This window comes from Capricornis sumatraensis, chromosome 7, assembly GCF_032405125.1.
Source record: "Capricornis sumatraensis isolate serow.1 chromosome 7, serow.2, whole genome shotgun sequence".
Classification (NCBI taxonomy): domain Eukaryota; kingdom Metazoa; phylum Chordata; class Mammalia; order Artiodactyla; family Bovidae; genus Capricornis; species Capricornis sumatraensis.
In genome coordinates, this window is record NC_091075.1 from 28,347,487 (window position 1) to 28,419,575 (window position 72,089).

The window sequence follows — 72,089 nt, forward strand, 5'->3', positions numbered from 1 at the left end:
TATCCTTTGAATATTACACATTTCCCATTACTAACATAGTACTTCTTGAATTGTCAAGTTTTGTAATTGAACTTAGTATTAAAAGTTCTTCAAAGAGACCTAGGCATTTTGGAAGACCCTGTTGGAGGAAAGCAGCTCTGGTATGGAGGAAAGAATATCTTAGAGTCGAGAGAACTGGGTTTGGATTCCGGCTCACCATTGCCTGGGTGGACTTGCCTGTGTCCCCTAACTTTACTGAGTCTGTCTGTCTATAAGATGGAGGTGATAATGTTTAATTATGCTTAAAGACAGTGAGTGGAGGTTGGTTCTCTGCATAAAAGAATTTTTAAGCATATTATACTATACAAAAAGTAGAAATAAGAAATTTATATTCATGTGATATTTTATCATGGTAATTATAGTTAACATAGAGTGCTTACTATGTTCTAAGAACTATTCTAAGCATGTTAATGGGTTAATTTATTTCTTACACTGACCATGCAAGGTAAGTACTATTATTGCCCCATCTAACTCATGACAAAAAATGAGGCAGAAATAGACAGATATCTCCATATGGTCACACAGTAAATGGTAGAATGAGGATTATGAACCAAGAAAATTTGACATTGGAGCTCATGCTCACAAATACTAAACTGATTGTAATTTAAAAGATTATTCATCATGTTAGAAGCCATCATTTTAGGTCCTTCCTAAAGTAATATCATTGTAGAAAGTGACAATAGCAATTTAAAAAATAGACTGTCGAGTATAACCAAGTTTGAGAGTGAAAAAAGTGAAAAAAAAAGTGAAATGGTTTTTTAAAAAGCGTTAACTAGAGGTTGATTTAGATTATCTCTAAAATTAATACCCAACATTAAAATATTAAGAATCATTTACTTTATTATGGAATTTCATATCTTCAGTCTCAAAACCTACTCATTTTAAGACAAATGATTGCTTTGTACTAGTCAGAGTCTAAGAAAGGGATCTAATTTAAATAGACTGTCTAAAATTCCAAGGCCTATTTAAAACAATTTCTAGACCGTGTTGCAGTAATATTTTTGAGGGATTGATCATGGCAGATGTGATTAGTTTGAACCAGAGTTAAACAGTGCCCAGTAAAACAATGACTTTGGTTATCTAGAAAATCTAAATAAAATTTGAATGACAAAATACATGATAAAAATGATGTGGTTTTTATTATGTATTTTATTAAATTATTTAAAGTCTTTTTACCAAGAGTTAAATCTATAAAGACTAGTAATGTATCAGCTTCAGGAATATACTATGCAAAGAAAAGATCATGACTAATTACAGATGTTAAATGATAACCAAATTATTCCAGGCTTTTAAAACAATAGTTTCACTTCACTTCACCATGATACTGTGCTGGGTCATTAATTATGTATTAATTATATAACCCCAATAAGTATAAAAGTATTTTGATACCATATCCCATAATAAATATCCTGTTATTATGCTTTAAGTACAAGCACAAAAATGTACTTTTTCTGTGGATTAAAAGATAAAGTATAAAATTTCTGCTCTGTGTATTTCAGGTTGCTAAAACAAAACAACCATATAGATACATAGATTAAAAACCTAATCACCAAGTCTTTGACATGGCAGAATCTGATGGTAATATTAGGCAAAGACATATGAATGTGCCATAAAACACATGCAACAAAGCTCATACAAAATAGAAATTAGCTGCAAAGAATAGGAGTATATACACATATATTGTAGAAGCACTAAGATGATTGATAAAAGTGAGGTGTGTTTTATCAAGAGCAAAGCTAATAAAATGGAAGCTATCATTAAACACAAGTTTTAAAAATATCACTGGTTTTCAATCCCACATGGGGACTAAAATCTCTTTAAATTTTAAATCTCTTTTGTTCTGTTATCTTGTAGCACTGGGAAAATAATACATCTACACTATATAGTCAGAGCGGGTAACAGGATACTAATTTTAAACAACAGAAAGTAAGACTGAGATCGACTGTAATTACTTTGCATAAGCTAAAAGTAGAGATAGTCTCTGTAAATAGAAATCCATATTATCCATTTATTTTTTCAGAATTCTACTTTAAACCTACTAAAGCTAAACTGACTGGTCAGAAGCTTTCATTAATTGTCTCTGACATCCAGGTAAACCAAAGCATATGAACAGGCCATGGTTTTTGAGTTCTTATTACAGCCTCAATTATGTGTTAGTCAACTCAAGCAACCATTATGTACTCAATAATAGGTATGACACAGTTAAGAACATCAGCAACACTATAAGCAGGCAGGCACAGGCAACCTGCTTATACTTATTTTTCTGGTGTGAACATTCTTAAAAAGCATGGAAAGTATCATTAAACCTTAGAGTAGCACTCTACTAGATATCTTTACCTCTATTCATAACCGTGCAGAGTAACACTGTCTTGAGAAATGACAGCACAGTATCCTACATGGAAAGGAAATGTAGGATGCCATAGTGGGGATGAATTTCTAATTGCCAGTGATTATTGTGAATATAACAATGTTTTCCTGAACATTAAAGTCTCTGTGGAGGGTAGCTACAGTTAAAAAGTGGGGGGGGGGGGGGGGCGGTGCTTGTCTTGAAACTTTAAAATTGCTTTGGTGTATATGATAATGAAACAAAATACACAAAAGAAAAAAATTTTAATTGTTTTAAAAAAAAAACATTAAGGGAAGCCGCTGATCCTTAGGAAGACACGAGGTTGCTTATAGTTAAGCATTTATAGAGTCCGATGCATCTTCAAAACTGGTTACAATCACTAGCACAGCAAACCCTTGTGAGGTAAGTGTATTATTATCCATGGTTCATAAATGAAAAAGCTGAGGCACTGACTAAGTCGCTTGCCTAACGAGAATGAGTCAACGTCAAGAGTCATAGTTGATCTAGCCTAACGACTCCTGACGGTCAGTCCAGGGCTTAGTCAGCGGGAGCCGGAGTGGCTTCCCTGGCTGGCACCTGGACTTGGGCTGTTTCCGTTCACGTTAAAGCAGAACAGTGGAAGCGAGAGGACACAACTTGCAAATCATTTTTACTTCCACTCAAGATTTAACCCTGAAGTCTTAATTTCAGGAGTTGAAACAGGAAAAGCTGTCGGGTGCATTCCCCCTCCCCCAACCTGTGGCAAGTGGGTACTGTGGGCGGTTCCGCCACCCCCTTTTCGCAGTGATGGCAATGAGTGACCACCAGTGTTAGCGGAGCCAAGGGACCGGGGAGGGTTGAATAATAGTTGCTCAAACAACTATTCTCCATCACCAACTCTTTTTAAAACTAAGAGAAAATGGTGAGAAGTCAAAAGAAAATTAAATAAACACACAGGGAACTCGTCCTAGGACCTCAACTAAGCAAATGAAGCCTTATTGAGCGTGCTGAGCCTTCGGTTCTCAACCTTCCGGGGAAGATGGGAGGACAGGGCGACAAAGGGCACAGTAGGCATGCCTGGCAGTAAGTGCGACAGCGTCTATCCAGGCGGAAGACCAGAGGACTGAAAACCACCCTGCAGAACGCAAGTGTCCGCCGCTCCGAGAACCGCAAACCGTACCCATCGACCACGTGAACAGTTCTTTTTTTTTTTTTTAACTTCTTTGCCTAAAAGAAAAAAAAAGGAGGGAGCGTGAGAGACTTCACTTCCCAGAAGCCTCTCGTTAAACACGCAGCCGCAGTCTTGCGCAGGCGCCGCCAGGGCCAAACGGATACGTCCGTCACGTGAACAGTAGCCGGCCAATCCGGTTTGAATCTCCTTTTTTTCCTCTCACCCCCCTCCCCCTTCAGGAGCGGTTGTGCGATCAGATCGATCTAAGATGGCGACTGTGGAACCGGTGAGTATTGCCTTTGGCCCCCACCCCCACCGATCCCCGCGCTCGGTCTCCCTTCGGACTGGGGGACCCCGCGGGACGGCGTTCCCGGCGCGCATGCTACCCCTTGCCGCCCCCTCCCCCTCTTCTTGGGCCTGACCTCCCCGCGGACAACTGGGGGCGCCCCGGAGGTTGGCCGCTACGGCGTGTGGAGCACACGTTCTGGTGGGGGCCCGAGAGCTCGGGGAGAGGAGTGGGGGAGGGGCGGCGCGGCGCAGCCGGCGGAGCCTTGAGGGGGCCACGAGGATGGAGGGTGTTCGGGGCCCTGGGCTAGGGTTGTGGGAATTGTGTTTTCGGGATAGGAGGGCGCGGGGCCGGCTCCGAGCAGGCGTCGGGATCCGCAGGGAGGGTGGGCGGCGAGCCGGCCTGGAATGAGATGGAGGAGGGCGCCCCGGGGCAGCCTTTCCCTCTCTCCCTCCCGAGCCTCTCTCTAGCCCAGGGACTCGGGTGCGGCGCGCGTGCCGGGGTTCATTAGACCGGTGGGCCGGGAGGCCGGTGGGCTCGCGTTGCCAGAGGGTGGGTTGGGCGGGAGTGGTGCCGCGGCACGCGCGGAGAAGCTTCGACCTCGCCGAGGGGAGCCGAGAGGGGCGAGCGCATGTTACTCCAGCGCGTCGGAGAGTTGCCGGGGTTGGCGGCAGGGGAGGCGAGAAAGGTTTGGAGTGGGGAGGCGAACCCCGTGCTGCGCGGTAAACCTCTGAGAGGAGGATGAAAGTTGGGGGGTGGTTAGAAGGGGGACCACATTGTCCTCGCCCCTCGGTGCTCGAGACCGGGCTGTCATGGAGGAGGGAAGGGGGAGGAGCGAGGCCTACGGAGAGCTGCTGCCGGTGTGGTTGCCGGCCGGACCGGCTGCATTTCACACGCGCCTGTCTTCCATTCATTCATCCTTCCGCGCTGTGCGCACGCCTCAGAGAATGTGGCTGGGTCTAGATCCGTCTGTTCTTCCGAGTCTTTATCGTCTGGAAGATATCACAGAGCAGTTTATTGGAAATAGAAACTTAACTTTTCGAGTTAATTTTCCATTTGATTTTCTCTTTATCCGTTCTACTGGTTTCCCTCCCAATTTAGGTACCATCTTAAACTTCTCTGAAGCAAGTTGATCCCAGAGCACAAAGTTACCGCTCAAAGGAGAGAGTATCTTTGTCATAGTTTGGTTTTGCCTGCACTGGCTCACTAAAACTTTCAGGCTTATGCTGCCGTTTTAGGAATGTCGCCATCTAAGTGATAATTTAGAGGCGTAATACATTCACCAGAAAACCTTTGATATCTGGAACTAATTCCAGACCTTCGTTGCCAGATGTTTTCGTATATCTTTAATGATAGTTTGTGATTTTGATAATGGCTTCCCAATTTGCTTTGACTCTTTAAAGACTTCTATAACTACTTTGAAAACGAGGTATAGAAAGGTCTGTAGAATACAAAAATGCTTATTTTTCATTACATTGATGTGAACTATCCTTAGCTTCCTGCCAGAGTTCAAGGCAGAAAGCTTGATTATTTCTTCTTTTATTGGTACCAGTATGCGTTTATTTTCCTGGAAATTAGATTGACTACAAAACTCTAAGTTGCTGATACAATTAACTGATTTTTAGCACATTGATGTTAAATAGCTAAACGATAAATATGTAAAACCTTAAACTTAAAACCTTTTAATGGCTTATGGTATTACTTACAACTCTTTTGCCCTCTGTACTAGCATCAGTTAAAAGCTTACAGCTGGTAATAAGGGCAAGGCTAAACCCTCTAAACAAAACAATAATGTATTCTCTGAAGTTTCAGTAATATTTATTTAGATCCTTTGGGTTTTGCAAATCTATGCTATTTTGTTTCAACAGCAGGGAGCAAAACTACAAAGTGTTGAAGGAGTGTTTTGAGTCAGTAAATATTTATAGCCCCTGATATGTTTAGGAGTTTGTACCAGGTGCTCTTGAAGATACAAATTATACAAAATGGGATTCTATACCTTGTTCAGTGTAAACTTTTAGAAACTTAATTTCTAATGATCCTGGTCAGTGATACAGTATAGTATTCCTTCTAGTTGCTGACCCTTGGGAGATTTGAACACTGCATTTAAATTTGGGGAGTAGGGAACATAAAAATCTGGTTTGTGAAAGTCGAGAGCCAGATTGAAACTATAGCAGTTTGCGGATGCTTGTAAAATACTTTAAAGGGTTCATTTTTAGTGTAAAAAATGCGTTGTGGTTTTGGTTTTTGGGTTTTTTTTTAGTATTTTTAATGTACCCTTGTCCCCAGATTAGTCGTTTAGAATTCTTTTTGGCAATTTTAAATAGTGGGATTTTTTTTTTTTAAGCAACTGAATAGTATTTGTTGCAATTGAAGTATCCCTGTAAAAGCCTACAAAAAAGTGTGTTTATTCATTGCTATTTCAGTTAGCTTGTGAGTTTCCTTATTCCTTTTTTGCTGGGCATAATCATAAGCACCTAAAGACTCATAGGTTTATCAAGTGTGTGTATGTGAGATCAGTTAAATTAAGATGTGTCTTAATGAATCTAAAAAACATGATAAAAATGAACTTACTTTCAAAACAGGAATGGACTCGCAGACATAGAAAACAAATTTATGGTTACCAAAGGGGAAAGGGAGGAGGATGGGATAAATTTGGGATTAACAGAAACACACCATGATATATAAACTAGAGCACAGGGACCTGCTTTATAACGCAGGGAACTATATTCGGTGCCTTGTAATAACTATAACGAGAAAGAAGGTAAATGTATAAATGTGTGTGTGTGTATAGATTTAAAACTTTGCCAGTATACCTCAAATTAGCACAACTTTGTAAATCAACTATACTTAAAAAAAAAAAAAACACACCCACGACAGAACACAGTTCACTTCAGTTGCTCAGTCGTTTTGGACTCTTTGCCAGCCCATGAATCGCAGCACCTCAGACCTCCCTGTCCATCACCAACTCCCGGAGTTCACTCAGACTCCCATCCATGGAGTCAGTGATGCCATCCAGCTATGTCATCCTCGGTCGTCCCCTTCTCCTGCCCCCAATCCCTCCCAGCATCAGAGACTTTTCCAATGAGTCAACTCTGCATGAGGTGGCCAAAGTACTGGAGTTTCAGCTTTAGCATCATTCCTTCCATGAAATCCCAGGGCTGATCTCCTTCAGAAAGGACTGGTTAGATCTCCTTGCAGTCCAAGGGACTCTCAAGAGTCTTCTCCAACACCACAGTTCAAAAGCACGACAGAACACAGGGACACACAAAAGGATACTGAATGATAATAAATTTGTTAAGAAGGTTGATAGGCAAATTAAAGGAACCATTTATCTTAACAGGTACTGTGGGAAAACTTTGAACAATACTCTCCTGTTACTCTGTTGGCATTTGAATTGTGGCCAGGTCAGAATTAGAGCTTGTGAGTAGATCAAAGTTAGATTTAATATCAGTTGATAAAAATGGCAGGCCATCTTGCCTCCAGTGGGACATTGTTTTGGTAGCTTTTATCTTCATTCTGTTTTCTTCATTATTGGGTTGTTTTTTGACTTGTAATTCTTTTAAAGATAAGCTATTTTTATTTCTTTAGTTAAACTGAAGGTATATAATTTTACTTGCTTTTACATTGTAAAAGCAATTTTACAATTTTTTGTAAAAAAAACAACTTTTCAATTTTTTTAAACTATACCTTAGTTTCATAGATGGAATCCACTTGGACAGTCAGCTAATCTAATGTTTCCTTTTTATCCCTTAGAAACATGTTTTGCAGAGAGTTTATAAAAAGTAAATCTTAAATTCATGTGGCAAATATGTTATATAAGGTGATGTTTTTTGCTAAACAAAGACTATTGACAAGCAGATCTTGCATATTAATATGGGTGTTTTTGTTTTAAGAAAGCATAGTGTTATCAGAGTTCATTCATCAGTCAAAGAAACTTGGTTCTAGTGTTTATATTTTACATTTTACTTTGTTTTTTACTCTGAATTAATATTATGCCTAATTATTTGACTTAGAGAAGTCCAGCTTAGAAACAGACATAGTTTGCACTCCAAAGTTGCAGAGAATAAGATGTTTAATGAATTATGTAATCATAATCCAGTTTGGATAGAAAACTCTACACACAAAAAAAATGTTTGTTAAGTATTCTATTTAATTTATATGAGACTAAGAATATAGAAGTACCTGCAGTCCTGGATGTAACAAGGAACCTGTGAAGTAGTAGTTATAGCAATGGTAATTTCTTCCTCTCCTTCTCTGCTTCTATTGGAAATTTTCTTGCTGTTTTGGAGTTGCTCCATCTTTGTCATAGAGAATTTTTTGAGAAGTGGAAATGAGCCTGAATTTACAGTCTAATTTTAATATCTATGTGACCTTGAAATTTCTAAGGCTAGCTGAAAAATGGGAATAAGATAGTGATTTTGATTTTCAAATACAGTACTCAGAGATGACAATTTGTCAGTTACGAAGAACTAGATAAAGTTAATATTCCATCGATGTGCTGCATGCAGGTGTATTCATGCGTGGGTATGCTTACCTTTTCATCTGCTACGAGATTCACGTAGCTGACTTTATTTTTCTTTTCTTTGCCATTATTCAGAAATACAAAACTTATTACCCATTCAGTATCTTCTCTTTACAGTAAAAATCAGTGTTCTCTTTAAAAGTTCCTATATGTGTCTAGAGAAAAAAGATGACTTTTGTCTCTTAAGTACTATGTAGTCATTTCTAGTCTCTTACTTCTAGAACCTGAGAATGTGATCAGAAAAATAAGATTTTTTTTTCCCCCAGTTGGAGCTTTTGATACATCTTTCATAGAAACAGTGGGAAGCTGTAGTTTTTGCTCACTGTGTTCACTAAGAGTCTGTGGAATTATAACAGATCTAACCAGCTTTGCATTTCCAGGGCTACAGATTTAAAGTTCTAAGCAACTGACTTAATAGAAATGTTCTTTTAAATAATAGTCTGTAATAGTGAACTTTAACTTAAGCAATCTTTATAGCTTAATAGTTAACACAGCACTTACTGTATGTCAGGCATCTTACTAAGTGCTTTACATATATTCATTTAATTTTTTAGCAGCCTTATGAGGTAGGTATTATTCTTATTTCACAGATAAGGAAACCAAGGCACGGAGAGATGAAGTAACTTTGTGTGACTAACTTCCCCAAGATCGCACAGCTAAATAAGTGGTGGGGTGGAGTTCAAACTAAAGCAGCCAAGTTCCAGAGTGTGTTAAACGTGACACTGTCTTTCCAACAGGCATATAATGCGTGTTCCTTGTGTGGCTTGGAATGATTAATTTGATAAACTTAATAGATATTTGCTACAGCTCTAAAAGAAAATATGTGGACGTTTGTTTTTAGTTTCTGTTGTACCACAGTGTTTGCTGATATCCAAAGTATAGAATCTTAAGGAAATAGCAACGTGTCCAAAGTCTGAGGACTAAACAAGTTAGTTATACTGTTCATTCTTCAGTAAATGGTCTAGGACTTTGTGGGTTGATTTCTAAAGAAAGGGAATGATCTCTTCCCTTCTCCCCCTTCTGATTTGATTTCTGAACCTTGTCAATTCAAATGATTTGATAGGTGAAATATTTTGCTAGTTGAAACAGTATAGTAAAATTTTTTTTTAATTTGCAAATGTGAAATCTGTTCTCCGCTACCTTTGTACTTTTAGTAATTTTGGTGAAAGGTCTGGCAAAGAGTTAAGCAGTTGTTTTGAAAAAGGTTCAGTTATAATATGTTACTCATCTTAAAAGTTGAATTATTTGGGGGAGGTGGTAGTAATATGGCTAAGATTTCTGAGTAATCTTTGCAGCAGATTCTTTGCAGTAATCTGTAAAGCTAAAATTTCTTTAGTTATGTATTTTAAACTTGTTACTGTAAAATGCTGTGCTTATTACAGTCAAGAATATTTATGTGAACTAAAAAATTGTTATAAAAAATTCTTATGGGGTTTTCCATAGGTCATCTTAGGATAACAGTTTATGTAACCACAAAGTCTGATAACTTAAAGTATTAACTAAGGCAAGAAATACTTCAGTAGAGAGAAAATATACATCTTTTTCTTGTAGTTTTTTAAAAATTTTAATATGTGAATAAATACTTTTTATTGGTGAGATATTCACATTTCAAGTAACTAAAAAAAAAAATTTCTGCCAGGGTCACATAGTTCCTAAGTGAGAGTGCTGGAACTCAAACCCAGGTTCTGTCTACAAGCTTTATTACTGCACTTAGAAAAAACAAACTAAAATTCAACCAACACTCAGAAGTCCAACTCTTTACCTTCAGGAAAAACTCCTACCTTAATGATAGAATTGATTCATAGGTCGCACACAAATAAACAAAATCAAATCTGAGAGGATGTATGGGTGGTAGCATGATGGGATTATGAGTGATACAATTTATTTTTTTGTTTTGAACTTGTACAACTTGTATTCTCAAACAGTATTAGTAAAATCACCCTTGGATCTTGATTTATAGTTAATGTTATTTTAGCTTTTTTAATTACTTTTTCCTTAAAGGTGATGTATCCTTTTAGCAGTCTGCTGGAGCCTGTGACCTCATTATCAGAATATTGTTTTTAAATGCATTAAATAAAATATTAATACTTAGGATTACAAAGGAAAATAATTGAAGTACAGTAAGGATTAAAAGCGTTAACATGAAACATTAAGGATGTGCCTGGCACAGGCCAAGTCCTGTCTTACTGGTGTGGAATACCTGTCTCCTATTCTTTCCAACCACCTAGTTCTCTCCAAAGCATTCAGATGTTAACTGGCTTTTTTGAAGATTCTTCTGAAAAAATGCTGTCCAGGAGAATTTTCTGTGATGATCAAAGATTCTATATTTGTGCTTCCAATACAGTAGCCACTAGCTGCACTATTCAGCCCTTGAAATAAAACTAATCCAACAAAGAAATGATTTTTAAACTTTAAATGTAATTTTTAAATTTTTAAATGTAATTTTTAAATTAAATGTAATTTAATTCCATATGTAGTAAATGGATACTGAATTGGACAGTGGCTCTGGAATCTAGATATATCCTGGTTTATACAAGGATATATTGTATTACATATTGTATTACAGCTTTGTAAGGAATAACGATACAACAAATGTCAGTTTCATTGGGCAAGTTATTGTTTAATTTTATTCTAGGAAGACATCTTTCTAATTTTTCTTGTATATTCAACTTGCAAAGATAATTATTTGGTCTTGACAAAATTGTCAGATGACCTTGTTTTGCTGTTTAAGAAAATATGTGTGTGAATAGCCAGTTGTTGTTTACATTGTCCACAAATCAATTTTTGTACAAAAGAGTACGCAATGAGGTTTGTTCAGGCTGTTCCCATCCAGATGGATCACTTCTAGGGGCAACCAGCAAGGTCAGTTCATATCTTTCTGTGGAGATTTGTATATTCAGTGTCCCTCCCACCCTCACCCCAGATTTCCATCCAAGGATCCAATCAACTGGTCATGTTTTGGAGGGCTCTCTGCTTTGCCATTTTATTTAAGGGACTTGAACATCTGTAGATTTTGGTATCTTAGAGGGTCCTGGAACCTATCTGCCACAGATACTGAAGGATATATATATACATACTATATTATATATATACACAAGCAAATGTGATATTGACCCTTGAACAACCTGGATTGGAAATGTGGGGCTTCACTTATGTATGGATTTTTTTATTTCACTAAATGCTTTCTATGGTACTACATGATCTGCAGTTGAGTCCGCAAATGCCAGGTTTTGGCTGAGAAGAGCTGACTGTAAAGTTGTGTGTGGATTTTTGGCTGTATGGGGTCAGTACCCCTACATTGTTGAAGGGTCAACTGTATATCCTTTACAAAAAATAAGTGATAGCCAACTCCATACACTATTCTGGCCTCTTGTGTTTTTAACTTACTATGTCTTTTAGAGCATTTCATATCAACAATCAAGTTTTCATTTTTTTTTCTGATGATATAACATGGTTTGATGTTAAAACATTATACTGAGGAACACTTCTTGGGGTCCAGTTAAGGCATATAAGTATATCAAAGTATATAATCCTGAATTGATTATAAGAGGGAATGTGATTGTTAATTTGGGGATGAATTATAGTACCATTTGTGTTTATTGGTTGGGCCGTATTATCCATACCAGGTAAACTGAGGACTAGGTGATAAATTGAATAGTTAGAAAGGTCGGGGAAGTGAAGTGAAGTCGCTTAGTCGTGTCCAACTCTTTGCGACCCCATGGACTATAGCCTACCATGCTTCTCTGTCCATGGGATTTTTCACTGGGTCTCCCGCATTGTAGGCAGATGCTTTAGCATCTGAGCCACCAGGGTAACTACTGTGATTATTTGAGAAAGGCAATATAAAATTCAAAGGTGTGGAAGATTGTTAAGAGTTATGCCCCCTAAAGAATCATACCTCCCTGTATCTGTGTAATCATACTTTTGAGTAGTCTACAGCTCCCCTCCTGTCATACACACACATCCCTTACCTCTCACCCTAATTCTATCCCCAGTTTAGCCATGTAACTTATTTTGGAATTCCAACCATTTGCTAGTTAAGTGCTGTGATGAATAACTCTTACCTGTATTATTCTATACGTGAGGTAGTATATCTGTAGAGTGAATGTTTTGGCAACATAAAGCACTTCTATTACTGCAGTTGGCTATCAGGGTACATTTTTTTTCTTTTTAGAACTCCTTTCTAACTGAGATATTTATGTGTAGAAAAATACACACGTCTGTAAGTTTTAGAGTAATGAACTGAAGACCCATCATGTAAGACATCATCAGTGCTTCAGCTTCCCTACTCCATGGTCACATTTCATTTCTCTACCTCCTCACCTACTCACTATCCTGACTTTCATGTTAATCATTTCCTTGATTTTTTTGAACAGTCTAATTATCTTTAGAGTTTAATATTCAGTCTGTGTATCTTTCAGCTGTTTTAATTTTGAAAAACTAAAGACTTAGATGATGTATCAGGAAAGCACAGTATTGCTACTGTAGTTGAATACACCTTCTGGGCTATAGCTTGGTTTCAACTTACTGAAATTTCTACTAGAGTTCCTTTTGGGAATACCAATGGGTAAGATTATGTTCTGGGAAACACAGGGCTCTATAGTTACCTGGTGGGGCTGTGAAATGGGCCAGGCAGAGAACCTTCAGTTAAGAAAGAGGTCTCTTGGAATGAGTTGTTCTGTATTTAAGAGTAGGTTAACTTTGGTGTCAAATCCTTAGCTGTTCCAGGGAGTAGGGCACAAAAGAAGGGGAGAAGGAGCTTTATTAGCCTGTGTTTTAAGTTGAGTTAAGTGTATATAGACACCCAGGCCAGACACATGTCAATCTGTTTTTTAATAGAAGGTAGCATAGTAAGTAAGCCCTTTGGTCATAACAGATGCAAGATGAATGTAGCCTGAATCCCACTGCTCCAGTCTAGACTGTTGTTCTCTATATCTGGTGCACACCTGTCTTGCTTGGATCCCTTTTGACTACATTCTTGATTTGTTCTCATGACTTCTGTGTTGCACCCCTCTGTTTGCCGAATCTCTTTGCTTCCTCGGATTATGGTTACTTGTTTCACTATGGTGGATCACATCTTCCAGAAAATTTTTGAGAAAAGGTGCATGAGAAAGATTTTTGAAACCATGCATATTGAACGTGTAGTTTGGCTGGGTGTAGTCTTTTCTTTAGAATTTTTAAGTCCCATGGTCATTTTCTCTTATAATTGTTAATTCAGGAATCATTCTGATGACTTTTTTTTTTACCGTGACCAGTTCCCTTTCCGTTCACCAAAAATTTGTTGAGTTTCCTTGTCGCCATTTCACAGTGACATACTTTAGTATGAGTATTATCTGTTGTGCTAGGTACTCATTGAACTTTTTAAATATAGCAACTCATATCCATCTCTTCTGAGAGATCTATTGGTGATTTTCCTATGCCCTTTTTCTCTTTGAAAGAGTAAATTATATGTTGGAGTCACTGAGTCGTTCATGTCTGCGTGCTCTTGTGTGCTCTCTAAATTAAATCTAAATTTTGCTCTCATTTCCCATCTCTTTTTGTTTTGTTTTCTGTGTGTGCTTAGTCGCTCAGTCGTGTCCAACTCTTTGCGACCCCACCAGGCTCCTCCGTCTATGGGATTCTCCAGGCAAGAATGCTGGAGTGGGTTGCCATTTCCTTCTCCAGGCGATCATCCCGACCCAGGGATCAAACCCCAGTCTCCTGCATTGCATGTGGATTCTTTACCATCTGAGCCACCAGGGAAGCCCTGAAATGGAAGTAGAGGCATAAAACATAAGAGACTCTCATCCTTACTCATAAGTGAAATCGGAATTAAAACTACATTGAGATACCATTTTTCTATCATTAAATGGGGAAACTCTGAAATATAATTTTTGTTGTACCCATATATCCAGTCCGGTGATAGTGGGTTGCCATGCCTCTTCTCCAAGGGATCTCCCCAGTCTAGCAATTGAAACTGCATCTGTTGTGTCTCCTGCATTGGCAGGCAGGGTCTTTACCACTTCCAACCTTTTCTGTCTCATAATTTAAATTTCCAGATGTTCTCTCTCTCTCTGATCTTCTGAATGCTCATTTTTACCTTCCTGGAATAATTGTATGCATGCACAATCTTAACTTATGGAGGATGTATATAGGTACATATTTTTAAAGGCATGATCTATCTATCCCTGGCTATTTTCTCTGAGTTGCTTTTTTTCTTTTTATTCAACTCATGGCAACAATCCTAGGGACTTGGAGTGGTTGGGTGGGGCTGGGGATGGAGAGACCTAGTTATTTCCGAAACAGCTTTCACTGGATTCTTTTTATTTATTTTTGGCTATGCTGGGTCTTTGTTGCTGCACATGGGCTTTCTCTAGTTGCAGTAAGTGGGGGCTGCTCTTTGTTGTGGGGTGCAGGCTACTCATTGATATGACTTCTCTTGTGGAGCACAGGTTCTAGGCCCACAGACTTCAGTAGTTGGGGTACACGGTTGCCACTTGGCATGTGGGATCTCCCCGGACCGGGGATTGAACCGGTGTTCATTTGTTGCAAGGCAGATTCTTAACCATTGGACCACCAGGGAAGCCCTCACCAAATTCTTTTTAATTTACTCCCTTCACTCCAACTTATAAAGGTGCTGCCAGGAGACTTTAAGGTGTATATTGATAGTTATCACTTGTCCATCTATATTCCACTTTCCTTTTTTTTTTTCCGATGTTCTCCCCGTGATTGTGGACCTTTTTTTCTTTTTTTAATTCACTGTAGTTTTAGTGCAATTTTGACTGGGAACAAAATTAGAATCGTTTATTTATTCAAACATTTAAGTGCTTATATGTGCCACACACTCTTGAGTGCTTAACTCAGCTCTCCCTTAACCTACGAGATACTGGATTACTGAATAGAAAAGAAATAACTAATACTTACTATGACATTTAAAAAGTAACTTGTTGCATTCTGATTATAGAATATAATGTTAACAATTTTTCTATATAACTGGGCCAAAAATGCCAGGAATAATAACAAACCTAGGAAGTTCTTTGCAGCAATCATATGCTCAAATACCGGAGTCTTTAAGTGCCTAGAAATTATAAATCCTAACAGTTTGCAGGATTCATAAAGAAAGTGAGAAATACAGTAGAGGACTTTAATAAGTGAAGAATCATAATTTTCTTTTCAAAGAGTTACTGTTGGAAAGATGTTATTTTTTCCTAAAGTTAATGTGTACATTCCGTATAAATTGAATGAAAATATTTGCTAGTGCAGTGGAAGCTACACTTGATGCTGGGGTTCACAAGCTCGCCTTAGGGCTGCTTTCTTGTGTGGCCTGCTAACTAAGAATGGTTTTTATTTCACAAGATTGTAAAACAAAACAATGAATAAGTGATCAGATTCCCAGCCTAAAATATTTACTCTCTGGCCATTTAAAGAAAAAGTTTGTAAGTTTATTTGAAAGAATAAACAAATGAAAATGGCAGTAAATTTTTGAAAAAGAGGAGAAGAGGGGAGAGAAGAATGTCCCCTGCAAAGAGAAAAACCATTCAACAAAGGTACTTTTAAAAATGTGATGATGGTGCAAATGGGGAACTGACATCTCTGGAGCAGACTGAGCAGTCCAGAAGTAGACACTATATGTATTTGGGCTTCAATATTAATTTTGTCATAATAAATTTAGAACATTTAGATATGTATGAAGAAAAAAATCATCTGTAATCCTAACAATATGTTCTCTGGTTTACTTGTTTATGGGCTCTCCCCACCCCCCATCCCCATCATGGCTCTCTTTGTGCCTTTTCCTATTCCTTTGACTTTTTTTTAGAGCAATTTTAAGTTCACTACAAAATTGAAAGGAATGTCCAAAGGGTTCTGACATATCTTCTGCCCCAACATGCACAGTCTCCTCTGCAATCAGCGTTCCACGCCAGAGTGGTACATTTGTTAACATTGAATGAACCTACATTGACACATCATTAGTACCTGAAGACTGTAGTTGACATCAGGATTCACTCTTATTGTTGCACATTCTGTAGGTTTGGACACTTAACATAACCCATTTACCATTATAGTTTCATACAGATTGTTTCACTGCCCATAAGTCTTCTGTTTATCCCTCCCTCCTCCACAACCCTTACCAACCACAAATCTTTTTACTATCCTTTGTCTTTCGCAGAAATATAGTTGTTATCATATAGTTGTTAAACAGTATGTACCCTTTAAGGATCCTTTCACTTAATAATATGCATTTAAGATTCCTCCATGTCTTTTCACAGCTTGGTATCTTATTTTCTTATTGTAGAATAATATTCTATTGTCTGAAGGTATCACAATGTATTTGGGACTTGTTAAATTTAAACAGTGGCTCCCAGCCCTCTAGAAGTAAAATTCTGTTTATTCAATCCTGATATCTTTTTCCGCATTTATGTTAGCATAAATTTTATTTATGTTAACATTTTAAAGTGATTTTTCCAAACTAGTATCATATCATATATCATAAACACTGTGATTTATCTGTTACCTTTGGTTGTATCTTTTTTGGCTCTACTTTTGCTTACTAATATATAAAGCTCCTATTATCCTGAGAGTTCCTTTGAATAAATACAGAATTAAAAGTATGACTGGGTTAAAGATTATAGATGTTTTTATATTTGGAAGTTTGGGTGGTTCATGAAGTGGAAGGATATAACCAAACTCTCTAACCTGGGGACATTTGAAACAGTGACTACATTACCTGGTTTTTTAATTTTTAAAGAAATACAGGTTACTTCTTTGGAAAGATGATTCAGATACTTAGAATAAAAGGATAAATCTAATACTCTTATTAAAACCATAGTTTTAGTAAGGAATTTTAACGTTGAAATTTAAAATTTTACCATTTAGCATTCAGTTCAGTCGCTCAGTCATGTCCGACTCTTTGCGACTCCATGGACTGCAGCATGCCAGGCCTCCCTGTCCATCACCAGCTCCTGGAGTTTACACAAAGCTATATCCCCTTGCTATTTAGCATTATAGAACTTAAAATTAATGCATGGAATTTAAAAAGAATTCAACTGCTTGTTTAACTATGACATGTTAAAATTGATCATTTAAACTAACATTTAATCAGTATTGTTACATTTGAGTAACGCTTTTCAAATTAAAAGAAATAAACTTTTAAAAAAATCTTTTTACTTATTTTTTGCTGTGCTGGATCTTCATTGCTGTGTGTGGGCTTCCTCTAGTTGCAACTTGTGAGGGCTCCTTTCCAATTGCAGTGCTCAGGCTTCTCCTGCAGTGGCTACTCTTATTCTAGGGTGTGCATACGCAGGCTCAGTAGTTGTAGCTCATGGTCTCTAGAGCACGGGCTCTCATTAGTTGTGGCACATGGGCTTAGTTGCCCCGTGAGATGTGAACTCTCCCTAGACTAGAGATAGAACCTGTGTCTACTGTCTTGGCAGGTGGATCCCCAGGGATGTCCAGGAATAAAGTTTAAAAGAAGCAGCAGTTAAATTCTTTATACTGTTTGCCTTTCAAATTATAATTTAAAAACTTTAAAGAATGAATGAAATATAAATTATTACATTACTGGAGCCAGTATAATTTTGTGCCGTGTAGGTGCATGTCCTAACATTTTAATATTACTGACTTATTTGAAGCACTAATTTTTACTTTTATATAATGTTCAACTTACATAAATTTCTCCATAGCTACTTTTAAGTTTGTCTTGAATTGGAAGATTGGTATTGATATATACACTACTATGTATAAACTAGATAACTAGTGAGAACCTACTGGATAGAACAGGAAATTCATTGCTCTTTGACAACTTGATTGGAAAATCCAAAAGAGAGAGGATATATATGTATATGTATAGCTGGTTCTGTTTATACATATATCCCTTCTTTTTTAGACAGATTTTATTTTCTTGGGCTCCAAAATCACTGTGGATGGTGACTGCAGCCATAAAATTAAAAGATGCTTGCTGTTTGGAAGGAAAGCTATAACAAACCTAGAGAGCGTATTAAAAAGCAAAGACACCACTTTGCTTTTAGATTCGTGTATAGTCAAAGCCATGGTTTTCCCAGTAGTCATGTATGGATATGAGACTTGGATCATAGTGAAGGCTGAAAGTGAAAGTCTCTCAGTCACATCCAGCTCTTTTTGACAGTCATGGAATTCTCCATGCCAGAATACTGGGGTGGGTGGTTGTTTCCTTCTCCAGGAGAGCTTCCCAACCCAGTGATCAAACCCAGGTCTCCTGCATTGCAGGCAGGTTCTTTACCAGCTGACCTCTAGGGAAGCCCTGAAGGCTGAGCGCTGAGGAATTGATGCTTTTGAATTGTGCTGGAGAAGACTCTTGAGAGTCCTTTAGACTGCAAGGAGATCAAACCAGTCAGTCCTAAGAGAAATCAACCCTGAATATTGAAAGGACTGATGCTGAAGCTGAAGCTTCAATACTTCGGCCACCTGATGTATAGAGCTGACTCATTTGGAAAAGATCCTGATGCTAGGAAAGATTGAAGGCAAAAGAAAGAGAGAGAGACAAAGGATGAGACGGTTAGATGGCATCACTGATTCAATGGACATGAGTTTGAACAAACTCAAGGAGATCATGAAGGACAAGGAAGCCTGGCATGCTGCAGTTCATGGGGTTGCAAAAAATCAGACATGACTTAGCAACTGAACAACGCAACTATAGTTGATTAACTTTGCTTTACAGCAGAAATTAACACAACATTGTTTTATATTCCAATAAAAACTAAAAAGAATATATGAGTCTTCTGGTTGCCTTTGGTTTAAGAAGCATTAACATTTAAATTTTATTATTAACCTTATTCTAGATCATACATATTTGTTATTTCTTTAGTCTCTACCACACTTTCTGAATTGGTAGACTTGTCCAAGATGTGCAGAATAATTTGGTTGACAAATATTAATGATATTTTAAGAGTTAGTTTATTTTAAATGCCTACAAGTCTTTCTAGTTTTAAAAATTAAGTTCTAGAAGATCAGAAATTCAAGTATGACCTATAGGAATTATTTTATGTAAGTGAAATGTCATTAGATATAGCTTGCTGACTATCCAAAAATACTTATTTTTAGTTACAGCACAGCAAATTGAACTCAGAAATCTAGTGCTAATCTTCAATTTTAGATATTATAACTTGAACAGTTATTAAATTTTACAGTAATTTTGGGACACAATACAGTTTGTGCAAATGGTCACAGCTCTTCCCTCTATCCCTCAATTTTCAATTTTTTTCATTGTTTAGGTGTCATATTAGTTTAAAAGAACATTAAAAAGTACTGTTTGGAATCAGAGATAATATATAGGATCTCACAGTCCTTTACATGAAAAAATTATCTGAGCAGTGTTTTAAACCGTAGAAGATTTGTATTTTGCTAAATCAACATTTATTGTTTATCTTTTCTTAGCTTTTTAGTTTGTGGCACAAAGGTATCACCAATTTGATCCTTTGATACAGACAGGGAATACTTGCAAAATCCATAGCTATACTTTTCCTGATGAGTGATGCCAGGTTAGCGGATATTCCTTTACTATGGATAATGTAGTTGAAAACTAACACCCAAAAGTAGTTGGTTTAATTATTTGTGGCGGTTTTTACTGTTTATACCAGATTCTTCATTCCTTATAAGGCAGGTGAGGCTACTTGTTTATGTGTACTAGTTAATTATACTAACTTACATATGGGAGGGTCTGTGGGAAATGCATCTTTGCAAAAAAGAGACCTGGGAACTGAATGTTTGGATAATAAAAGGAAGAGTAAAAGAATCATGAAGTCTATTTACATATGTTGCTGCCGCTACTGCTGCTGCTAAGTCGCGTCAGTCGTGTCCGACTCTGTGCGACCCCATAGATGGCAGCCCACCATGCTTCCCCGTCCCTGGGATTCTCCAGGCAAGAACACTGGAGTGGGTTGCCATTTCCTTCTCCAATGCGTGAAAGTGAAAGTGAAGTCGCTCAGTCGTGTCTGACTCTTAGCAACCCCATGGACTGCAGCCCACCAGGCTCCTCCATCGATGGGATTTTCCAGGCACGAGTACTGGAGTGGGGTGCCATTGCCTTCTCCGATTTACATGTTACTTATATCAAATAATAATATTCTTAGAGTTAATTATTTGTATCCATAAAAGAGAGCTTTTATTTATGTTTACCTGTAGCTCTAAGCTATTTTGATCATATAGGTATTTAGTATACTATCTTGCATAATATAAAATCCCTATAATTAATCATTGGCATTTGCATAGTTTTTCCTAGTGGAGTGTGTATGTGTGTGTGTGTGTGTGTGTTGGAAGAGTGAAATGTACTATTCGTGTCTTTTTTGTGGCATGCACTTGGAAGAGAGTGAAGGTGTGGAACCCGAGGCTATGGTATAAAGCATGGTATTAATATATACTGTAGGGTTATACTGCCTGGAACGAGTGTCTTGGTAACCATTCTGGACACTTGGGAGAGTGAACAAGGCCTCTAGTAGTAGTAATTATGCTGAAACAACAAACAGGTAAAACTTAGAGACATGGTATCCCTATTTGTGAATCTTGACAGTCCTGCTATTTATATATATAGACAGTACATGTTAGTGTCCACGGCTTAAGTTTGAAGAGCAGAGAATAATAGTTTTACAGTATTATGAAGATTGAATATATTGAGATGAAAGTGAAAGTCGCTTAGTCGTGTCTGACTCTTTGTGACCCCACGGACTATATACAGTCCATGGGATTCTCCAGGCCAGAATACTGGAGTGGGTAGCCATTCCCTTCTCCAGGGGATCTTCCCAACCCAGGGATTGAACCCAGGTCTCCTGCATTGCAGGCAGATTGTTTACCAGCTGAGCCACAAGGGAAGCCCTATATTGCTTCCTATAGGCTTCCCTATATTGAGATAATGTATATAAATGTAGCCTATTGCTTGTTAGTAACTGCTTAGTAAGTTACTAAAGCATCTGCCTACAACACGGGAGACCCGGGTTTGATCCCTGCGTTGGGAAGATCCTCTGCAGAAGGAAATGGCAGCCCACTCCAGTATTCTTGCCTGGAAAATCCCATGGACAGAGGAGCCTGGCAGGCTGCAGTCCATGGGGTCGCAGAGAGTCGGACACGACTGAGCGACTTACGTATACGTGTAATTACTTAGTAAATGTTACCTATCATGTAAAAAAACTCATAGTTTGGTACAAGTGTGAGGATTGGTGTTACCACTTGAAAAATCATAAAGCACTGCTGTCCTTTTCTGTTCTTTGCTTACCCTTCTGTTCATTATTTCATACCTTTAATATGTAGTGCTTTCAGTTTACTGAAGTACTGGGTTAATAAACTGAGAGTTGTTGTTCAGTCACTAAGTTGTGTCCGACTCTTTGTGACCCAGTGGACTGCAGCACAGCAGGCTTCCCTGTCCTTCGTTATCTCCTGGAGTTTGCTCAACTTGTGTCCGTTGAGTCAAATGATAAATTTGTAATACTATACATTAAATTTTTAAAAATTGAAGTATAGTTAATTTACAACGTCCTGTTAGTTTCTGGTGTACAGCCTAGTGATTCAGTTTATTAATACATGTATGTATATGCATATAATGTTATATATTAATATATGTATGTATGTATGTTTGTATATACTTCTCTGCATTCCACTATAGGTTATTGGAAGATATTAAATATAGCTTCATGTGCTGTATAGTAGGACCTTGTTTATTTTATGTATAGTAGTTTGTATCTGTTAATTGAAAGCTCTTTCCCTCCATATTTTTTTTTTAATTACTTATTTTTGGCTATGCTAGGTCTTTGTTGCTGTGTGCAGGCTTTCTCTAGTTGTGGCGAGCAGTGCACAGGCTTCTCATTGCGGTGGCTTCTCTTGATTCAGGGCACAGGGCTCAAGGGTGTGAGGGCTTCCGTAGTTGGGGCTCGTGAGCTCTAGAGCACGGCGTCTGTAGTTATGGTGCTTGGGCCTAGCTACCCTGCGGCATGTAGGATCTTCCTGGACCAAGGATTGAATCTGAATCTCCTGCATTGGCAGGTGGATTCCCAACTGCTGGTCCACCAGAGAAGCCCTCTTCTTCAAATATTTTTATTTGAATATCATAAACTCAGCAAATCCAAAACCAGGTTTAATAACCTGTTCTTCTTAAACTGGTTGTCTCTTCTATTCCCTTACTTGTTAGTTGTATTTAATAAATTTGACCTGTCAATTACCGGCTTCCTGAGGCGTTTTACAGTCTTGCTCCAGTGTACTGTTCTAACTCTATCTTTGGTTTCATGAACGCTTACTTTGGACTCCCTGCTTCCTTACTATCTCTAGAGAAAACTCTGTACCATCTCACGGCTTTATTCACCTTTCTACCCACCTGAAATGTGTTATACAGTGGTTTTTCACTTGCAGATTGTCTTTTAGGTTGAAATTGTATTTGATTACTTTGAGAGTAGCCATGGTCTTTAAAATTAGCCTTTCCTGGTTTGTCTGGATAGTTTCGGGATATTTAAAATGTAATTTTCAGTGAAATTTCCTTCTGTGGGGTGACCACCACGCTGGGTGGTCACCAAGCTGGAGGGATGTTGCAGGACATTGCAATAGAGAATTCTGTTTTTAAATTGGATGTAGGAAATGCCTTGGCTGTCCAGTCTCTTGGACAGGGGATTGAACCTGGGCCATGACAGTGAAAGCACTGAGTCCTAACCACTGGACTGCCAGGAAATTCCCCCTTTCAGGGTTCTTTCGAAATATGTTACTTCACTGTTTTTTGTTATATGTCTGTAATTAATTTGGCATATGTCTAAGATTGAAGGCAAAAGGAGAAAAGGGTGGCAGAGGATGAGATGGTTAGCATCACCGACTCAGTGGACAAGAATTTGAGCAAACTCTGGGAGATAGTGGAGGACAGTGGAGCCTGGTGTGCTGTATAGTCCATGGGGTCACAAGGAGTCGGATATGACTTAGCAACTGAACAACAACTATAACTGTAAACTAATTTTTGATCAAAGAATTTAATAATACAGCATGGCCATCATTCTGGACATTACTTCTCATTATATGTACTGCCACAGATTTAAAAGGTATGGGAGGGACTTCCCTGGTGGTCCAGTGGCTAAGATTCTGCATTCCCAGTTCTGGGGGTCTAAGTTTGATGCTTGGTCAAGGAACTATATCCCACATACTGCAGCTAAGACGTGGTCTAGCCAAAAAAAAAAAGGATGTTGGAGCTTCCCCGTAGAACAGACCACTGCCATGGAATTAATCATAAAGGTTAAAATAACATCGAACATGGCTATACTTTGGTGTGTTTTCTTGCTTTATCTAAGTTGAAAAAATGCATCCTGGTTATTTATATCAAAGTTAAGAGATTTTAACCAGAAAATAAAACAGGAAGTTGAAAGAATGAACAGAAAATGATTTTATGATGGAGCCTGTCTCAGTAGTCTCAAACAAAAATATTTTCCGTTGCAATAATTTACAACATAGTTGTAGAATCAAGAAGCTTTCAGGGTGAAGGATTGATTGTAAGCTTTTTAAAGCTTTGAATTGTTGTGATAAGTAGATGGCCATAGCACAACATGACCTGAGAAAATTTGTACTGAGAAAATATGTCCTTATAATATTAATGTTTTCATAAGTCATTTCCATCATGAAAATGATTTCTTACTAGATTTGGTCTGTGCCATATTTTTGTAGAATATTTGAGTAATTTTTCTTGTGTCATGGAAACAATTGGCTATTAATCATTTATTAGGATTTGAGAAATTCAAATAAGCTTAAAGATTTGAACATCTATCAGACACTAGATAGTAGCTTAAAAGGCTAAAAAAGACAGGAATTCCCTGGTGGTCCGGTGGTTAGGACTCTGTACTTCCATTGCAAGGGGCACAGCTTCCATCCCTGGTCAGTGTCGCCAAGGAGGGGAAAAGGCTTATATTAAAAAACATGTCAAATACTGAAAAGATTGTCTGCAGTTAATAAACATTTTTTTCAAAGCATTTTAGAGTGTTTGTCTTAAAACCTAGCTTGTTTGTGTAAAACTGAAAGCAAAGATGAAAGATTTTAAAGTAGTATACTTATTCACACCTACACACATTTATTTAAAGATTAGTAGCTATTTTTATTTCAGTTATAGGAAAACTCCAAAATTGAAGATTCTTAATGTAAAGACTAAAATTTCAATTAAAACAGAACTTTCAATTTAAAGGAACATTTTTTAAGGAACTGAGCGTATTTGGTTTTTGTTCTTAAATGTCTAGAGACTTGATACATCCAAGTCTTCCATCATTCTCCTAATGGTGAAGAGAGCAGAATAGGAGAAAAGAATGTACTTGCTTAGGAAGTGGCATTATGTATCCTCTGAAACTTGTTATTACTCCTTGTGTAATTCATTGTTTTTTAATGTGCTGCTGAGGTATTGATAGAAGATGTAAACACTGTGGAATTGTACAATTGTGGATTGTAATGAGGATTTTGAATTCATGAGTACATTTTACTAATCATTGTCCTTAGGTAAATAAGAGAATTTGCAGTATTTCTTAACTTTGAGAGGAAGAGTATCTTTTTTAAAAAAAGTTTTTTGCCATGCTGTATGCATGTGGGATCACACTTCCTCAACCAGGGAATGGCAACCCACTCTAGTATTCTTGCTTGGGGAATCTCGTGGACAGAGGAGCCTGGTGGGCTGCAGTCCATGGGGTCACAAGAGAGTCAGATGCAACAACTAAACAAAGTCAAGACTGTCTGCTAGCCCTGTTATCTGGATCATGTGTATGTTATCTAGGTCTCTTTCTATAGACAGTTAAATCTCTTGATCATCAGTTGCTATAGAAGATTTTTTTTGCATTGTTCCGTTGTTTGCTGTGTATTGTTGATAATAATCATAGAGGCTCAGACTTTTCCTGTGAAGAATAGAGTTCAGTCCTTGTGGGGCAATTAATTAATCAGATTACCTTGATCCTGTCAGGGATTACTTTTAGAATTTGCTAGGCATATAGATTTCTTCTGAAAACGTAAGGATTTTCAACCATCCACTCTGGCTGGATCTGAACTTAGTATTCCAAATGCTGTTCAGCCTCTGAAGTCTTGGCTCAGCTGTTCTCATCTAGGCCACCCAGAGTTGTACTCTGAACATCTCAGTTTAGGAGTCCCAGCCAAGGATTTGAGACATTTATACATAGATTTTTGAGTCTCACTCCTGCAGCTCCCTTTTCTTTGGTACGCTGTTCCTGAAACCCACCTGCCTTATCAGTCCCTAATTGTTTCCTAGTTTCTCTATTCACTCAGACTGCCCGTGTTTGGAGGCCATCATTAATTTTAAGCTAGTGAAGAATGGCATTTGGTGATGATCATCTATTTGAAGATTTAAATGTGTTGTGATGAGAAAATACTGGTAAAAATGGTGATATTACGGCATTGGCTACTATATGTAAATTTTAGGGCCTTAACTGCTCTGTAAACATTTAAAATTTAAGGAATCAAGCCAGTAAGTTTCTGTTAGGTGTAGCATTGTCATCATTGGCATTACAGTTGTGAGCAGAATCGAGATAAAGCCCTTGCTATGAGTTAACTTCATAGGCTAGTAAAAAGTAGTTCCTGGAGGTGTCTTTTTGATTAGAAAAATGAATTTTATTTTGTAAAATATGTATCATCTGTCTGCTTTGAAATCTTTTAGATCATACATCTCTGATTTAGAAAATGTTAATGTGAATATGTATCTTTATTGTTTTTCTGGTTCAGTTTAAATCTGATATTCAGACACTTGTTGCAGTGCCCTCTTCTTTTGTATCAACTTGTTTCAGCTTCTGGTCCCTTTTCTTAGCTATCTTTTTGTTGGTGCCAATTTACAGTAGGGTGAAGAGTTGCATAGGTTAATGTGGGGAATATACATTTTTCTCAGGCTCCATTTTTCCATGACATTTTTAAATGATGATGATAACTATGTTTCAGTTCAGTTCAGCTGCTCAGTTGTGTCCAACTTTTTGCGACCCCCATGGACTGCAGCACACCAGGCCTCTGTGTCCATCACCAACTCCCAGAGTCTACTCAGACTCATGTCCATTGAGTCGGTGATGCCGTCCAACCATTTCATCCTCTGTCATCCCCTTCTCCGCCTTCAACCTTTCCCAGCATTAGGGTCTTTTCAAATGAGTCAGTTCTCCACATCAGGTGGCCAAAGTATTGGAGTTTCAGCTTCAGCATCAGTCCTTCCAGTGAATATTCAGGACTGATCTCCTTTAGGATTGACTGCTTGGATCTCCTTGCAGTCCAAGGGACTCTCAAGTCTTCTCCAGCAGTTCAAAAGCATCAATTCTTTGGCGCTCAGCTTTCTTTATAGTCCAGCTCTCACATCCATACATGACCACTGGAAAAACGATAGCCTTGACTAGACGGACCTTTGTTGGCAAAGGAATGTCTTTGCTTTTTAATATGCCGTCTAGGTTGGTCATAACTTCTCTTTCAAGGAGCAAGCATCTTTTAATTTCATGGCTGCAGTCACCATCTGCAGTGATTTTGGAGCCCAGAAAAATAAAGTCTGTCGCTGTTTCCACATCTGTTTGCCATGAAGTGATGGGACTGGATGCCATGACCTTATTTTTCTGAATGTTGAGTTTTAAGCCAACTTTTAAACTCTCCTCTTTCACTTTCATCAAGAGGCTCTTTAGTTCTTCACTTTGTGCCGTAAGGGTGGTGTCATCTGCATATCTGAAGTTACTGATATTTCTCCCAGCAATCTTGATTCCAGCTGTACTTTATCCGGCCCGGTGTTTCTCATGATGTACTCTGCATATAAGTTAAATAAGCAAGGTGGCAATATACAGCCTTGATGTACACCTTTCCTGATTTAGAAGATATCAATTCAAGCTGGTGTCCAGCTTTTTTCCTTAGGATCGTTTGAAAATGACAGAAGTTGCTCAACTTTATAAAGTTACCATATATCATAACAGTGTGACATGAAGGCAAGGATCTGTGTAGTATTGCCTTACTCATTTTATAAAGATTTTTTGTGTGTCATGTGATATAGTTAATTATGCTCTCCAAACTTTAGTTGAACTGGCCCTTCCCACTAACCACCCCTGCCATGCACAGCACTTTAATGGGATGTTAAAGATACTTCATTCTCCTATTTTGCATTGTGTCTAACAATCTTATGTTAAATGTGTAAGTGGAAGATAACAATATATATTTTAAATTTGAGAAACATTTTGCTCTTAATGAAGAGATGCTAAAAGAGTCTGGTGCTTTTCTTAGAGTTTGGCTAGTGGTCTACTTTATCAAATGCTTCTCCTATAATTCATTCTCTAAAAAAATGTTATGGACAGTTTTGGTTCAGATTTATTTAGAGTATTGCTGTCATAGAGATTAAGGTTTCACAACATTGTAAATTAACTATATTTCAATAAAAATGTACAAATAAATTTCTTAATGTTATTTCTTCAGGTTAGGAAGTTTATAATGTTTAATTATTTTCCCCTAGGAAACCACCCCTACTCCAAATCCCCCGCCTACAGAAGAAGAGAAAACAGAATCCAATCAGGAGGTTGCTAACCCAGAACACTATATTAAACACCCTTTACAGAACAGGTAAGCTTTCTGACACATAGATTTTTTGACTTGGGCAACAACATAAATGGTGAATGGGACAGGTTTGGTGGGGAAGGTTAGAATAGACTGGTTTTAGGTATGTTAGGTTGAGGATTCCATTTTCACTTTGATGACCCACATCTGGCAAGCAGTTTTATGTGTGAATCTTGAGCTCAGGAAGTGTAACTTTGAATGGTAGTTGAAACCATAGGAGTAAATGAGTTCTCTTAAGTGAATCTGACTCACAACAGAGGCTTGGAATATTAGCACATGGGGATTTTTTTTGGGTAAAAATAGCTATGAAGATAACAGACGTGGTGCAAAGAGAGAGGGGGTTGGGCAGGGATGAACTGGTAGTTTGGAGTTAACAGATGCAAATTATTATATATAGAGAGTGGATAAACAACAAGGTCCTACTGTATAGCCCAGAGAACTATATAGTTAATATCCTATGATAAACCATAATGGAGAAGAATATAAAAATATATATACATATGTATAGCTAAGTCACTTTGCTGTACAGCAGAAATTACCATAACATTGTAAATCAACTGTACTTCAATAAAATTTTTTAAGAATGCCTGTGGAAGAGTATAGACATATATACTGCATAAACTAGGGCAGAGTATTAGTCATGGAAACCAAGAAAATGGTTTAAGGACAAGGTACAGCATATATGCCCCAAAAAGGTCAAATATTCATTGGATTGAACAATAAGTCTTTGCTAACACTGGAGAAAGTTAGTAGAGTAGATGATAGAAAAAGCTTGGTGTAGTTTGAAGAGTGAATAGAAATATACAAATGTATAGAGCAGGAATAGACAATTTGAAGGAGAAAGTTCAAATGGTCTGTGAAGGAGAAAGAACCTAGGGTATGTGGAGTCTGGATATTGGTTGGTTTGTATTTTAAGAGAAGTTTAGAAGAGGAAAAGAGAGTTTAGGATGAGTTAAGTTTTCATAGTTGCAATGTAGTAGTTTAATACTTTAGTATATGTTTTTTCCTATCTCCACCCTACCACTTCCCAGTATGTGCTTTTACTTAATTATCTTTCTGGTTTATCTGATAAAACTTAACTTTAATTCACTGAGAGCTGATGGTGGGAACACTTAGAAACATTGTAAGAATCTGGAGGAAAGTAAATTGGATAAATTAACTTTCAAGGATCTGTAATTCCTTTCATTCCCCCTCTCCCAGAGCCTACAAGTCTATAATTAGGTTTCATTTATCTGAAAAGTGTGTTGTTCCTTTATGTCCTTTTTTTCTTCATTATCATTGTAGACCTCCTGAAGTAATAGTCCAAATATGCTTTAGTAGTATTTTCATAGAAGGTGGGTGATTCAGCGTACCCTCCAGGGAGGAACAAGTCAGTTCTCTAGGTACTGTGGATTGTCAGCCACTGTGTGAAATACCGAAGGTCGAATAGTTGATAAAAGGAAAAAATTCTTCCTCAGGAAAGATTGTGCCAAACTAATACTAAGTTGGACAATTGATGAGTGGCAGTTTTATACAGTTCATCCAAGCAGCAGTACTAAAACCTTTAAAGTATTTTCCCCCCATCTTTTCAGTGGTATCGTATAAAAAGCTCACTGTCTTCTCTCTGTGAACACAGTTCTTCATGTTGCTGTTATTGTGGGAGATCAAGGCATATATCCGTCATAGCTTAAGATGAAATCTGAGATTCCTGAAAGGTGCCCTTATCAGTGAACAAACTGATTAAATCCTAAAATGAAGTCTGTGAAGATTTTAATTTCTCTATAATTTCTTATTTCTTGTGTAAAATAATATCACATTGAAAACTGTTCTAAGACATTTTTGGTTCTGATTTTGGTAATTTCTTCATTATTTACTTTTTGTAAATAATTTTGTAAGGAATTATGTTTTCTTTAAAATAAAAACCGCTATAGTATTATAAGAATGATTAAATCACTGAGGCTCTAAGTATACAAAGTTTTGAGTTCTCTGTTTTTCTCTGATACCTTCTTCCTCATTTTGTTTTGCTCCACTCCCCAAAATAGTCTGTTAAAAATTTGGTTTGTATTTTTCCAAAACCTTTCAATGTACATATATATACTTTTTTAATCTATACAGATTGCAGATTGCCATACTATTGAGTTTTTTAAGTCTTTATTTTAATCCACAGCCTTGTTTTAAATGAATATATAGTCATATTTTATCAGGCTTACATTAATGAGTATGCAGATTTTTTAAATTTACAAACAGTACTAATGTATGCATCCTTTTTTTTTTTTCTTTTTGCACTTGTGTGAATATAGTGGTATATCTATATGGTAAAATTTCCGAGTTCTTAGGTTTAAGACTGCTCATTATCTACCTTTGTAGACACTGCCAAATTATCCTCCTTTATCTGCTTAGACTTACTGATTTCTACATCCTTGGCAACTGGTACCGTCAGTCTTTTAAATTTAATTGCCTGTCAGGTTGGTTCTAGCCTAATTTGCGAAAACAATGTCTTAATGTTTTAAATGTGCATTTCTTCTATTGAAGTTTCAAACAGTTTTGTTCAAGACAATTGCTTATTTGTGTTTTTACCTGTGAGAAGTCTGTTCAGTTCTTATTGTCTGTTATTTTCTTTTTGGTTATCTTTTCAAGTTTATTTCTAAGCATTGTACATTAGGGATGCTAACCGATCCAAGGGGGGATTAGGTTGAAATACACTTCCAAATCATTTGTCTTTTAACATTGTCTAAAGAGTTGTGTTGTTTTAAAGGTTTTTTATTTTCATATAATCAAATGCCAACTTTCCTCCATGGTTTCTGGGTTTCATGTCAGTCTTAAGAGAATTTTAGCCACACATTTATCCTTTTTTTTTTTTAACCCACACAATTAACACATCTAATAGTGGCCTAGAAGTCTTCTTGCATGTATATATTATGTTTATTATATTTTTAAAATTATTTATTGTAATTATTTAAATCTCACTTCTTTGGGCTCATGATCCCTTTACATTCTTAAAAATTATTGAGGATTCCACAGTGTTTTACAGGTTATGTAGATTTTCATCTATTTTCATTTGCTATATTAGAAAATAAATCTCAAAAAATATAAAATTACATATGTACTTAACCCATTGCATTTTAATGTAAATTATTTTTATGGAAAAAATTTATTCAAAATAAAAAATACATAATGAGAAGAACAGCGTTTTTGTAAATATGTTTAAGTGCCTGGCTTAATAGAAATCAGCTAGGTTTTCATAGCTGGTTCTGCATTTTCAAGTCTTTGGAGATACATTGTTTCAGAGGAAGTTTAAGGATAAAATATGACCTCAAATATACCATGGTTGGAAAAGGAGAAATTTTGATGGCCTTTTATAATTATGAATATCTCCTTCCTTTGATACTAGGTTTCTTGCAGGTTAGTTGCAATATAGAATCTGAAACCACATCTAAGAACTTTTTTCTACTCTGTTACTTTAAAATCCATTGATCTGTCTTGCATTTGAAATATATATATCCTTCTTCACTCATGAATATCACTGGTCATTTAGAAGATACTGGTTCAGTGAGTTTGTAGACCTAAATATTGGCATTTTTCATTATATGATATCAAAACAATAACATTATCATTACTAAATGCCTCAGAAATATACCCAAGTTTTGTTAAATTGTCATGCTCAGTGACACCTGCAGGCTTTCCAAAATTCTGACTTTTCTCCTGAAAGCTTAAATTTTAGCTACATGCTCACTCTGTTCATTTTTCAAGAAGTAACCATGATTGATCAGCCTATTCTTCCAAGTAAAAGTGGTGTTCTTTGAGAAAGCGACTAGTTCTCCTCACAACTCAATGCCTAAGCATTGTCTTTGGTATGCAGAAGTATTTTTTGTGCAGAAAAAACATGTGCACAGATTGAAATTTAATAAAACAAGTATTGTATTACTGCTTCATCAGTGGCATTCTTACAAGAAACTGGCAGTTACTCTTCTGAGAGTTGATTATAATACAGGAACAGTGACAAATGGTAGACATGGGTGCCACTGTATGATTCTTGTTATGTACATCACTGCTAGGTTTACTGTTGTTTTTGCATCATCAGTGAAAATGTTAACAGAGTGAAAAATAAAATATCTTAGGATTTTTATGAAATAGTTTTTACTCATCAGTGCTCCTGAAAGGGTCTTAAGATGCCTAAGGGGATTTGTAAACCACATTCTAGAACTGTTGATAGGCACTTATGATGTTTCCAGTTTTCCAAATTTAAGAACGTTATTGTACAGATATTTTTGCTTAGTCATCCAGTCATTTTCTAGAATAAATCTTTAATGGCTGCAATTTTTTTTTTAATGGAATGGAATTTTACTATTTTCAGTTGAACTGTAACAATTTCAAATGTACAGCACAGTGATTCAGTATTTGTATGTATTGTGAAATGATCATAATCAACATCTATCACAATACATATTTATAATATATTTTCTTATAATGAGCGCTTTTAAGATTTAGGCTCTTCACAACTTTCACATTTTCAGTGCAGTGTTATGAACTGTATTTACTCTGTTGTACGTTGCATCCCCATGATTTATTTTATAACTGGAAGTTTGTTCCACTTGACCCCCTTCATGCATTTCCTCACCCCTTTGCCTCTGGGAACCACCAGTCTGTTCTTTGTATCAGTGAGTTTGGGGTGGGTTTTTCTCCTTTTTTAAAGTTTTTTTTAGATTTCATGTATAAGCAAAATCATATAGTATTTGCTTTTCCTGTCTAGTGTGTGATTTATTTAACTTGTTACAAAGTCCTATGGTCCATCCATGTTGGAAATAGCAAAATTTTCTTCTCTTTTATGACTGAATAATCCATTGAATATACACATTCATACATACATACATATTTTCTTTTTTCACTCCTTGATGAACATTTAAGTTGCTTCTGTATCTTAAGCTCTTGTAAAGCTGTACTAATCATGGGAATTCATATATCTTTTTCAAGTTAGTATTTTCATTTTTTCAGATAATATCCAGAAGTGAAATTGCTGGATCAAATGGTAGTTCTGTTTTTTTTATTTTTTCAGGAAAGACTGAATTAGTTTTAGAAATCCAGGGTACAGTACTTGATACTGTATGTTTAGTAGTTTTTCTGCCTTTGCTTTTTCAAAATATTTTTTTCCTTGATCACGGGTTGGCAAATACAAATTACCAAGTAGGTGTTGAAATGCATCTCATTTTATATGTCTGAAATTATCAAGCATTAATCATGAAGTTATAAAATATATGTCTACTTGGAAAACTCTTCAGACAACATTTTTATTAATAACTGAACTCACTGCTGCTTTGAACATGGATGTAAAACTTCTGTTGACACTGACTTTCTGTTTTTTAGATGGGCACTCTGGTTTTTTAAAAATGATAAAAGCAAAACTTGGCAAGCAAACCTTCGATTGATCTCTAAGTTTGATACTGTTGAAGACTTTTGGGCGTAAGTAACCATTTTAGGATGTTTGTTTTATTGTGTACATTTTTATTTTAAGTTGTATTTGCAAAAAGAAGGGTAAGGTGAACAGTTGATATTTACTTTTTTGCTTGTTCATCATCTCACAACTGTTAGAATTGGTGATTATTTCTCAACAGTTTTAGAAAGCTTCCATCTTGTCATCATTTAGCTCTGCCTATTCTCTATTCCTTGTCCTAAGATATCATTCATTGAGAATCCTTTATTGTCACTGGAACTTCTGACAACTTTTAGGACCTTGTCCCCTTTCTTGGTTACCTCGGCAAATTTGCTCTATTTTTATTCCAGAGCTTTCTTAGGAAAAGAATGCTTTTCTTAGCATTTCTGCAGATTCTTTTTTGTATAAACTGTGGATTTCCTGTGATAAAGATTCTGAGATTTCAAAAGCTGAACTGCTCATAAATCAGGGTTTGTCAAAGAATGACAGTATCTGTGATGATAGATAATTTTATTGCACTTTGTAAATAAAACTTAAGAATACTTGAAATATTTTTGAGATTTTGTTTCAGATTTAGCTATATAATTTAATTTAGAGCTATAAAGTTCTGTGCAAGAAGTTTTAGAATATTGATTCTTTAAAACAGTTTATTTAGTTATGTCTTATTTGCTTGAAAAATATTTAGGGAGAAACTGTTGGAGAGCATGAAAGATACAGCTTATTAAAAACATGTTTAAGAGCTGTAAATTATCTAGCAGTTATCTAAGTATTCTAATTTGTTCAGTTCGTGTATTTTGGATCATATCAGTGATGTGATTCCTGTGTTTTAATGTTAATACTTGGGTGTATCACACAGATAGATTATGGTTAGAAAATTATAAATTAATAAATTATGATTTAAAATTTTATACATATGTATACTTCCAGCATATTAGGCATTTAGTGTGCATTTGAATCACTGAAAACAAAGCATAGAATAATTAAAGAAAACTATGTTGAGATCACTTTGGTCACTTTTAATTGAACTTATGGGTTTGTTTTTTTTTTAATTTAGTGAAAACATTTTTAAAAAATGAACTACATTTGAAACTCCTAGTAATTCATAGGCCTAGTTAAATTATGGTTCTGTTTTGCCCTTCATCAAAACATTGAGTGTTTTTCTTCTCTAATTGTATTTATTCAAGAGTTTTCTGAAGCATAATAGTCTCCAGTATCCTGTGGAGGAGGGGAGAGCAAGAGTTCTGAGCCATTCTCCCAGTGAATAAGATTTGCATTTATCTAAGTTTGTTTGGCTGTCACCAGTTTTACATAATTGTATATTTAAGTGATCTCTAATTAGAACATGACGCCACAGTTTTTAGGTATGTTGTAAGCAATATTATTGCTGAGTGGATTTTTATGCCATAATTGAAAGATAAACCCTTAAGCTTTCTGTCTTTGTCACTTAGTTTCTCCCTTTTGGGGGACAAATTTAATGAAACAGCTATTGAGGTTTGTTTTTTTTTAAATCTAGTCTTGTCTGTAGCATTAGGATTCTATTTAAGTGTGCCATTAACAGATTCTAATTGTAAACTTAGTAAGAGACCTTAGAGCATGATTAAGGAGAAAGAAGACAGCAGGAAGAATCGTTGGTCTTTTCTACTTTGAATGCCATTGAAGAATGTCCCTTCCACACTAGACATTAATTGTATAGAAATGGTGGTTCTAATTCTGTAGTTACTGTTAGTATCCATGTCTCTCTTCTTGCCTAGTGGAATCTTGTCAGTGATAATCTAGTTTGGAAAGAGTTACTACTAGATAGAATAACCCAACAAGCTGTATGCTGTCTTAATGCTCTCTCATTCAAATTGGATTTGTTGTTAAACTGGATGTCATCCAAAGAATCCTTGACTCTTTCTTAAAACTCTACTTGAAATACTCACAGACTGGGTTAAAATAGCAGTAAGAAAATCTTAATAAGGGAAATAACCATCCGTGTGGTATTATTGCTAGTCGTATAAGATCATCACTTCTGTATAAAGTAAAAAGCATTCTTACTCTATTGCCAGTTTCATAACAAATTTGCTATGGTAGACTTCAAGATCAAAGGATCCAATCTAGCATTCTGCCTTCAGGCTAGTGGAATACCTAATTCATCCCAAATGTTAATCTGTTACATTGCTATTTGGGAAATAGTTTAGAAATACACATTCTGTGGTTCCAGCCTATATTTAAGGAATTAAAATTCTAAGAAGTAGGATGTAGAACTATTCTGTCTTTAAAAGCTCCCCCAAAGATTATTATGCTTGCTGACTTAAACTAGTAATGGTGTGTAGTGTTTGGGGACTGTTGATCTTTTCCACTCTTTGGTACTTTCACAGATAATAGTAATGTTGACTTAGTTTAGTCATGCAATCCTGATGATCAGGGAGTTTTGTCTTACTTTCTCTAGATTTGTCTTTTTGTGTGTTTAAAATGGCTTATTAGCCTCATGGATTCTTTCATTTACTTAAAGGCATCTGGTACCTCTCGTCTCAGTTTCTTGTAATAATGTGTATATATTAAGTTAACTAATACACCAAAATTGTCAGGATAAAATCACTGAAGATATTTCTAAAAATCATCAGATGTTGATTCTTAAAGCTGACTGTTATTGAGATCTGTTTGGTCTGTTTCAGAAATTGACTCCATAGTGGGAAAAAAGTAAATGAGTTTTTATCTTGTTTATTTTTATCATATTCTCTGAATGTACATATAAACACCTAAACTCTACTACATTTTCTATGTTTATAATTGTTCTTTTCTTTTACCTAGTCTGTACAACCATATCCAGTTGTCTAGTAATTTAATGCCTGGCTGTGACTACTCACTTTTTAAGGTATGCTTAATTGGTGACTTCATATATTTATTATAAGACTGGACCATTCAGGTATTCATTAAAATCTTACCATGAACTTAGAAATAGTTAATGTTGTGATGCTTGGAGAATAATTGTATTAGCTTCACCATATTTTAGCATAAGTATATTTTGGCTTCTTTTAGTATAAATAATTGAAATTAAGTGAGAATTTGGCTATATGGGCACATACTGTGATTGATTTTGAGGAGAGCTTTGATTATCCACTCTTATTTCTTCTTTATGTACTTGAGTAGACCGAAGTGCAGTTTGTCAGGAGTATGTGCGTCCTTGAGATACTTATATGAGTTTTGTCAGCTGTTAGTGGGTGGGACAGTCATTAGTTCTCTGAAGTGGTATAGCTTTCATATGTATTTTTTAGATGTAGAAATGTGTATGGCTTCTAAAAGGTGTCTGTTACTCAGAACCTCCAAAGTATATTACTTTAGAACCTCCAAATTAAGTCAAACCCCAGATTTGATAGCTATTAAGTGCCCTAGTCAAGGCTCTGTTTTTGCAATCCCATGCCTCTGGCTTTAAGTTTTGTGTGCTTTCGCACTACCTCAATAACAGTTTTATGAGTATAAAGTAAACAGTTAACACGGTTGTTGCTTTCTGTTTTTAGTCATTATCTTAAGTTAAACTAACAATATTGTCTCATATTGTTGTACCCCTAACCTTGTAGGATGGTATTGAGCCTATGTGGGAAGATGAGAAAAACAAACGAGGAGGACGATGGCTAATTACACTGAACAAACAGCAGAGACGAAGTGACCTCGATCGTTTTTGGCTAGAGACAGTAAGGTTTTAAAATTATAAAGCTGTTTTGAGTACTAAAACTTTGTTGTTGTTGTTGTTCAGTTCAGTTCAGTCGCGTCCGACTGTATGCGACCCCATGAATCGCAGCACGCCAGGCCTCCCTGTCCATCACCAACTCCCGGAGTTCACTCAGACTCATGTCCATCGAGTCCGTGATGCCATCCAGCCATCTCATCCTCTGTCGTCCCCTTCTCCTTGTGCTCCCAATCCCTCCCAGCATCAGAGTCTTTTCCAATGAGTCAGCTCTTTGCATGAGGTGGCCAAAGTACTGGAGTTTCAGCTTTAGCATCCTTCCTTCCAAAGAAACCACAGGGCTGATCTCCTTCAGAATGGATTGGTTGGATCTCCTTGCAGTCCAAGGGACTCTCAAGAGTCTTCTCCAACACCACAGTTAAAAGCATCAATTCTTCGGCACTCAGCTTTCTTCACAGTCCAACTGGCACATCCATACATGACCACAGGAAAAACCATAGCCTTGACTAGACGGACCTTTGTTGGCAAAGTAATGTCTCTGCTCTTGAATATGCTGTCTAGGTTGGTCATAACTTTTCTTCCAAGTTGTTGTTGTTATTCAGTTGCTAAGTTGTTTCTGACTCTGTGACCCCATGAACTACAGCACTCCAGGCTTCCCTGTCCTTCACTATCTCCCATAGTTTTTCAAACTCATGTCCATTGAGTCAGTGACACCATCCAACCATTTCATCCTCTGTTGCCCTCTTCTCCTCTTGCCTTTAATTTTTCCCATCATCAGGGTCTTCTATAATGAGTCAGCTTTTTGCATCATGTATCCAAAGTATTGGCGCCTCAGCAGCAGTCTTTTCAGTGAATATTCAGGGTTGATTTCCTTTAGGATTGATTGGCATGCCTCCTTGCTGTCCACAGCACTCTCTTCAAGAATCTTCTGCAGCACCACAAGAGTCTTCTCCAGCACCGCAGTTGGAAAGCATCAATTCTTCGGTGCTCACCCTTCTTTATAGTCCACCTCTAACATCCATACATGACCACTGGAAAAACTATAGCTTTGATTATACGGACCTTTGTCCGCAAAGTGATGTCTCTGCTTTTTAATATGTTGTCTAGGTTTGTCAGGTTGTCTAGGTTTGCCTAGGTTTGTCTAGGTTTCCCAGGAGCAAGTGTCTTTTAATTTCGTGACTGCAGTGACCGTCCACAGTGATTATGGAGCCCTAGAAAATGAAATCTGACTCGTTTCCCACATTTTCCCCATCTGTTTGCCATGAAGTGATAGGACCAGATGCCATTATTTTCGTTTTTCTAAATGTTGAGCTTTAAGCCAGCTTTTTCACTGTCCTCTTTTACCTTCATCAAGAGGCTCTTCCTCTTCACCTTCTGCCATTAAAGTGGTAGAAAACTTTGTTCCTTTTTCGTTGGTTACTCAAAGAGAAGATAAGGATACCCACTCTAGAAATCTAGACCAGCACTTAATTTTGTTCTACCATGTGAATGAATCTTGTATACTTTTTACATACTAGTACAGTAAAATGCCCTGCTACATATTACAAATCCAGAAAATGATTGGCAGTTGACTGACTTTACACGATAAGGTCATCCTAGTCATTTCATTAAGTTCAGAATTGTGGTAACTTTCACATTTTGTATGATACAAGTTTTTACAGTCCTTAGAGTATTGCTTTGTGTACTCAACTTTTTAGATTCGTGAAGGAAATAGTGAAATTGTAGCTTGATATCATTCAGCTTATATGTTGTGATATAATTTGGAACTTTTGGCTTCATACAACATTTATTAAATTGAGATAATAGACGTTTTCTCTAGTGAAAGGTTTTAAACCCCAGGCTTTTAAGATCAGGGATTATAGTCTTTTTGTATCTTGAACACTGGTCTGGTCTGTAGTTAGCATATTAAGCATGCCACATGGCATGCACAGTCTTAGTTCCCTGACCAGGGACCCAACCTGAGCCCCCTGCCATGGAAGCTTGGAGTCTTAACCACTGGACCACCAGGGAAGTTCCTGGTTAGGACTTACTAAATTGAGCAATAATAAATATTTCAGTAAATGGCTTTTATTGAGGAAAAACTTAATTTTCTTTTGGGAGAGATTATCAGTAAATACCATTTTAGAACTCTATATTAAGTTATTTCAGTTTTGCAAGATGACAAAAGTTGTGGAGACGGATGGTGGTACTGAATATACTTAATGTCACTAAACCTTAAAAATGGTTAAAATGGTAAATTTTATGTTATGTATTTACCATATATATTTTTTTTAATTAGGAAAAGTTCATGAAAAGCAACAGGAACAGGAGGCATTTCATCCATGAGCAGCTGTTTCATTTATTCCATTAAAACTTGTTTACTGGCAAGTGTAGCAGCAGAGCAAATGAATATTAATAATAATTCACCTTTTTTGTGCTCTGACATCAGTTGCCCAGTTTACTGGAAAAGTTAGCAAAACTGTTAATGTTTTTGGTATTAAAGAATCAAATTAACAATTTTTTAAAGGCAGGAGGACAAAATTATATATATATATAAAACCCTTCATTTTAAAAACTTCCTCAGCTTTGTATATAAATATATGAGACATTTTGCAACTTAAAGAAGCTGTTTATAATCTGTGGAATGTAATTTGAAATTGAGTTTTTTCTTTTAAGCTGCTGTGCCTTATTGGAGAATCTTTTGATGACTACAGCGATGATGTATGTGGAGCTGTTGTTAATGTTAGAGCTAAAGGTGATAAAATAGCAATATGGACTACTGAATGTGAAAACAGAGAAGCTGTTACACATATAGGGTAAGTTTTGCTGTTTTTTTACTTTTAAAATAGATAACTAAAAGCAGAACTACTTTATAAAAAATATGTTTATGTAGATCATTATTTTTCTTGTTTTCATGAACACTTTTATAACCTTGAACAGCTGTATTGATATTCTATGTCTGGTTCATCCTTTTTCATTTCTGTAAAATTTCTTTTTCCTATCAATGGAGTATAGAATCACTGGAACACTGTTTTAGCACGTCACATTTTATTTATCAAATGAGAATGTGTCTTTTCCTTAATGTACTTTAAAAACCACAGTGCTTATGTATAATACTCAATATGTTGGTGAATATTGGCAAATGGTACATGTGTATTTTGCCACATATGTGTACACTTACATGAAATTTCCATTGAGATATAAGTGGACAGTAGCTTGGATTTGTCCATGCTTAAAACCTACATGTATATATTTTAAAACTTTTTGGCAAATATTACTATTTGCAAAAATTGCTTGTCATTTTTTCCCCCTCAAATGTCAGTCAGTGTTAATTTTTACTAAATTTAAGTTAGTAAAATTGAACTTTAAATTTTATATTGAAATTAAGTGTACAGGTCATAGGTTTCAATATGTTTGATTTGCCCCTTTGTTGATTTTTCCAACAGTATGAATTCTGTGAACATAATTCATTTCTGTATTAAAAGGTGTGGGGATTTTCCAGGTTTCATTTTCCAGAGGGTTTCTATAAGAGAAAATTGATAATTGATTGTCATCATATTCCTGATCTTTTTGTCAGCATTGAATCTTATCGATTGTGAGGATCTCATATTTCTTTGAAAATGCATTAAAGGAATTAGATATGAATTTCTTTCCTTGGGAAGATTTTTAATTGTGTCAGTGTTAACAATTTTTGAAATCTTTATTTAAACATTTGACTTCAGTTTTTCAAGGAAGGATATTTTTCTGCCCGTTTAAGCTGCATGGCTCAGTGCTCTTGCTTTCTGGCATTTTTAGTGATTAAGTATAATTGAAGGTACATTGCATCCTAATGTCTACTTGATATTAATTGTAATTTTAGTTATCACAAAATTATTTTTAAATACCTTATTCTAGGGAAGGTACTGAAATCTTCTGGAGAATACAGTATGAGTAAATTTTCCTAGTATACTCGAGGATTCAGTTCCATGAAAATATATATATATCTTTATTTTTGTTTCATTTGGTGCTTATTTTAAAATTTTGCTATTCTCAGATACCAGATTTCTAGCCTGACCTATGATGTTCTCAGATTATATGGTGATCTGTGCCCAGTTTTACCTTGTCAGCCTTATCTCTCATATTTACTTTTCTTGCTAGCTATAGCCACTGAGCTTTATTTTTATTTCTCATCCTTCAGATGTGCTTAATTAATTCTCTTAGCATTATACTTTTGACCTCATAAATTTTAAAGGGGAGATTTCTTTGATTTCCAGGAGATTAGATCCTTCTTGTTAATGATATTGCAGCCCCTGTACTTACCCTCCTTGATACTCATCATATTTGTCCTTAAAATAGAATCACATATGATTTGAAAATATTGCAAATTGCCTTCGAAGTGTTTAATTTTTGAATGTGCTTTCTTGTCAGTAATAGATAAGGTAAATGTAATTGCAGTAACATAAAATATATACTAAAGTTTATATGTAAAATATAATTGAAGCATTTTAGATCAAAAAATTAAAATATGTACATGTAATTGATTATATACAAATTAATTTTGCATGTGATATAGCTCCACCATATGTATTTGTGATTATTTGTTTGTAAATAATCAAATACTCTATAAACTATAAATACCATAACCCCAGGGACTGTCCCTGCTTTGCTTATTATTAATTTATTGATAATTAAATTTAGCAACATTTACCACAGTACCTGGTACATAGTAGATTCTCAAATATTGGTTAAGTGATTAACCAAGATTGTAGTGGAAAGGAAGAGTATATTTTGTTAAAAGGAAAATGTGCAGTTTCTTATTTCACTCTCCAGTTTTTTTGTTTCTTTTTTTTTAATAAAGAATAGTATTGCTGGATTTGGGGTGTATGTTTGAATAAAAATTAATGGCTACTTTTCTTTTTCTTCCTATAGGAGGGTATACAAGGAAAGGTTAGGACTTCCTCCAAAGATAGTGATTGGTTATCAGTCCCATGCAGACACAGCTACTAAGAGCGGCTCCACCACTAAAAATAGGTTTGTTGTTTAAGAAGACACCTTCTGAGTATTCTCATAGGAGACTGCGTCAAGCAATCGAGATTTGGGAGCTGAACCAAAGCCTCTTCAAAAGCAGAGTGGACTGCATTTAAATTTGATTTCCATCTAAATGTTGCTAAGATATAAGAGAAGTCTCATTCGCCTTTGTCTTGTACTTCTGTGTTCATATTTTCTTTTTTTTTTTTTTTTTGGCTAGAGTGTCCATTATCTCAATCAAAGAATTACAGTACACATCATCCCCAGAATCCATAAATGTGTTCCTGGCCCACTCTGTAATAGCTTAATAGAAATAACCATTACAAACACATTTGACCCATCTACAATATTAAAAAAAAGAACTTGCATTTCTGTACCTTACAAGAGAATGATTTTGTTTACGTTCCATTGTATGCAGGAGCATATTTTGCTGGTTTGAAAGAATATGATGCATACAGTTTTCTGGCAATTTTCTTTGATTCTTTTTACAGCATTATCTGTGCTGTACTTTTGCTGATGGCTGCTAGATTTTAATTTATTTGTTTCCCTACTTGATAACATTAGTGATTCTGATTTCAGTTTTTCATTTGTTTTGCTTTAGTTTTTCTTTCTCATGTAACATTGGTGAAGGATCCAGGAATATGACACAAAGGTGGAATAAACATTAATTTTGTGCATTCTTTGGTAATTTTTTTTTAACTTAAAACTACAATGCTTTGCTACAAATTTATGCATTTCATTCAAATCAGTGATCTATGTTTGTGTGATTTCCTAAACTTAATTGTGGATTATAAAAAATGTAACATCATAATTACATTCCTAATTAGAATTAGTATGTCTGTTTTTGTATCTTTATGCTGTATTTTAACACTTTGTATTACTTAGGTTATTTTGCTTTGGTTAAAAAATTGGCTCAAGTAGAAAAGCGGTCCCATTCATATTGAGACAGTGTACAAAACTGTAAATAAAATGTGTACAGTGAATTGTCTTTTAGACAACTAGAATTGTCCTTTTATTTCTCCATCTCTGTAGAAGGAATTTGTATTTCTTATTGCAAGGCAGTCTCTATTGTGTCTTCTCTTGTAGTGTCTTCCACATGAATAGCATAAGTTTGGAGCATTAGTTTGGTTATTTTGTTTATTTTAATTTTTAATAAATTGAATAGGTAGCATCATATATATGAAATTAAATTGATGTGGCTTTTTTTTTTTTTAATAAGGCACAGTCCTTTAGGCTTAGGTAAATAATGTACTCTTAATATCTTAAAACTCATAAAAATTGGAACCTTGATGCATCACCATTTGATTGGTAGGGATAGTAGTTACAAAACTTGGTTGTTAAGATGTTCTTCTTTAAGTGTCAAAATAATAACATAGGGAAAGACTTGTAGGTGATGGGGGTGTATGCATTAAGAATTTTGTTAGTGTTGCTGTCTAAAGAGAATTGGAATAAACAGGTTATGAAGACTCATATTTTTAATGATAAACTGGTGTATGGCTTCATGTAAAATTGAAAACTTAATCTACTCTTTAAGCAAATTTGAAAACAGCTTGTTTGTAATGCATAATTGTATATTTCAGATTCGATAAAATGAAATATAACTATTGTAGACAGAAGAGTGAGCTGAACTGTAGGTAGAATAACCATTAGTTGAGAGGAAATTTTGTCTCTAGATGGTGATTATGAATTAATCATTTAAAACTGGTAAGTTTGACAAAAATCCTGTGTAAAATAAACGTGAAATTAATAATACTGATTTTATTGAAGAATTTAAAACAGTTGAAAGGGTACCACAAGCTACCATCTGAGTATTCTCAATACCACAAACACCGCTTGTTCAGTATTCTATAAATACTGTGTCTTTTATATTTATAATCTCAATATATGTACCTAACAATATCTTGTTTAAATTTGGGTGATTGGTTAAGGTGACTTATTGTCTTTTGGTATATGTAGTTTGTGAGCACTTCAAGAGCTTGCTTAAAAGTAACAGTGGTAGTATTAGTATGTTGGCAGTGGGTGGCATTGGAGGAATGTATCAGAAATCAGTGCTTTATTAATTCTAGCATGCAGTCCATTTTAAGAAGTATCAGCCTATGAGAGTCGAGAAATAATGCATTAAATGTACACAGTTCTAAATTGTTAAGAATCCTAATTTATGGCATTTTATTATCCTGCTCATTATCAGCTGAGAATCACAGTTGGTTTTAAGTCTTTTTTTCCAGTGTGTGTGGAATGATTCTGAGTGTCTTTTGGCAAATATCACTTAAATATCACAATAACTTGCAAATATTTATAACTATTAGCATCTTTTCTAAATATAAGATTAGATTGTACATGATTTTCTAATTTACTTTTTCCTTTCTGTTCAACAGGATATTATAGCTTAAATATATTTTCATAATAGATTAATAAAATAACCTTTAATGGATAATTAGTATTTCATCATAAGGATATGCCATATTTCATTTAACCAATTTAATTGTTAAAATTCTAGTTCTTCAGAAGGATTTGAGTTATACTATGAAAGAATCAAAAAGTTAAAATCCTTACTTAGTACTTACTGTATGCCAGGCAGTGTTCTAAGCACTTCACATGCACTTTAACCTGCACAATAATCCTTTGATGTAGGTGCTCTTATCCCCTTTTTACAGATGAAGAAACAGAAACAATGAGGATTTAAGTCACTTAGTATGGATTTGAGTCCTAGAAATTTTGTTCCAGAAATTCCGTAAAGCACATGAAACAGTCTCAGAGGTGTGGAGCCTACCTCATGGGCTACAGTAAATTGTACCAGATTGTAGTCAGTGTATATAGGTCAGAACATTTTAAATTTTACTTCCTTTGATAATGAAGCGCATAAGAGATAGGGAATCCCCTGAGGGTACTCTGTTCACACTCAATTAATCATTTGGCTTTTTTTCCTGAGAACATGGAAACAAAGGTACAGGAGTTTAGAGATACATAGATCAAGTGAATATTTTCATATCTGGTTTTAAGTATCTGTGTCCTGTTACCTTCTAAGATAAATGGCAAAATAAAGTGAAGCTTTCAAGTTGAGATTCTTAAATGCTGAAGTTTGCATTCAAAAGGATAATTTTAATTTACTAAGGCAGTGTGATAATGTGATGTTTTACATTTTAAAATTAAAACAAGTTAACGACAAGTCTCTGTGCTACTTTTTATCTAATTGTTGGATTGGATTGTCTTCATTTACTGAGTAGAAGGGGAAAAGACCTGAATTTTCTCACTCAAGAGTTAGACCCGGATAAATGCAAGGTTTCAGATCCAATTGACATTAAGAAACAAAACCCTAGGTAGTGCTAGCAGGTGTCTCTCTAGACCAGTATAGAAACTGAGTATCTAGAAACGTCTACAGAAATCAGATATTGCTGTGACATTGTGTGTGTGGAAGTTGCTTCAGTTGTATCTGACTGTAGCCTACCAGGCTCCTCTGTCCGTGGAATTCTCCAAGCAAGAAGACTGACTGGAAGTGGGTTGCCATGCCCTCCTCCGGGGGCCTTCCAACCCACAAATCACGCCCATGTCTCATGTCTCGCATTGGCAAGTGGGTTCTTCACCTCTAGCACAACTCGGGAAGAAGTATGTGATATATATATATATAAAGTATATTTGTGACAGGAATGTGCATTTTGGGGTTTAAACCTGCTCCTTTGTCACATACAGTTGGAGAGACACCACTCTTAGGTTGTCTTCTTCAGTAGCCAGGATCAGCTCATTTGCCCATCAGTCGCTAAAAACAGCCAGCTTGTTATCTCCACTTTTCGTCTCACAACTAATTAATTGACTTAGTGTGGAAGTTTCAGCCCCCGTCTGTAGCATCTTTCAATAATACTTTTTTATATCTTGCTTACTGTAAATTTCAAAGTAGACATGAGGTAGTCATCCTAACACCTTGGATAGTTTCATGTTTTAATATTCATGTGATTATTTTACTGCTAGAAGCAAAAAAACTGAAATGGTGTGAGATGAAATGTGCTATGCCTTTCCCAATCACAGGAACCAGATTCCATGTTTTTAATCTTTCCCCCTTTTACTTCTGAGCTTATAAATTCTTAATAGTTTTGTACAGAAGTTATGTCCCTACTTTGTCTCCAAAAAATGCATTTTGAGTACTTCAGTTTATTGTGCTGTAGATGCTGGATGTACAGAAGAAAACAAAATAGACTGGTCCCTGCTCTAAACTTTCAAAAGCAGGTATCTATTAAAAATAATTCTATATTTCCACGGTTTCTGCAAATAGCTTGTATTATTGTAATAGAACTAGAGTTTCTGTTACTAGGGATTAGTCTAGAGGTAAATATAAAACACCCTTCCAGCACTAACTTACAGCAAGTCTAAATGGATCACACTACATAGGAGGACTCGACCAAACCCTCGTGTGTAAATTATAGCTTTTGCAAGACTTCTGCTTTACATTGCTGAAATCTGTATGACTGTCCAAGTAGTTTTGTGGATGTGGCTCTTTTTCAGTTATGAAATTGTGCTTTTAAAAAGCTTCGTTGTTTTAGCATACTTTTGAATTTGTTGAAGCATTTTCAGTGTGATTGTGTCTGCTTTGATATGGTTTTGTAGATAACAGTTCTCCGTTCAGCCTTTTTTTTTTTCCAATGTTTGACCAGACATAACACATAACCTGTTTTGACTACAGAAAGGTAGTCTTTCTACAGAAGGTGACAATTTCCTACCTTCTTCAATCCTACTTTTCTTTTTCAAGGTACCACTCAAATTTCTTATATATGTCTAAGAATTTTCAGTGCATACACCAGGTATGTGTGCCTTTTTTTTGGACCCAGATCGTTCAGCATTGCTTTCTCATTTAATAATCTTGGAAAGTTCAGTTTTACATGTCATAACACATATAAAACTTTTATATTCTAGTGATTATATGAATGTATGCCTTGCTGGAGGACTGGCTTCCTTCCTTGCTTGCTTGTAATTTTTGCGTTTACAGTTTCCCAGTGTAAATTGTAGTCTTGTCTTTGCATAGTATAATTTTTTTGATATGTGCAAAAAAAGCAATTTCCTTTTGTTGTTAGTTGCTAAGTCGTGTCCAACCCTTTGCAGGTCTGGGCTGAAGCCAGCCAGGCCCCTCTGTCTGTGGGATTTCCCAGGCAAGAATACTGGAGTGGGTTGCCATTTCCTACTCCAGGGGTCTTCCAAAACCAGGGATCAAACCTGCGTCTCATGGCCAGGTAGATTCTCTACCACTAAGCGACTTGGGAATCCCTTTTTTTTAGCACTCACCAGATGGCCCTTAGTCTCTATGCATTCCAAACCCAGACTGTTCTAATGTACATAAAAGGATCATCTTCAGTGTTGTAGTTGTGTTCTGCAGAATGCCACTTAGCAAGTTTTTCAGTTTTGGTCCTCATGATATTTTTATGATCAATACTGTTTTATTTTCTTCTAATGAGCCAGTATTGTTTTAAAATAGAAGTAAAATAGTTCTCTAGATTGAACTTCTTCCAAAGGATAAGCATTAAGTTGTTAATTCTGTTTTAGGCCTATAAACATTTAAAAACCTTGAATCAGCACTGATAACAGGACTGAGTTTTGTTTTGAAGCCTCAGATTGAATTTAACTTTGCAGTTTTTTTTAATTGAGAACATTTCCCAGATTCATCTTTATATTGTTATAAAAAGTTTCTTTCAGCACTTGTTCTGATTTTAAGAATGTTTGTTTTTCATAAGTTCCCATTTCGCACATTTTTTCTCCTTTCAGAAAATCATTATTTACCTTCTCTTCATGCTTTTTTCAAGTGTTGCTATTTTGTAAGAATTCTGTCTTTAAATGTTCATATCTTCCATCTTTACTATTCTTAGGTCATGCATACTGTCACTTTGTGACAGTAGCTTCCAAATCTTTGTCCTTAGCCACGACCTTCCTCTTATGTTTCAGATCCATGTTTCTTCGTGCCTACTGAACCTCTTGTCAGGGCAGCAAACTATACCTCATAGGTCATATTTGGCACGCGTTCTGTTTTGTAATTGCTGTAAAGTTTTATTAAAACGTGGACTTGCCCGTTTGTTCACGTCTGTTGTTTTTTTTCCTCTTTGATGTGTGTTCTATAATGACAGTTGACTAGTTGTGACTAAGACAGGCATACAAAGTGTAAGGTAAGGCTATTGGGACCTTTGTAGAAGTTTGCTGATCCTTACTCTAAACGTTTTTTGGTGACAGTGTCAGTAAATCTAAATGTCTTAACCTGTTTCATTTCCTTTTCACTTCCAGCAGGCCCCTAACCCCATTCCCACCTGATGTCTGCATTAATCCAGTCAACAAAGTGTGATTTGCCTCGATATCTAGTTTTTTCCTCTCTGCTTGTCCTTGAGTCCATTGCAGTTTCTCTTGATTGTCCGTGGTATTGTCTGGCTTCTTACCTTAAAGACATGCCACTGAGCCCTGTTTTACGTTTTCCATGTCCTCAAATGCTCATTGTTTATCTGTATGTTAAGATTTCTTTTACTTTCTGAAAAGCAGCCAAGGTAACCAGAGGTCTGTAACTGGGACATACTGGAGCTTATGTTATTCTAGAATGATGATAATTGGGATTTTAACTATAAAAGTGATTACACAGTAGTTTCTTCATTTAGCAAAGCTTATACTCTTATCTATTAGGACTGTCTTAATAATACATTTTTTTGTGTTACCTAAAGCAGCATGTGGTATGCTTTTCTTGCTTTATTATAGGAGGTGAAAAAATAAAGATAGAATGTTAGAAAAAATTAAGCCAGAAGTGAGGTTAGCATGCAAAATGCATTCCATAAAGCCCATTCTAATCAAATAAAATGGAGAAGCAAGTCCTTCGGTGATGCTGTCATGCTTGGGCAATTGCCTTTTGTGGGACACAATTTTTGTGTTAAGTATCCAGCTGGCTAGATGGTCGAAGACAGGAGTCAGTAGATGCTCCACAGTAAAGGTGAAGACTGCGTGGCAACCTGCTCTGGAAAAGTACACACATGCTTTGGTGTCCGATAGCCTCACTTCACATTCTAGTTCTGCAGTCTATTTGATGTATGAACCTAGTCAAGTTAGTTGAGATTTCTAAGCCAGTTTTTGTCATCTCTGAAATGAGGAGTGATACCTATATCAGAGGGCAGTCATGAGACAAGATTGGTTGTATATAGTTCAGTGCTTCAGCTCAGTTCAGTTGTTCAGTCATGTCCGACTCTGCGACCCCATGAATCGCAGCACGCCAGGCCTCCCTGTCCATCACCAACTCCTGGAGTTCACTCAGACTAAGGTCCATCGAGTCAGTGATGCCATCCAGCCATCTCATCCTCTGTCATCCCCTTCTCCTCGTGCCCCCAATCCCTCCCAGCATCAGAGTCTTTTCCAATGAGTCAACTCTTTGCATGAGGTGGCCAAAGTACTGGAGTTTCAGCTTTAGCATCATTCCTTCCAAAGAAATCCCAGGGTTGATCTCCTTCAGAATGGACTGGTTGGGTCTCCTTGCAGTCCAAGGGACTCTCAAGAGTCTTCTCCAACACCACAGTTCAAAAGCATCAATTCTTCGGTGCTCAGCTCTTTTCACAGTCTAACTCACATCCATACTTGACCACTGGAAAAACAGCCTTGACTAGACTAACCGTTGTTGGCAATGTCTGCTTTTCAACATGCTATGTAGGTTGGTCATAATTTTTCTTCCAAGGAGCAAGCGTCTTTTAATTTCATGGCTGGCAGTCACCATCTGTAGTGATTTTGGAGCCCAAAAAAAAAGTCTGACACTGTTTCCACTGTGTCCCCATCTATTTCCCATGAAGAGATGGGACCAGATTCCATGATCTTCGTTTTCTGAATGTTGAGCTTTAAGCAAACTTTTCCACTCTCCACTTTCACTTTTATCAAGAGGCTCTTTAGTTCCTCTTCACTTTCTGCCATAAGGGTGGTGTCTTCTGCATATCTGAGGTTATTGATATTTTCCCCAGCAGTCTTGATTCCAGCTTGTGCTTCTTCCAACCCAGCATTTCTCATGATGTACTCTGCATATAAGTTAAAATAAGCAGGGTGACAAGACTGTATAGTCTTGACGTACTCCTTTTCTTATTTGGAACCAGTCTGTTGTTCCATGTCCAGTTATAATTGCTTCCTGACCTGCATACAGATTTCTCAAGAGGCAGGTCAGGTGGTCTGGTATTCGCATCTCAGAATTTTCCACAGTTTATTGTGATCCACACAGTCAAAGGCTTTAGATAGTCAATAAAGCAGAAATAGATGTTTTTTGGGAATTATCTTCCTTTTTCGATGATCCAGCGGATGTTGGCAATTTGATCTCTGGTTCCTCTGTCGTTTTGAAAACCAACTTGAACATCTGAAAGTTCACAGTTCATGAATTGCTGAAGCCTGCCTTGGAGAATTTTGAGCATTACTTTACTAGCATGTGAGATGAGTGCAATTGTGTGGTAGTTTGAGCATTCTTTGGCATTGCCTTTCTTTGGGATTGGAATGAAAACACCTTTTCCAGTCCTGTGGCCACTGCTGAGTTTTCCAAATTTGCTGGCATATTGAGTGCAACACTTTCATAGCATCATCTTTCAGGATTTGAAATAGCTCAACTGGAATTTCATCACCTCCACTAGCTTTGTTCATAGTGACGCTTTCTAAGGCCCACTTGACTTCACATTCCAGGATGTCTGGCTCTAGGTGTGTGATCACACCATCATGATTATCTTGGTCGTGAAGATCTTTTTTGTACAGTTCTGTGTATTCTTGCCACCTCTTCTTAATATCTTCTGCTTCTGTTAGGTCCAGACCATTTATGTCCTTTATCGAGCCCATCTTTGCATGAAATATTGCCTTGGTAGCTCTAATTTTCTTGAAGAGATCTCTAGTCTTTCTCGTTCTGTTGTTTGCCTCTATTTCTTTGCATTGATCGCTGAGGAAGGCTGTCTTATCTCTTCTTGCTATTCTTTCTAACTCCGCAGTCAAATGCTTATATCTTTCCTTTTCTCCTTTGCTTTTCGCTTCTCTTCTTTTCACAGCTATTTGTAAGGCCTCCTCAGACAGCCATTTTGCGTTTTTGCATTTCTTTTCCATGGGGATGGTCTTGATCCCTATCTCCTGTACAATGTTACGAACCTCCATCCATAATTCAACAGGCACTCTATTAGATCTAGTCCCTTAAATCTATTTCTCACTTCCACTGTATAATCATGAGGGATTTGAATGATGCTAAAGCTGAAACTCCAGTGCTTTGGCCACCTCATGCAAAGAGTTGACTCATTGGAAAAGACTCCGACAGAGGATGAGATGGCTAGATGGCATCACTGACTCGATGGACGTGAGTCTGAGTGAACTCTGGGAGTTGGTGATGGAGAGGGAGGCCTGGCGTGTTGCAGTTCATGGGGTCGTAAAGAGTCGGACACGACTGAGCGACTGAACTGAACTGAACTAAATGGTCTAGCGGTTTTCCCTACTTTCTTCAATTTAAATCTGTATTTGGCAATAAGGAGTTCATGATCTGAACCACAGTCAGCTCCTGGTCTTGTTTTTGTTGACCATATAGAGCCTTCTCCATCTTGGCTGCAAAGAATATAATCAGTCTGATTTCGATGTTGACCATCTGGTGATGTCCATGTGTAGAGTCTTCTCTTGTGTTATTGGAAGGGGAGTTGAAGAGTTCAGTGGTTGATGCAGAGCAAATCTGTAATGAGTTTTAGCTTTTTGTAGGTCTTTCTTAAAAAAACTGCAGTGTACGTCATGCAGTGACTGACACTGTAGTAATTCCAGCTTTTATAGGATTGTTTTTTAATAGCCAGTGTAGGCTGGTAAAATGATGCAAATTGCAATTCCATAAACGAAATTGTGTATGGGGCTTGACCACAGTTTGAGATCCAAGTTTATAATTCAGCCCATTGTATATAGTTCCATGGTGTGATGTTCTTAATCTAACAGTTTCGGTTGGATGTGAGTTATGTGTTAACCCCTCAGGGTGGCTATATGTATGTATCAAGTTGTATTATTTAGAATTTCTATTGTTGTAAAGCCATTGTATGGTTTCCTTGGGCTGAATGTCCTTGTATTCTCGTATCAAGGACCCCTGAACTAGGGGAATGGTAGGGGCTGCATACTCATTATCCTCAAGTGAAATTCATAGGTAATATAACTTGCTTACCACTTATTTAAGAAAAAAATTCCCTATCTACAATAATAGAGCTAATAATAGAATAAGAGGGGAAATTAGAGGGAAGTTTCTAGGAAAATAATTTTAGCTCAAATGTAATTATTTAAGGAAAGTAATCAGATATTTGAACACATACCCAGTATCAGTGTGAACATAACTCTAAATGTAAGTTAGCAAATTACTATGAAATGGTAAACAATGCTTAGTTAAGTTATAGACAAAAATATGCCTTTTTTCATGTTATACAAGATATTTCTGGAAAATTCAGTATGTTAAAATTGTGCAGATTATTTGGTGTTACATGTTAGGTAATACAGTTTGATTCAAATTTCAATATTAGAAGTAGACTTTAAAATCTTTTATATGAATGACTGGCAGGGTGTTTGAATGTCATTTGGGACACCCGCTCTTAGGTGTGTACATCTGTGTATTGCTCATCCCTAATAAATCCAGATGTACCTCACCTATAATTGTTACAATCCAAGTGTCCCATAAATTTCTACTGGTTATGGTAGTCAGTGGTACTGTGTCCCTTGAGAACCAATCCTTTTCAAATTTCGCTGTGCACATGAATCAGTGGTCAATCTGAAAGATTATTGCTGGAGTCAGGCCTTAATTCTACAAATTTCTAAGAAACTCCTAAGTGGATCTTGTGATGATTAATGTGACCCAGGGACCATACTATATGACATAATCTATATCTACAGTGTTCAAAACAATAACTCAGATATTGGACATTTTGTCATTGCTTTAATAAGTTTCAAATAGCAGTGAGTTTTACTTTCGAGTAGGTATCTGAAGAACTAATAAGTGCTGTACTCAGTATGTCAGCTAATTTGAGAAACTCAGCAGTGTGGCCACAGGACTGGAAAAGTTCAATTTTCATTCCAGTCCCAAAGAAGGGCAATGTCAAAGAATGTTCAAACTACCATACAGTTGTGCTCATTTCACATGATAGGAGGGTTATGCTCAAGATCCTTCAAGTTAGGCTTCAATAGTAACATGAACGGAGAACTTCCAGATACCCAAGTTGAGTTTAGAAAAGAGAGGAACCGGAGATCAAATTCCTAACCTTCATTGAATCATAGAGAAAGCAAGGGAATTCCAGAAAACATGTGCTGCTTCATTGACTACGCTAAACTCTTTGTGTACATCACAACAAACCGGAAAATTGTTAGAGACTGCCTTACCTGTCTCCTAAGAAACCTGCGTGTACTTCAGGAAGCAACTAGAACTGGACATGTAACTACTGACTGGTTCAAAATGGGGGGAGGGGTATAACAAGACTGAATTCCGTCACCCTGTTTGTTTAGTATACATGCAGAGTATGTCATTCGAAATGCCAGGCTAGATGAATCACAAGCTGGAATATCAACAGCCTCTTACAGATAATGCAGATGGTACCACTCTAATGACAGCGAAGAGGAGCTAAAAAGTCTCTTGATTAGGATCAAAGAAGGAAAGCTATGACAAACCTAGGTAGCATATTAAAAGCAGAGACACTACTTTGCCAACGAGGAGCTCGCTCATTGGAAAACACTCCAATACTGGGAAAGATTGAAGGCAAAAGAAGAGGGCAGCAAAGGATGAGATGGTTAGATAGCATCACTGACTCAGTGGACGTGAATTTGAGCAAACTCCAGTAAACAATAGAGGACAGGGGAGCCTGGCATGCTGTGGTCCATGAGTTCTCAAAAAGTGGAACAGCAACAAGAAATATACTTTAGAAGCAGAGTTTCATATTTTTCTTGTGAAGGTTGAGCTTGATAAAAACGTGCCTGAGTGGAATGTCATCAAATCTGCAGATGGGTCTACCTCTACTGAGAGATTGTTCTAAAGCATCAAACAGCATTTGTCAGTATATTTCTTACTGTAGCCTACAATAACATCTTATGTTGTGGCTTTGTTTTATATATGTGTATACCAAAAGTTTCACTCAGCTGTATTCTACCATAGGGAATGAAGGCATCTTGAGATTTTTCTATGCTAGTCTATTTTAAAATTTTGGTCTCGGTCCTTTTCAGATAGTCACAATCTGTAGTTTAAAAAAAATACCATGGAAAGTATCCTTAGTAATGTGAACCTATTAAATTTATAAAGCAGTTTATATCAGTTGGCATTTTTTAAAAAGTCTCTCTAAATCCTCTATTGATGGTTTACACTTGGTTAATTTAATTTTTTTTAAATTTTTTTTTTTTACTTTATTTTACTTTACAATACTGTATTGGTTTTGCCATACATTGACATGAATCCACCACGGGTGTACATGCATTCCCAAACATGAACCCCCCTCCCAATTTAATTTTTAATTAGAGTCTTAAGTACAAAATACATCCCTAGATAGCTGAATGAGTTATCTTGCCACTTGGCATTGTTAACTCTTAATCAGTTAAATAGTTTAGACATTCTCCAAAGTAATAATGCTGGTTTTGTGCTGATAGGTACTCTGTGGAATGTGGATTTTCAAGACAGCTATTTAAGATCACATGGTTCACGACTGGTAAACCAATCATTTGCAACAACATGGATACTTAATTTGTATAGCCAAAGAGCCTGTATTAGTCTTACCCAAGTGTGGTATCAGCTTCCTAAATTAAAAATTAGAAGGTGGAGGAAATATGTGCATTAGTTTATCACACCATAATTCTAATCTATTAAAGATATTTCTTATTTCAGTGTCCCACAAGTATGAAAGTGCAGATTCAGCCTTTAGTTGTTCAACAATATTGATTGAGCACCTATTACGTGCCAGCCATTGCTGTTGAATAGACACGAGAACAGAATAGACATGATTCCACCCTGATGATGACCATAATCCGTGAGTTTATATAACGTAAATGTGTGAAAGTACCTTACTAAATGGTTGCTATGTGCCAGACTAGTTTATACTAATAAAACAGAACAAAAATCTCTTCCCCTAATGATGCTTTTGCTCTAATAATAGATTTGTAGATATGTTCATTTTCTACATGTATTTCTAACGGTTTTTGCTTTGTGCAGTTCAATGCAATGTTACTTGATGCTAAAAGATGACAGTTTTCATTGTGATTTATCATAAGGGAAATGGCCATTTTTCCATTGCAGTAGACATCATTGATGTTACCTGCTCAGAACCTTTTGCTTCTAGAACTGTTGCTTCTCTCTACTCCCTGAGGTCCACTTGGCTTTAGGTCTGACGCTTAAATGAATAGATTTGATTTCAGACCAATAAAAGTTATCTATGTATGAACTACAGATAAGCATTTTAAAACTTTTAATTTTGACATAATTTCAAAGTTATAGAAAATTTGCAAGAATAATATAAAGAATTTCCATATACCCTTCACCCAAATTCATAGATGTTAAAATTTTACCCATTTTATCTTATTTTGATTTTTTCGCCATGCCACGGTGCCTGCGGGATCTTAGTTCCCCAGTCAGGAATGGAACCCGTACCCCATGCATTGGAAGCGCAGCGTCACTGATAGGGAATTCCTGCCACTTATTTAAAATATGTTTCTAAACCGCTTGAGAATAAGCTGATGTCCACTCTGTCCTAAACACATCAGTGTGTTTCCTAAAATTTTTGGTGTATATTTTCTAAAAACAACATTTTCTTACATAACCACAATGCAATGATCAAATCAGGAAATAAGGGTTATTATAGTAATATAATCTATAAATTTTATTCAGATTTAGCCATCATTATTTTACTGGACAGTTTCCTTGATACCAAATGAACGCCTCCATTTATACCTTGCATTCAGCTATCAATATTCCTTTAGTCTCTTTATTTGAAACAAGTCCTCAGTCCTCTATGTTTAAGGAGATAACATTTTTGAAAAGTATGTGCCAGTATCTTGTATAATATCTCTTTCTGGGTTTGAATGTTTACTCATGATTAGAATCAGGCTATGACCTTAGGGCAAATATAGAATAAATACGTTTCCCAGGGCATCTTAACCAGGGAGCACGTGAAGTTTGTTCGATTGCTGGTGTTGGTAACTTTGACTGCTTGATTAAGATGATGTCTGTGAGTATCTCCATTATAAACCTGTGGTTTTTCCTTTGTAGTAGTTAAATCTCTTGTAGCAGAACTTCCTATTTTTCTATAATTATCCTCAAAGTTTTGATGCCCATTGATGGTCTCATTTTCAGTTACGATTGGCAAGTGGTGATTTTTCTACTTCCGTCATCTCTGTATTCATTAGTTGTCTTCTTATTGTAAGAGCTTTATAGTGCAGACTCAAGATTTTTTTCTTACAGCCAAAAAATAAAAATAAAAATTCTCCCCAGTATTTGATTGCTACTTCTTTTTTCAGCGTTTATTTTAAACTATTTTCTTTGCTTTTGTCTTTATAAAATGTATATTTTATTTTTGCTTCTTGCAGTGGATATTTTAAGTTTTCAAAGCATTCTTGTGTTCTTTGCAAATGCTAACTATTCCATGACATGTAATATTTTTAGCCCCTTTTAAGATAACCCTTATGGCAGAAAGTGAAGAGGAACTAAAAAGCCTCTTGATAAAAGTGAAAGAGGAGAGTGAAAAAGTTGGCTTAAAGCTCAACATTAAGAAAACGAAGATCAGGGCATCTGGTCCCATCACTTCATGGGAAATAGATGGGGAAACAGTGTCAGACTTTATTTTTGGGGGCTCCAAAATCACTGCAGATGGTGACTGCAGCCATGAAATTAAAAGACGCTTACTCCTTGGAAGAAAAGTTATGACCAACCTAGGTAGCATATTGAAAAGCAGAAACATTACTTTGCCAACAAAGGTCCATCTAGTCAAGGCTATGGTTTTTCCAGTGGTCATGTATGGATGCGAGAGTTGGACTGTGAAGAAAGCTGAGCGCCAAAGAATTGATGCTTTTGAAGTGTGGTGTTGGAGAAGACTCTTGAGAGTCCCTTGGACTGCAAGGAGATCAGCCCTGGGTGTTCTTCGGAAGGAATGATGCTAAAGCTGAAACTCCAGTACTTTGGCCACCTCATGCAAAGAGTTGACTCATTGGAAAAGACTCTGATGCTGGGAGAGATTGGGGGCAGGAGGAGAAGGGGATGACAGAGGATAAGATGGCTGGATGGCATCACCAACTTGATGGACATGAGTTTGAGTGAACTCTGGGAGTTGGTGATGGACAGGGAGGCCTGGCATGCTGCAATTCATGGGGTCACAAAGAGTCGGACACGACTGAGCGACTGAACTGAACTGAACTGAAAGTTTTACAATTTTCAGTTTTTCAAGAGGCTAGTTAGATTATTTTTATACTGCATTTTCTCAATGAGTAATAATTTTAATAATTTATATGGTTACATAATCACATTTTCAATATTTAATGTTTATCTCTGACCCCGAAGTCATCACTTTTAAAAATAGTGAAATCAGCTTTATTATTTTGATCTGACTATAAAATAGTTGCTTATTAAAGATTCAAACAATTTAAACAGGTTATATGAGAACTACTGTTAATGTTTTGATGGTCAAATTTTCATGTATTCATAAACACCCACATATACACAGAACTAGTTAAGATACGGGGCTACAATTGACTCAAATATTTTGCTAAAAGTAATACTAACTATAGAGGTTTATTAATTAAATATAGTATGAAGGCTAGAGGTTGGTGGTTATAGGATTTAGAGCAGTTTATCAAAGTCAAGACTTTGTACTGACTTTTGATTTTCTTGGCTTTCCTTTCATAGTCACAAGATGGCTCTCACAGCTCCAGCCATACCTTCCTCAGATAGCTTATGTTCAACAGCAGGAAATAAGCTTCTTCTCCTTATATCCCTCTTTTCAAGGAGAGAAGAAATCTTTCCTAGGAGACCCTAGCAGATTTTTACTTTACATTGATCAGAGTACATGGCCATGCCTCAACCTCAAGAGAGGCTGGGAAAGAGTGCTTCTGGCATTTTCTGCTTCTCTATTGAGAGGTAGAAAGATAGCAATAAAGAATGAGAGGGGAGGGCTGTTGGATGGACAGCCAACAATATCTGTCATATTTGTAACTGTTTATAAGGTGGCCATGTCTTGTGTTTATTTTGGTGTGGACATTTTTTCAAAAGAATTCTTTTCCTTACCAAACTCAAACCGCACATAACTATTATTTAAAATCTATTACCTCAGCCTTCATCATGCTTATTTATGCACACAAATATAGAGAGGAGGTTTCATTGGTTTGTAAAATGAGCTCACATTGTATACATTTATCTGAATATTGCTTTTCTTGATTACTATTTAATACAAATCCTCCTGTCAATGGGCACAGATCTATTTTCAGCTGTTTTAAAGCTTACATGGTCCCTGCTGTCTAGGTACCATGTTTTATCCAACCATATCCTTATTGGTGAGCATTTTTTTCTTGTCTCCAGTTTTTCTCTATAAATAGTATCATTACACACATCCTTCTTATGTATATGTCCTTATATTTTGAAACTTTATTTAGATTATATGGATGCTGACCCATTAAAAGTTAAAGGAGATATTGTCATACATGTGCATAATTTTATATATATTTTAAAATGTATAAATCCATATGTTCTTCTTTAGAAGAGTTCCATTTTCTTAGCACCTTTACTCATGGTTGTTTGCTCATTGTATGTTTGTTCATTCCACCAACAAATTTTGAGTATTTCTGCCATGTGTCTGGCATTATTCTAGACACTAGATTGAAAAAAAGTTTCTGCTTCCCTGGAGTCTAGAGTCTACTGAGAAAGAGAAGCAATAAGCAAGTACATTACAACGATTATAATAAACAATTCTATAAATATTGCACAAATGCAATAAGAATCAATCAGTTACACTAGGTAACTGATAAATGTAAGGAAGAATAGAGTAAGATAAGCAGAGGAAGCTTTGTGGGAGGAGGATTCTGTATTAAGTGATAAGGGCACCTTTCTGAGCGGTTGACTTTGGAGCAGACCTGATGTAAGCGAAGGAGAAAGCCATGATAATATCTTAAGGAGAGAGTGTTTAGGCAGAAGGATCAATGTTTTTTTACATTTGAAGATGCATTTGAAGCTGGACAGTGGCTGAGTGATAGAGAAGAAAGCAAAGAAGAGGTGAGAAGGGGCAGTCTCGACTAAGTTAGGCCTGGTCAGTCACAGGGGCTTCTTTGATAGCTCAGTGGTACATAATCCGCCTGCAGGAGGAAATGGCAACCCACTCCAATATTCTTGCCTGGAAAATATGGACAGAGGAGCCTGGTGAATTATAGGCCCATAGAGTCGCAAAGAGTCGAACACAACTGAGCACGAGCCAGTCAGCCATAGGAAGACCTTGCGTAAGGTGTTAACTGAGGCTCGTCATTCTTGACAGTTTGATAGATGTAATACATCATTGTTTTATTTCTCTGTATATTAGTGTTTTGAAAATATTTTCTTAGGTGTCTTTGGATTGACTCATCTGCCTATTAACATTTACTCTTCTGCATATTTATATTCATAGTCCACTTTCCTGTCAAGTTGCTTTTTTACTGTTGTTTTCAATGAAATTACTTACTTGTTTTGCATTATAGTTTTATAAGTACTATATTTTCTCATCCACAAATTGTAAACTTTTTTCAAGACACAACTATTTGTGTTGTTGGAGCTTACAGATTTATGATCGTTGTACTAGTTGCTTTTTCTATAATGTGTCTTTTTATTTTGCTTATGACTTAAAATTTTTTTTTTAATTTATTTTTAAATTTTTCAGCCACATCTTAGTTCCCCGACTAGGGATTGAATCTGTCCCCCCTTCAGTGGAAACACAGAGTCTTAACCACTGGACCACCAGGCAAGTCCCTGCTTAGAAGTTTTAATATTATATTGTACATTGGCTGATGTGAGTAGAGAGAAAAGGTTTCACCACTTACCAGCTTGTGACTTTGGACAAACCTCTCTGCTTTCTTTCCTAATCTATAAAATAAGGATTATAATAACATCTATCTCATGGAGTTGTTGTGAGCATTAAAAGAATTAATACCTTTATGTAGAACAATGTCTGGCACACTATGTATTATACAAGTGTCTGTCATCCTTCATTATTTTAGTGGAAAAAAAAAATCCCAGAAGGGAAATATTCAGAAACTCTACCAGCCATCTACACCATCTTAGCAAATACTCAGGAAAAGACTAAAATTTAACTAAGAAATAAGCTAAACTAATTTTATTTTGTATTGTTAAAAAAGAAAAATCTAACACTGATCTTTTTCAAGGGGTGGGATAGGAAGATGATTCTTTTTTTCTTTCCCACAATCTTTTTTCCCTTTATCCTAGAAGCTTGTATGATTTTATCCTTGAAGTAATCAAGTTTTATGAAGCTAATCTAGATGTGTGGATTTTCTCAAAACAGCCTTAACTGGGGCTCCTGACCCCTTTAATCTACAAGTTTACATTTTCTTTTACTATCTTTTTTGGGGTTTTTTGGCCTTACCTTGTGGCTTGTGGGATCTTAGATGCCCTGCAAGGGACTGAACCGGGCTGGGCCCTTGGCAGTGAGAGTGTGGTATGCTAACCACTGAACTGCCAAAATTCCCCATGAATTTGTTCCGCATTGCCTTTCCTTCATCTTTATTTCCTTAATTTCTCCTGGTACTCCATGATTTTTTTATGAGAGATGCCTTTGGATCTGTCCAGCTTAGTTGTCATCTTTGCTCTGGAGTCCCATTTTTTGCATGCTGCTAATGTTTTGAGATAGGCCTCTGACCTGACCTTTAATTAATCGAGGTCTAAACAGTGACCTTTCTCTAATTAAAAAAATTTTTAAATTTAAATCCATGGTTTGTGATCTGTAGTCAGATTTTCTTAAGCACTTTCATTTTGTGTGTTTTGGGTCACTTCTTTGCCCTCCAGTAGCTCTGTTCTTCCTCACTCTGGCTGCTTAATTAGGGGCCTTGTTAGTTCCTTCTGCCTCTGTAGGCTTCCACCCTTGCTCGGGGTTCAAGTCTTGCTGCTGATATACCTGCAACTCTACTAGTTCTGAGAGGCACCGGGTTTTCTGTCTTGCAGGCTGCTGGCACTCAAGCCAGAAGGTTGTTTATCCCCTACTCAGAGCTCTCTGCTTGCCTGAATCCTCAGATTCTGGGAGCAGGAAGGATGCAGTTAGTGAGTCATTTCCCCATTTATCCCTAAGAGCCAAACATGTGAAAGGACTGAGACCTGGTCATGTACCCCAAGGCTCTTTCTCTTTCTACAAGACTCCCAGGTTTTGTCAGGCCTGAAAGGGCAAGTCCAGACTTCACTGTCTTCAGAAGAGATCTAAGGAAATTTGAGATCTAACTTATGTACACAACCTGCCCACTTGGGAGAAGTAGTTGGTATTTGGGCTGCAGTTCAAAGAGTTGAGCAGTAGAAAATACATTAACACTGCCATCTTCCCAGAAATTTCCCAGTCTTGAACTCTTAGTTTTGGGTTACTTGTTAGACATCTCTTTATGTACCTTTTCGAAAAAGGATTCATGATATATTTTCTCAGTCTTTGCATATCTGAAATGATCTTTTGGTTTCTTTTTACATGTTAAAGGAAACTTGAATATATATAAATGACTAATGATTCTAGAATTGCAGTTTTCTCTGAACACTATAGATACTGCTTAATTATTCTTGGTACGTGAAATTACAGTCAGGCCCATCACTGATGTTTATAGGACCCAAGGCAAGAGGTTGAATGGAGATCCATATGTCTAAATATTTTAAATGTTTGAATCATAACAAACTTAAAATATCCTCTTACCTTGGCAAATAAAGTTTTATTATAATAAAATAGAAAAAGATGTGCAGTGCTATGGTTTTTATATGACAAAGTATAAAATATCAAAGATGACTGAATTTCATTATTGCACATATCTGAGTGTTTAACAGCAGTGTTTGGGTGAGTAATAAAGACATATGCCTTTGAATAATGATTCTGTTTCAGGATTCTCCTTTAGGAACACTGCTTATTTTGATTCTATTCTCTACATATTTATATATTCATTCATTGTTTTTCTTATCTTTTCCAAATCTAAAAAAATTTTCCCATTTTTCTTACTTTAATGAAATCACTGATTATATTCTTATAAGAATTTGCTCACAATATCTATTGGCATTGAAGTATAAAAAATGTATTCTAGGTATATAATATTTAAACATTTCATAAAAATGAAATTAAATATTAAAATTATTTTTTTATTTTAAAGTCTTAAAATATTCAAAATATTAAAATTAGGCAGATATGAATATAGTTATTATCTCAATTTAAAATAAAAATTTAAATAATTTTTGGAAACTTTAATGAAATGTAATTAAATAGTTTTATAAATAAAACTCCTTGCAATTCTAATGTTCAATGTCCATCTTGTTGCTAATGTAAAAAATCAGTTACACACTTTACATGTTACTCATTATTTCTACAACTACTAATACAGAAATGTAAGAGTAATAATAAGTTGTTTAACATTGCAAAGTGTTGAACTTTATGTACCTGGTGTGAATGCCTTACTATTTGTGAATCATTGTTATTTTAAAATCTATTCTTATTTAGTCCCTTAACCTAGAATACCTTTGTCAATTTTCCTCCTTAGATTGCCATTAGACGAAACGAGATCAGTTGTCTTCTAGGATGTTGTATATTCTGGATTGGTCTGATTGTTTAACTTAATCCTTTAACTCCCATATTCCTATTATCTGGAGGGTTAGCCCAAAAGTTTGGCTAGAAACACATTAAACGTTTTGTGTTTTGGCAAGAATGCTTCATGGTTAATGTTGTGTATTTAATATTAAATCCCATCAGTGAGCACATAATGTCAAGTTTGTCACTTGGCTGAGATGATAATGCCAGCTCAATCAGTTGTAAGATACATTTTTCCTTTTCAATAAGCAAGTAGTCTGTGGGGTGATACTTGACTCTGTGCCAATATCATCTTCAACAACCTTTTACCCCATGGTTTTAACATCTTGTCTGAATTAATTATTTCACTAAGAATTGCAGAAAGATTTTCCAGTTAAACAATTCCTTCTACATTTATTAGCTGACATTCTTCTGTAAAGAATTTTCCCTCACCAACAAAATATGTTATAGTTCTTCCCCAAAGGCAGGATAAATGTTTAATTCTTTACAGAGTGAAAAAATTGTTACCTATAATGGATGAAGGGGGCATAGGAACAGGAGAAGGACAGAAGAAAGACTTCTCTGAGTATAACTTCTTTTTCCCCTTTTTAAAAAACCATTAAAAAGTTAAAGTATAGTTAATTTGTAATATATTAGTTTCAGGTATACAGCAAAGTGATTCAGTTATATATATGTATATATGAGTAACTTTTAATATAGTTTTTATTTTCTCTTACGAATGTGTCATATAGTAAACATTACATTTAGAAGAAATATAAAATGCAAACATCCAAATTTAACTTCAATAATCAAAAGGCCTATTTTTATTTTATTTTGGTAGAATCTATACAGAGAAAAATAAGTATTCCAAGTGAATGTTGAATCTAATACTCTATTTATACATGCTTAATGGAACATATCCCTGAAGAAGGAAATGGTATTCCAGACCAGTGTTTGGGAATCCCTGGGGAATCCCATGGACAAAGGAATGTGTTGAGCTACAGTCCATGGGGTCACAAAAGAGTCTGACACGACTAAGTGACTAAACAACAACAACAAAAGGGATATATTCTAAGGACAAAAAGAACCGCAAATAAATTTCGAAATTTCACTAGGTAATTTTATTGCTGATAATAATAGACCCAAGATTTTCACTGCCAGAGAAAAGATACACAAAGATAAACCCAAAAGTCCAGAAAGTCCCTACAATATCAAATATGATAAATATTATTATGAAGTCATTTAAAAATATTTAAGAATTATTTCCTAGTTTTGCCCATTGAAAGAACATAAAACTAGTGATACTTCAACTGGTAAAATAAGATTCCCAGGTATATATGATCTCATTCATAAAACTGACATTCTGTGGGAAAACTGTAAAGCTGGTTAATTTAGTGCTCTACTCTTTAGGTGCCTGCATAAGTGGAGAACACACCACACTAACTGAATGCATCACCCAAGTCTTCCTACAGTAACGATAAGTAGGTGAAGTGGTCTAGATGCTTTGGAAAACAGTTTCTCAAAATGTTGAATATAGAGTTAATGATTGACCTAGTATGCCCACTTCCAGGTTTATATCCAGGAAAATTACAATGTGCACACCAAAATCTGTACGTGGATGTTTGTAGAAGCGTTATTCATTTACTTTTCTTTTGTTTGATGTTTAACCTGCTCTTCTGAGAGACAACAATAATATAGTCTTACAAGGGAGTATAGTGGTTTTTCTATTTAATTATCAAAAACAAAATAAAACATCTTGTGAGGAAAATAATATACTGGTATTGGCAGGTGAAAAGAAAAATCTTGGGAAAAAATGTAGCAATTCTGCTAAATCATGACCCCATGTTAACACAGACATAGATCTTTTCCCACCCCTCTCATATCAGAATAGTATAAGTTCCCATGGAAACATTACACTGACTTTTATAGTGAGACAGCAATTTTTGAAAGGTGATTGCACCCCACTCCAGTACTCTTGCCTGGAAAACCTCATGGGCAGAGGAGCTTGGTGGGCTGCAATCCATGGGGTCGCTGAGTCGGACACGACTGAACGACTTCCCTTTCACTTTTCACTTTCATGCATTGGAGAAGGAAATGGCAACCCACTCCAGTGTTCTTGCCTGGAGAATCCCAGGGACGGGGGAGCCTGGTGGGCTGCCATCTACGGGGTCGCACAGAGTCGGACACGACTGAAGCGACTTAGCGGCAGTAGTAGCAGCAACCTTAAATGGGCCTCAGTGATACCTCATGGTTGAAGTACATACAGCTCCTTGGTCCATTCACTGTACTACCCTTCTGACTATTTCACACTTCTCTTTTCCCTACTTCCAAATCACTTCCTCTAGCCTCACTCTGCCAGTTTCACTTCCTAATTCTCTGAAAAGATGGAAACAATCAGAAAAGAACTTCCTAGGCTCTCATCACATTTTATCCCACCTTGCACAGGACATTACTCCACCATTTTCTCTTTATCATTGTCCCTCGCTGCTGAGTTATTCCTGTTGCTGCTCAGTCACTTCAGTCGTGTCCAACTCTGTGCGAACGTATAGACGGCAGCCCACCAGGCTCCCATCCATGGGATTCTCCAGGCAAGAACACTGGAGTGGGTTGCCATTTCCTTCTCCAATGCATGAAAGTGAAAAGTGAAAGTGAAGTTGCTCAGTCATGTCCAACTCTCAGCAACCTCATGGACTGCAGCCTACCAGGCTCCTCCGTCCATCGGATTTTCCAGGCAAGAGTACTGGAGTGGGGTGCCATTGCCTTCTCCGAGTTATTCCTATAAGCATATATATATATATACATGTTATTTCCCCAGTCCTTTAAGAAATTTCTAACCCCACCTTCTCTGCTACATACTGCCTTGATTCTTTGCTTGGCAGCAAAACTCAAAAGAACTATCTGTATATTCCATAGGACCCATATAAATTTATGGAATACTTCATCTCTCCAGAAGTATCATGCCCGTTCCTACTCACCACATCCTCAAAAGGTAATCAATATTCTGACTTCTATTGTTATTTGCTTTGCCTAATCTTAAATTTCATATAAATGCATCATCAGTATGTACCGTTGTGACTACTTTCACTTAATACAATGTCTGTAGTCTTCATTCATTTTGTTGCAAATATCAATAGGTTTGGGGTTTTTTAATTAAATTATTATGTAGTATTTCATGTGAGACTCTACCATATTTGATTCATTCTTCTGTTGATGGACATATGGGTGGCTTCTATTTTGACTGTTTTGAATAATGCCTCTGTGAACATTCTTAAAAATATATTCTGATAGAAAGGTGCACTCATTTTTTGCGGGTATGTATCTAAGGGTAGAATTGCTACTTTGTGGGGTAGGTATATGTTTCATTTTACTACATAGTATCATTAATTTTTCTATTGCCTAACTATTTTCCGAAGTATTTGAAATAATTTACCTTACCATAAGTAATACTAGTATACCAACTATTGCCTCTTATCCTTATATTATTTGACAGTAATAGTCCTTTAAATTTTAGTCACTCTGTAATCTCATTGTACTCTATTATTTCTGTGACAAATAATTAAACACCATTTCATTTGCTTGTTGGCCTTTTGAATGGCCTCTTTTGTGACAGACCTCTTCAGGACTTTTACCTATTTAAAAAAAAAATTGAGTTATGGTCATTTTCTTACTGATTTGGATATGCTGAATTTATGTCATGAAGATCTCTGTGTCTGTGATTTGCCTTTTTTTCCTTGCTTAATTTTGTCTTTTGATGAGTATAGTTCTTAATTTTAATGAAGTCAGCCTTTTATGGTTAGTGTTTTGTGTGTTCTACTTAAGACTGTCACGAGGAAACTTTCTTGTTTTGGTCTAAAGGCTTTATTCTTTTACAGATTTACAATTGTGATGTATCTCAAATTAAATTTTACATGTCACGTTTGGTAGGGATCAAGTTATGTTTTGGTCTGTAAAATGTTCCAATACCCCTTACTGAGAAACCATTCATTTCCTCATCAGCTCAGCTCAGCTCAGCTCAGCTCAGCTGCTCAGTCGTGTCTGACTCTGCGACCCCATGAATTGCAGCATGCCAGGCCTCCCTGTCCATCACCAACTCCCAGAGTTCACCCAAACTCATGTGCATCGAGTCAGTCATGTGCATCCAGCCATCTCATCCTCTGTCGTCCCCTTCTCCTCTTGCCCCCAATCCCTCAAAGCATCAGGGTCTTTTCCAATGAGTCAACTCTTCGCATGAGGTGGCCAAAGTACTGGAGTTTCAGCTTTAGCATCATTCCCTCCAAAGAACACCCAGGACTGATCTCCTTTAGAATGGACTGGTTGGATCTCCTTGCAGTCCAAGGGACTCTCAAGAGTCTTCTTCAACACCACAGTTCAAAAGCATCAATTCTTTGGTGCTCATCTTTCTTCACAGTCCAACTCTCACATCCATACATGACCACCGGAAAAATCATTTCCTTCTTAGACCTGCCCTAATTAACCTAGGTCTTTTTCCTACTATTCTGTTCCATTGGTCTGTTTGTATATCTTGTGCCAGTCCCACACTATCTTAATTACTATAACTTTGTTCTCATTCTTGAATTCAAACATGTTCTTTTCAAGCTTAATTGGGCTCTTCTGGTTCAGATTTTTTTGATACCTTAAAGTAATACATATTTATGCACCCAATGTGGATAAGACCCAATTTAGGTTATCATCAATCAGTTGATAGAAAAAATCCCTATATGGTGCTTGAGCAAATATTTTGAAAAACTTTAGATGGCAAAATCTCACCACTAGTATTTTAAGTTTCCTTAATACATCTGTTCTCATTCCTTCCTTCTCCCTATTCCTATGATGTATAGAAATGTACCAGGTTTTACAGTGAGGGTGAAGTTATTGCTTTATACCGGATCCTTGATGTTCATTTTGAGACTAGTGGTAAGAAGAGAAGGATTAAGAATGATTACCTATGACAAAAGCACAGAAGAAAGATAGGTAACAAGTTCCCAGCTTTATCCCATGTATTATCATTGATACCACAAAAGGATTTATTAAATAATGTATTGAGAAACTTTACATTTATACCAGTGGTTCTCAACTAGGGAGTGATTTTTACCTCCTCGGGGATGTCTGACAATGTCTAGAGACATTCTTTTGGTCATGATTGGAGCAGGAAGTGGGAGGGAGAGGAAGGTACTTCTGACTTCTAGTGGGTCCTGGCCAAGAATGTAAGAACAACTGCACCAGACAACAAAGGATTATCCAGCCGAAAAATGTCAGCCTGCAGAGATTAAGAAACCCTGATCTGGATCTGCATCTTTCTCCAAAAGAAAGATCTTTGAGTCAGTACCTCACCCATTTAACTCTGCTATGGTCTATGTAAATAAAGTTAAAGGCAGCAATCAGGCAGTGTGTGCCTTGATGAGTGAATATGCTGCAGAAGGATGGAGAGGTAGGATTTAAATGTTAAGATAAATCACATCCAGTTAACTGGAGAATAAAATCAAGAACAGAAGGAGGAAATGGTAGTAATGTGAACTAGGGGGGTCGTAGCATCCCCCAACCCCAACACAACCATGGAGATTAAAGTTGACAAACTGTCTTGCACCTTGGGGATAACTATTCTCTCCTGACATCATTGTTTTGTGGAAGGGGATGGAGATATGCCACCTTACTCTCAGGTATTCAGAGAGAAATGGTTTTTTTTTTTTTTTGATAGCTACAATTTAATGCCAGAGACTACATTTCTACATATTGTTTTTTTAACAGTCACATATTTTTCCTGCTCTTCTGCTCCTTCTCTTTCACTGGTGGCTTCTCTCTCCTAGAGTTTAGAATCCCAGGTTTTGGAACCACCAATGTATTTTTTCTCTTCTCTTGGGTCATTTATATTAGCATATAAATACAGCCTTTGTCAGCAAAGGTCTGTCTAGTCAAAGCTATGATTTTTCCAGAGTCATGTATGGATGTGAGAGCTGGGGCATAAAGGAGACTGAGCGCTGAAGAATTGATGCCTTTCAACTGTGGTGCTGGACAAGACTCCTGAGAGTCCTTTGGACTGCAAGATCAAACCAGTCAATCCCTAAAGGAAGTCAGTCCTGAATATTCATTGGAGCCAAGTCATTAGAAAAGACCCGGATGCTGGGAAAGATTGAAGGCAGGAGGAGAAGGGGACAACAGAGAACAATATTGCTGGATGGCATCACTGACTCACTGGACATGAGTTTAAGTAAGTTCCGGGAGATGGTGAAGGACAGGGAAGCCTGGCGTGCTGCAGTCCGTGGGGTCTCAAAGAGTCGGACACGACTGAGGGACTGAACAACAACAACATAATTACAACACTATTATGTCTGCCAACTTAAAACATTAAACTTTTCCTTGAATCATTCTCTGTTCCCCTTTTCAGCAAAGCTCAGAAAGGTTGTGTTTACTCATTGTATCCAATTTCTTTCTTCAAATTTTTCCTGAAGTCACTTCAGTAAGACTCAGCCTGGACTTCCCTGGCAGTCTAATGATTAGGACTCCACAGTTACATTGCAGAGGGCATGGGTTTGATCCCTGATCAAGGAACTGGGAAACCACATGCCACATGGTGTGACCAAAATAAATAATAAGGCTCAGCTTACATTCTGACTTATCTCTCTACTTCCATCCTCGATCCTGTACGTTCAGTACTCTGTGTTGTATTTCCAGATCTATTTCTTTCCATAGTGCTCAGCAACTTCTAAAATTGTTGTTTACTTATTCAACATTTATTGATCACCTACTGTGTGCCAGGCATAGTAGCAGTTGCTGGGGATATATCAGTAAACAAAAGCGACAAAGATATCTTACTTCATATAGCTTATATTTCATAGGGAGGAGACAAGATAAACATAAGGATATCATATGGCTTAAAAAAAAACAAATGAACAGTGGATGATCATCAGAATAACTGTTTTGTTGTTGTTCAGTTGCTCAGTTGTGTCTGATTCTTTGTGACCCCATGGACTGCAGCACACCACGCTTCCCTGTCCTTCACCACCTGCCGGAGCTTGCTCAAACTCACATCTGTCAAGTCGGTGATGCCATCCAACCATCTCATTCTCTGAAATCCCCTTCTCCTCCTGCCTTCAATCTTTCCCAGCATCAGAGTCTTTTCCAATGAGTCGACGCTTCACATCAGGTGGCCAAAGTATTGGAGCTCTAGAATAGCAATTGAAAAAACCCCACTGATCTTGGTCTCACTTTAGACGTACTAAATCAGAACCATTAGGGTGTGGCCTAGGACCTATATTTTTTAAAACTCTAGTTTATTCAGAACATTGGGATAAATGTTTTAAAGTATAATTATGTGTCAGAACCAAGGATAATGGCACATTTGTTCTTTAACAATTTATTCACATTATACTTATATCTTGATAGAGAGGAAAAAAGAGACCTCTCCTCGTGGCTCAGATGGTAAAGAATCCACCTGCAATGTGGGAGACCTGGGTTCAATCCCTAGGTTGGGAAGATCCCCTGGAGGAGGACATGGCAACCCATTCCAATATTCTTGCCTGGAGAATCCCCATGGACAGAAGAGCCTGGCAGGCTACACTCCATGGGGTCACAAAGAGTCTGAGTGACTAAGCACAGCAACACATGGGGAGTATGGTAAGTATTCTAAAACTAGGTTTCTGGATGATTTTCTCCTGAGCCAGGACTTTTTCCACTGGATGGGTATTATTTGGGAAAATAGTCATTAGGGAAGTAGTGAGGGCAGACCATCATTCAGGAAGAGGAATGAAAACTTTCAGAGTCTGGGTAAGAGGCAATGATCTTATGGTTAAAGTAATGAAAAAGATGGGGCTTCCCTGGTGGCTCAGTAGTAAAGAATCCACCTGCAGTGCAGGAGACCAGGGTCCAATCCCAGGGTTGGGAAGATCCCCTGGAGAAGGGAAAAGCTACCCACTCCAGTATTCTGGCCTGGAGAATTCCATGGACAGAAGAGCCTGGCAGGCTATAGTCCATACGGTCACAAAAAGTCAGATACTACTGAAGAAACTGAGCATGCAGTGAAAAAGATCCATGATGGGGAGAGAAATGTTTTGGAGAGGTGCCTCTCAGCAATTGCGTTGGGAGCAAGGTATATGAAACTTGGTATTAGTTATCTATTTAGTAAAAAAAAAAATGACTCCAAAACTTATTGAGGTAAAAACAAACATTTGTTATTGCATTGTTTCTATGGGTTAGGAGTAAAGGAGTGGCTTAATTGGTGGTTTAGCTTGAGATGTTTTATGAGGTTGCAGGCAAAATATTGGCTGTAGTTGTGGTCATCTGACATTTCACTGAGGTTGAAGGATCCATTGCCAAGATAATTCATTTCTATGCCTGTTGGCAGGAGACTTCCAACACAGTAATTCTTCACCACGTAACCCTCTCCATTGAGCTGCTTGTGTGACCTGCAACTACAACATCTCTCATGACTTAGGCTTAGAAATCTGCCCTCTTACTATTTGCAGTGTCTTATGGCTATCCTCCCATCGGAAGAAGACCCAGTTCCCCCCTCAATCAGTCTCTCCCATCAGGAAGGTTCCATAAGCCTCTTATCCTTCTCCATCCGAGGGCAGACAGACTGAAAGCCACAATTACAGGAAACTAACCAATCTGATCACATGGACCACAGCCTTGTCTAACTCAGTGAAACTATGAGCCATGCCATGTAGGGCCACCCAAGACAGATGGGTCATGGCGGAGAGTTCGGACAAAACGTGGTCCACTGGAGAAGAGAAAGGCAAACCACTTCAGTATTCTTGCCTTGAGAACCCCATGAAAAGGCAAAAAGATAGGACACTGAAAGATGAACTCCCCAGGTCAGTAGTTGCCCAATATGCTACTGGAGATCAGTGGAGAAATAACTCCAGAAAGAATGAAGAAATGGAGCCAAAGCAAAAACAACACCCAGTTGTGGATGTGACTGGTGATGGAAGTAAAGTCCGATGCTATAAGGAGCAGTGTTACATAGGAACCTGGAATATTAGGTCCATGAATCAAGGCCAATTGGAAGTGGTCAAACAGGAGATGGCAAGAGTGAACATCAACATTTTAGGAATCAGCGAATTAAAATGGACTGGAATAGGTCAATTTAACTCAGTTGACCATTATATCTACTACTATGGGCAAGAATCCCTTAGAAGAAATGGAGTAGCCATCATAATCAACAAAAGAATATGAAATGCAGTACTTGGATGCAATCTCAAAAATGACAGAAGATCTCTGTTCATTTCCAAGGCAACCCATTCAATATCCCAGTAATCCAAGTTTATACCCCGACCAGTAATGCTGAAGAAGCTGAAGTTAAGCAGTTCTATGAAGACCTACGAAACTTTCCAGAACGAACACCCCCAAAGATGTCCTTTTCATTATAGGGGACTGGAATGCAAAAGTAGGAAGTCAAAAATTATCTGGAGTAACAAGCAAACTCGGCCTTGGAGTACAGAATGAAGCAGGGCAAAGGCTAATAGCATTTTGCCAAGA

General features: G+C 36.7%; 1 protein-coding gene across 1 annotated transcript; it reads left to right on the forward strand.

The window, feature by feature from the left end:
• The first annotated feature begins 3,774 nt into the window (after positions 1-3,774).
• EIF4E (eukaryotic translation initiation factor 4E) lies at positions 3,775-45,017 on the forward strand. Its single transcript, XM_068975015.1, has 7 exons — positions 3,775-3,822; positions 27,759-27,865; positions 33,200-33,295; positions 36,060-36,123; positions 36,827-36,940; positions 39,589-39,728; positions 41,821-45,017. Exons 1-7 carry the CDS (start codon positions 3,805-3,807, stop codon positions 41,933-41,935), a joined length of 654 nt encoding a protein of 217 aa, XP_068831116.1. The 5' UTR covers positions 3,775-3,804; the 3' UTR covers positions 41,936-45,017.
• Positions 45,018-72,089: the final 27,072 nt, after the last annotated feature.

What these genes read in the sequence shown, in the direction of transcription:
- EIF4E (XM_068975015.1), top strand. An exon ending in ACTGTTGAAGACTTTTGGGC is followed by an intron (nt 33,296 to 36,059) that starts GTAAGTAACCAT and finishes TCTTTTACCTAG; the next exon opens with TCTGTACAACCATATCCAGT. An exon ending in GAAGCTGTTACACATATAGG is followed by an intron (nt 39,729 to 41,820) that starts GTAAGTTTTGCT and finishes TTCTTCCTATAG; the next exon opens with GAGGGTATACAAGGAAAGGT.